The 57797-nt window shown below is 39.2% G+C and overlaps 7 protein-coding genes, 1 long non-coding RNA gene and 1 pseudogene across 10 annotated transcripts; 2 read left to right on the top strand and 7 right to left on the bottom strand.

The window, feature by feature from the left end:
* Positions 1 to 5404: 5404 nt before the first annotated feature.
* On the bottom strand, positions 5405 to 5938 carry LOC116001437 (pectinesterase inhibitor-like). The gene has a single exon (XM_031241315.1). It carries the CDS (start codon positions 5936 to 5938, stop codon positions 5405 to 5407), a length of 534 nt encoding a protein of 177 aa, XP_031097175.1.
* Positions 5939 to 6795: 857 nt separating this feature from the next.
* Positions 6796 to 9062, bottom strand: LOC116002053 (dihydrolipoyl dehydrogenase 1, mitochondrial-like). Its single transcript, XM_031242057.1, has 2 exons — positions 8486 to 9062; positions 6796 to 7513 (listed from the first exon to the last, which is right to left on the bottom strand). The coding sequence occupies exons 1-2, from the start codon at positions 9055 to 9057 to the stop codon at positions 6808 to 6810; spliced, it is 1278 nt and encodes a 425-aa protein (XP_031097917.1). The 5' UTR covers positions 9058 to 9062; the 3' UTR covers positions 6796 to 6807.
* A 1276-nt stretch (positions 9063 to 10338) lies between these two features.
* On the bottom strand, positions 10339 to 13500 carry LOC116002050 (leghemoglobin reductase). Its single transcript, XM_031242055.1, has 2 exons — positions 13152 to 13500; positions 10339 to 11811 (listed from the first exon to the last, which is right to left on the bottom strand). The coding sequence occupies exons 1-2, from the start codon at positions 13398 to 13400 to the stop codon at positions 10561 to 10563; spliced, it is 1500 nt and encodes a 499-aa protein (XP_031097915.1). The 5' UTR covers positions 13401 to 13500; the 3' UTR covers positions 10339 to 10560.
* Positions 13501 to 14533: 1033 nt separating this feature from the next.
* Positions 14534 to 16009, top strand: LOC116001436 (annotated as a pseudogene).
* A 643-nt stretch (positions 16010 to 16652) lies between these two features.
* Positions 16653 to 19015, bottom strand: LOC116002054 (probable protein phosphatase 2C 49). Its single transcript, XM_031242058.1, has 2 exons — positions 18653 to 19015; positions 16653 to 17961 (listed from the first exon to the last, which is right to left on the bottom strand). Exons 1-2 carry the CDS (start codon positions 18851 to 18853, stop codon positions 16972 to 16974), a joined length of 1191 nt encoding a protein of 396 aa, XP_031097918.1. The 5' UTR covers positions 18854 to 19015; the 3' UTR covers positions 16653 to 16971.
* A 5963-nt stretch (positions 19016 to 24978) lies between these two features.
* LOC116002049 (hydroxyproline O-galactosyltransferase GALT3) lies at positions 24979 to 29097 on the bottom strand. Its single transcript, XM_031242054.1, has 8 exons — positions 28874 to 29097; positions 27786 to 28609; positions 26943 to 27178; positions 26557 to 26835; positions 26329 to 26457; positions 25944 to 26120; positions 25748 to 25855; positions 24979 to 25532 (listed from the first exon to the last, which is right to left on the bottom strand). The coding sequence occupies exons 2-8, from the start codon at positions 28567 to 28569 to the stop codon at positions 25326 to 25328; spliced, it is 1920 nt and encodes a 639-aa protein (XP_031097914.1). The 5' UTR covers positions 28570 to 28609; positions 28874 to 29097; the 3' UTR covers positions 24979 to 25325.
* A 457-nt stretch (positions 29098 to 29554) lies between these two features.
* On the bottom strand, positions 29555 to 34429 carry LOC116002048 (YTH domain-containing protein ECT4-like). 3 transcript variants are annotated; one of them, XM_031242053.1, is made up of 8 exons: positions 34256 to 34423; positions 33659 to 33802; positions 33504 to 33574; positions 33154 to 33373; positions 32912 to 33042; positions 32135 to 32668; positions 31773 to 31985; positions 29555 to 31071 (listed from the first exon to the last, which is right to left on the bottom strand). In XM_031242053.1, exons 2-8 carry the CDS (start codon positions 33741 to 33743, stop codon positions 30094 to 30096), a joined length of 2232 nt encoding a protein of 743 aa, XP_031097913.1. In that variant the 5' UTR covers positions 33744 to 33802; positions 34256 to 34423; the 3' UTR covers positions 29555 to 30093. The 3 variants fall into 3 exon arrangements, with proteins under 3 accessions (XP_031097913.1, XP_031097912.1, XP_031097911.1); XM_031242052.1 differs by having other exon boundaries at positions 32912 to 33373; positions 34297 to 34429; XM_031242051.1 differs by having other exon boundaries at positions 32912 to 33373.
* Positions 34430 to 36054: 1625 nt separating this feature from the next.
* On the top strand, positions 36055 to 39763 carry LOC116002063. Its single transcript, XR_004094364.1, has 2 exons — positions 36055 to 36176; positions 37808 to 39763. It is a non-coding gene; the product is annotated as an uncharacterized LOC116002063 (long non-coding RNA).
* Positions 39764 to 45865: 6102 nt separating this feature from the next.
* On the bottom strand, positions 45866 to 47688 carry LOC116001435 (cysteine protease-like). Its single transcript, XM_031241313.1, has 4 exons — positions 47586 to 47688; positions 46430 to 46698; positions 46214 to 46330; positions 45866 to 46123 (listed from the first exon to the last, which is right to left on the bottom strand). Exons 1-4 carry the CDS (start codon positions 47686 to 47688, stop codon positions 45866 to 45868), a joined length of 747 nt encoding a protein of 248 aa, XP_031097173.1.
* Positions 47689 to 57797: the final 10109 nt, after the last annotated feature.

Below are 57797 nucleotides of genomic sequence, written 5' to 3'. Positions count from 1 at the left end.
AAAAAAAAAAAAAAAAAAAAAAAAAAAAAAAAAAAAAAAAAAAAAAAAAAACGTGTGACCTCGGCGCTGGCCGAGGTCACTGTGCGTGACCTCGCCCTAGCCGAGGTCGTGCATAGTGACCTCAGCTGCCGAGGTCACGCACATGGTGACCTAGGCCTGGCCGAGGTCACGTTCGTGACCTCGGCCGCCGAGGTCACACCTCGGCACGGGGGCCTTGCCTCGAGCCGAGGATGCAACGAAAAAAAAAACAAACAAAAACAATTTTTACGCTGGTCATTACTCCCAAACCACCTCAACCACTCTCGTTGGCTAGGGAGTGGGGAGATTGGTGACACAGTAATCAGGCTAGCAGCACCCGACCCGGAACCACTGGCAGGACCCAGAGGCAAGGCAACGGACGTTCAACCAACCGTTCAACACGTCACTCCTCAGCATCAATGCTCAACGGCTCCTCAGCATGACCAACGGTTCAACTCCTCAGCATTGATGCCCAACGTTCAGCTCCTCAGTATTGATGACCAACGTTCAGCTCCTCAGCATTGATGACCCATTATGAGCTAAAGGGAATAAAAGGACTCACAACGCAAAGTAGAAAAACGAGACTTCTTACTAGACAAAACACACACTCAACTCATCTTGTACACTGAGCACTGCACTCAATATTGTACTCAAATACTCAAACATTGTATCAACATTACATTCAAATAATATACCGGTAACACATTATTACCGTCAGTAATATATTTAGTTCTATTTTATTAATTACTTACCTAGCTTGTTTATTTCTATTCTATTGATTTAATTACTAGTCCCTTAACTTGTTCAATTATTATTTTGGGCCGCCATTCTTGGGCAAGTTTTTTGGGCTTTGTATATATTTTACTAGGCCTCACGCCTGGTCATATTATTATTTTTCTGATTTCCGTTCTGTGTAATATATCCGGTTTATGGTGAGCTCGGTCCCTATAAAACCATCATTGGCGCCTTCTGTGGGGACCATTACAAAAAGTGTGCATTCCTAGTCTTTATTCATTTAAGTCCAAGTACGCCGAAATGGCCAGATCTAATGCAAGTATTCGTCGAACCCACATGCGGCCAAAAAGGATGTGCATGATCCAAAAAGGCGGGCCATGCCTTCTCTCGACACCAAACATGCCCACTCTGTCCCGTCGAAGGTGGTGGTTGCCCTTACGCATAATGGGGTCACCAACATCATAGGCGGCCCCCAAGACAGAATCCCACAGCTTTGTTCCTTGGTAGCCCAAGCACAAGGCCTCAAGGCAACAATAACGCGGGGGCCAGAAGAGCTCCTCTAGCCCTTCAGGATCAAGGATTTGAGTGGGCTGCATGGAATAAATCCCTGAGAGGGCCCCTGACCTGCAGGTGAGTTCGAAGGTGAAAGTATATACCGCACCTCGATGGCGGGGGACCCATAGTAGGGGCGCGAACTGTATTGTTCTCAAACAAAAGTCATTTCTTCCGATGGATGGACAAAAGGAATAAACGTTAAAATCGCATAACTACTCCAATGGAAGGAGCGAGGTAATTACCTCCTGGAAATGCCTAAGATATCGGTAACCCCGCCCTTCACCGGAAGAATTATGAGAGAACCCCTTCCTTCCAATTTCAAACCTCCAAATATCAAGCAATTTGATATGTTAGAGGGTATACGCACAACTGAAAGGGATTGAAGGCTTTGTAGTCTTTACACATTGTTTTGGTGGTTACAACCGCTTTCCCGCTTCCCCTCTGTATATATTTACATTCCCGCTCATTCCTTGTAAGTTTGACAATACAGATGAATGAATGAACTCACTTACCCTTAATCTTTCTCAACCTTCACACCTTCTGACAGCTTAGGTGACCCTCAAAAACATATCATGACCTATCAGGCCACTATGATGCCAAATCCAACGCTGGTTCACAAGTGGAAACACCGTTGATTCTTTCCACGACCTGTAAAGTTCATCACTCATTTTATGATGGAAAAGAAAAGCCGAAAACACTTTATACATCTCACCATTGTGAAACAAAGCGTAGGAGAATCTTTGACAAACTTCTTAGTCAGCTGACGTGCAATCGGACGTAGAGGTCTAGAGGATATAGATGACATATCGGATCGGCCATCGTTATGTTTGACGACGAATTTTGCAATTACCACATAACTTAAAAGGACAAAAAGTGTAATTTTCCCTTTTTATTAATATTAATATACCTTTTATTTTATTTATCTAATTAAACATTTAAAATCACTGTCTAGTCAATTTATTTTGTTAATAGCTAACACAGCAAAATAAATTGTTCGCAGCTCAATTTCTTGTTAATAGCTAACACAGCAGAACAAATTGTTCGCAGCTTCAAACTAGCGTCTTTCAACTGCGGCGGCTCGGGAGAAGACCTCGAAAAGTTGTCGTCGCAGGTTGCCGGTCGGTCAAGAGCGGCGGAGGCATACGTTCCTAAACTTCCATAATCCTTGGACCTCAAAAACCCCGGTAACTGCCCGATACTATCCACGGAATTGCCGTAGTTCTCCAAACACGACGAATATATGTCTTTGAGTTTTGGGTCGGTGGCGCCGCTGTGAAGCGACGAAACGAGGCTTTGTCCCGATTTCGCTTGCCTCGACGCTACATCTATTGCGACGGTTTCTAGGGCTACGAGGTCTGAGGTTTTGGAACGAGGATCGGATCCCAAGAGTTGCTTACACGTGGCAGGCTGCGGTGTCTTCGCGCAGATATCGTCCACTAAATCCGCCGTCACGTTTGCGACGGAGATGGCTAGAACGACGGCGAACAGAAAACGGAGGTGGTGAGAAAAAGCCATTTGCGACGAATTGGATTTTCTGGAAAAGTTTTGTTTGTATGATTCTTCTATTCGCGGTGATTTCCATATTTTTTTTATAGGTGTTAGAATGGTAAGACTAGAAAATATATTTGGTATCTTAATTAAAATTTTAATTAATATTTATTTGACAAATTAAATAGCAACCGTAAAAAAAATGATTATTTGCGGTTTATGTAAATTAATTATTTTATGCCTAAACAAGGATAATAATGAGAATAAGTGTGTTGTCTATATGCATACACACCCTGTCCTAGAAATATTATTCTCTTGGGGGCGAAGTTTTCTCGTACACACCGACGTGTAGTGGCTGTGAGTTTATACTTTAGTTTTCTTGGCTAGACAGTTAGGCTATAAACAGGTTAATTGGTTTATATTATCTCTTTAGAGTCCTTTATCTTTTCTTTTTTTTTTAAACCAACAAAACACATATATTAATTCTCCACAATATCCAAACGAGCAATACAAGAAACGAAATGAGGGATATAGTCAAAATAATCCACACCACCTATACACGAATCATCCAAAGATTTCTTCGCTATAACATGTACAAGCTTAATTATTTGTTTCCCTCTTAACAAACTGAATAGAAACCAAATCTAACTGATTTAAATAAAACCTAACATCCTCAAGAACCGGTTGGACTTCATTAGGAGGGTCATCGAAATCCAGCCAGGGTTCCCCAATAGTTAATGCTGGTAAAAAAGGGTTTAATTGATCGAATATGAAATAAAGTTTCGAGATCAAGAATTTCACTTTTTTGCACTAAAAAAGTTGAATTATATTGGTGTGAACACACGATTGGTGGGGTTAGTGATATTATAGAAATCACACATCGATTGCAATCATGGGATTTCGCCATTTATTATTGTTATAGATATAGATAGATGGGAAGGGTGCAGTTATGAACGGTTTTGTGAATTTTAATTTACGCTTATTGACAAATTTTTTTTAAACTTTAATGCATTAAGTTAGTCAAACATCAATGCAATTTCAAGGGGAAACGGTCAAATAAGCATTTAAAATATTTAATTACCCCATCAAATTATTAAAACAATTATATAAACCCTTGAATTTTTTTAAAAGTTTAATAAACTCCAATTTACTTAGATTACTTATAAAACAACTAAATTTAAATACAAAACTAACACCACGTATATTTGTCAAATAAAATTAAATGTACAACATTTAAAATAAAATATATATCTTTATTAGCGCGCACACACGAAAAAATTAAAAATCATGACATAACTTGGATTTAGATACATTTATAATACATAACAAAAATATGCCAACAAATTAGGCACAATTTACTAAACAATAGAATTAGCTGCCATGAATGTTAGTAACAATGTCCCAAATTTGATTCCTTATATAAACTATCTATTGGCCTAGTTAGTTCGGCTCTTCACCTAGAAAGCACCTTCCCTTAAATCAAAGAATAAACCTATTATCGAAAACACTATTCTATTAACCTATTTCGTGAACCAAACATCGATTATATTGCTAATTACCAAAACAATACTATAAAACTCTTGCAACTAACTTAACGCCGGTATCCTTGAGCAGGGGTGGCTCAGCCGAAGGAGAAAAATGGTCGTCACAATTTACGGAATTATCCAGCGTTGTCCCTCTTTTTGGCTTGTTTCGTCGTAATACCTATTGCGACGATTCCCAGGCTTGTGAGAAAATGCCATTTTTGGTGTTGGGTTTGGTGTTTTTATCCGTTTATTTATTTATTTGTAGCTGCAAATATTTGAATTATGTGGTAATCCTCTTTGGCACCTTTCGATTTGTTTGTGCATTTTAATTACTGATAAATGATAACTTTTTTAAAATAGAACACTAAAAATGTATTCATTATCACAGATTTTCTAATAACACTTTTTCTTCTTTCAAACCAAATAAGGAAATTTGAATTAATTTTTACCTATGCATTATTGTATATATATGTTCGTTATAAGTAAAATCCTCAATCCCTAATAAATACTAAGTATTTGATGAAGATCGCTGTAATTACCAAATCAAAATTCAGATCAATTTAGTTGATTGTCTATCATAACCGTGGTTGTTAATTACAACGAACAATTATGGTCATATGTCCAAAGGGCCAAATGAGAATGAACTTTGTCTCGGTCTCCTCTCCCTTTCATCCAAAATATGTAATATTTTAAGAAAATACTTTCTTTCCGCTCTTGACATTGCATATAAATATTAGATGTCATGAATGGGCTGATCCCACCAATTTTTAATAAAATGTTAATGTATTCAATCAAATAGTGCAATGTCAAGAGGTAAAATTAACAAGGGGAATTTTTTTTTTAGGGATGAATAAGATTACTATCTTTTATCCCTTTAAAATTAAAATTTTGAAAAAAAAAAAAAAAAAACCCTTATATGAGTGGGGGAGTAAAAATTTTAAAAATACCAACATAGTGCATTATAAATCAAATTTGAACAAGTTGATATTTAACGACCAAAATTAGAAACATTATTATTGATATATAATGGATACTAAACAAAAATACCATGCATCTTTCTCCGACCACAATATGTAACGGCCTTATGCCCCTTTGGACAGATTGCTAACCACCAAAACAACACTACAAAACTCCTGCAACTTACTACTCGTATCTTTCAGTTGCGGCGGCTCAGCCGCGGAGCCTTCAGAGAACTCGTCGTCGCAATTCCCCGGACTATCCAGCGCCGCCGAAGCCTGACTGTTCAGCCCGCCGAAGTCCCGGGACCTCAACAAATCCGGGCATTTCCCGAGGCTATCCACGGAGTCGGAATAATGCTCCAAACACGACGACAATATCTCCTTGAGCTTCGGGTCGGTGGCGCCGGAGAGGAGGGACTGGACGAGTGCCTGTCCCGATTTCGCCTGATTCGTCGCAATATCTATTGCGACGAGTCCGAGGGATTTAAGGTCGTCTTTGGGACGAGGATCGGCTCTTAGGGTTTGGGCGCATAGCGCGGGCTGCGGGGTTTTGCCGCACACGGTGTCGACCAAACCGGCCGTCACGGTGGTCGTGACGGCGACGGCGGCAACCAAGACGGCGAAGAGGAATGATGAGAGTTTGTGGGGAAACGTCATTTTGTGTTGTTTTTTTGGGGCTGTTTTTGTTTCTTATTTATAGGTGTAAATATTTGGAGTATAAGGAAATTTTTTTGTTGGGCGTTGCATATTGTGATACTCTTCAATTTGTTTTGGTAATTTATTTATTATATCAGTATAAATGTCAGTAATGACTGGTATTATTTTTCTGATACGTTTCTTATTCTGGTTTTAATGCAAACAAGCAAATATCTAAATTAGAATTAATTTTTAGATTTTGGATAAACTTGGAATATTTGATTAGTATTCTACTTGGGATATAGACACTGTTGGTTAATTGAGCTTATTTGTGTATGTTATATGGTACGGTGGAGCTTATGTTGTTGGAAAATGAGTTGTTATTACATGGACTAGGGTACACCTTGCAAGGTGGACATTGGTCCTAAGTTGTGTATTTTTAGTATTGGAATTATGAATTTTTAGAATATAAATTGTATTTCTAAGTCAAAACACATAAATTGTGTATGTTAATATTGTGTGTTCCTAGTATACAAATTGTGAATTTTTAAATGATTAATTGTGAACATTCAAAATCCAAGTCGACATTCCAGATTCACATAATAATTTACATTGGAAGTAATAATGATCAGAATTATAAGTGATTTTGTTAGCTGAGATTTGGAAGTAATAATGGTCAAGAATGTAAAAGATTTCTTTTTCTAGCTAAGATTTGAAAGTAATAATGGTCAAGATTGTAAGAGATTTCTTTTTCTAGAAGCACAAGCTATAATGTCTGCTAGTGAGCAACCAGTTCTAAGTCGTAAAACTAGCAAAAACTGTGTTAAATGTCATTTCAAAACCATCAGGAGGAAATATCAACCAAGAGTAACACAGAATATATCAACTTTCTAAATGTGCATTGGCTTGTCATAAGTGGCAATGGCAGCTTCTTTAACAGCCTCGATCATTGTTGGATGGGCATGCCATTTACGAGCGAGGTCCTCGCTAGATCCTCCAAGCATGACCTCGTGGATGAGCTCTCCTGCGTTTGATGCCATTATGTGGGCGCCCAATATTTTGTCGGTTTCCTTCTCAACGAGGATCTTGACTAAACCCTCAGCATCACTAATTGCCTTGGCCCTGCCGTTTGCCATGAAAGGGAACTTCCCAACACGATAACTGACTCCAAGTGCCTTCACTTGTTCCTCGGTTTTTCCTACTGAGGCCACCTCAGGGTGTGTGTACACAACCGCTGGGCACATATCATAGTCCAAGTGGCCTTCCTTGCCTGCAATGCATTCCACACATGCGACACCATCTTTCATTGCCTTGTGGGCCAACATAGGCCCTGGAATAACATCACCAATGGCATAGACCCCAGGTACAGTAGTGGCAAAGCGTCCATTAACCAAGATTCTACCAATCTTGTCAGTTTCAACTCCTATTTTGTCCAATTGAAGCCCTGCAGTAAATGGAGTTCTACCAGCAGAAACAAGAACAACATCAGCTTCAAGAACAGTCTGATCACCACCAGCTGCCGGTTCAAGTGTCAACTTAACACCATCACCTGAACTGTCAACTGAGACCACCTTAGTTTTAAGCATAAATTTCATCCTGTCAACTGAGACCACCTTAGTTTTAAGCATAAATTTCATCTTCTGCTTCTCAAGGGTACGTTGAAATTGTCTGCGAACTTCACTCTGCTTCTCAAGGGTACGTTGAAATTGTCTGCGAACTTCACCATCCATGCTAGGAACAATATCAGGTGCAAATTCAACAACAGTGACCTCTGAGCCAAGTCGGCCCCAGACAGAGCCCATTTCGAGTCCAATATACCCAGCTCCAATAACCACTAGCTTCTTAGGAATTTCCTTTAATGCTAAAGCGCCAGTAGATGATACAATTCTTTCCTCATCAATGGTTATCCCAGGAAGACCTTTGACGTCAGAACCAGTGGCAATTATAATACTTTTCCCTTTGACAACAGTTTCACCTCCATCAATAGTGTCCACGGTAATTTCTGAAGGTGAGAAGAACTTACCATATCCCTTCACATAGTTCACTTTGTTCTTTTTGAATAGACCCTCAATACCTTTTGTTAAGTCAGACACAACTTCATCTTTTTGGGCCATCAAGGCAGGTAAATCAACCTCAACAGAAGGAAACTTAAACCAATTGGCAGATGAGTGTGTAGCTTCATGGTACAGGTGTGAGTGGTGCAGTAATGTCTGAGTACAACAGAAGAGTATTAGGCCAATACACATAAACATTGAAAAAAAAAAAAAGTTGGATTAATATGTAACAAGCAACCAGAATAATAACAATAATTCTAGCATTAACAGTTCCCAATTAGACAGGTAGAAAGGCATACTTGATACTGTTTACCCATAAATTTTACTTGAATATGCTATATGGAAAATTTGCCTGTCAGATAAATAAAATTTAATATTTTATAAATTTTAAACTTCCTTATTCGCCCAAGGCTGCGCATCACAACACGCCCGTTGAGCACATGCATGTCACTACACATCATTTTTTTTTTTGTTCTTCCAAAAAAAAAAAAAAAAAAAAAAAANAAATTTCATCTTCTGCTTCTCAAGGGTACGTTGAAATTGTCTGCGAACTTCACCATCCATGCTAGGAACAATATCAGGTGCAAATTCAACAACAGTGACCTCTGAGCCAAGTCGGCCCCAGACAGAGCCCATTTCGAGTCCAATATACCCAGCTCCAATAACCACTAGCTTCTTAGGAATTTCCTTTAATGCTAAAGCGCCAGTAGATGATACAATTCTTTCCTCATCAATGGTTATCCCAGGAAGACCTTTGACGTCAGAACCAGTGGCAATTATAATACTTTTCCCTTTGACAACAGTTTCACCTCCATCAATAGTGTCCACGGTAATTTCTGAAGGTGAGAAGAACTTACCATATCCCTTCACATAGTTCACTTTGTTCTTTTTGAATAGACCCTCAATACCTTTTGTTAAGTCAGACACAACTTCATCTTTTTGGGCCATCAAGGCAGGTAAATCAACCTCAACAGAAGGAAACTTAAACCAATTGGCAGATGAGTGTGTAGCTTCATGGTACAGGTGTGAGTGGTGCAGTAATGTCTGAGTACAACAGAAGAGTATTAGGCCAATACACATAAACATTGAAAAAAAAAAAAAGTTGGATTAATATGTAACAAGCAACCAGAATAATAACAATAATTCTAGCATTAACAGTTCCCAATTAGACAGGTAGAAAGGCATACTTGATACTGTTTACCCATAAATTTTACTTGAATATGCTATATGGAAAATTTGCCTGTCAGATAAATAAAATTTAATATTTTATAAATTTTAAACTTCCTTATTCGCCCAAGGCTGCGCATCACAACACGCCCGTTGAGCACATGCATGTCACTACACATCATTTTTTTTTTTGTTCTTCCAAAAAAAAAAAAAAAAAAAAAAAAACCTATCTTGTGGGGAGAAAAACATTGCAAAAAATTTTGTCTTCAATTAATTTTATGTTTTAAAAGACATTATTAATTATAAATACTATATTTGATATGATTTTTAAATATGCAAAAATGGAAAAAAAAAATAGTGAATACAAAAGATTAAATTATACGAGTAAATAGTCGCAGTAGCAAGCAGCCCTCAACGACCGACGACTTGCCGCTCGCCCCTCTCGGACTCTCACCGCTGTTCGCCTCTCACTCCCTCAGCACTTTAGGAGTCAGCATGCAGCAACAATAGGTAACAATTTGTTAATAAAAACTGCACTTCATTGTCCATTTGATGTCCCTTTTTCTAGTTTTCTGCATTTTGTTATATGAATACCTGAAAGGCCATAGCTTTCACCCTTTACTCTTCTTTTCCTTTACCTCAGTCATCCTTTTTAACCGTTACCCCTTTTTTTGTTACTGATGCATTTTGTGGGATTTGAATGTAGATACATGAAGAGGCCAAGAAGTTTTCTTATGAGACAGGTTTTCTATTTAATGGAGCACATAGCTTCTTGAGTTATTAGTACTTGGAGTTTCGGACCTTTTACTTTGTGTAACAAATTCTCTACTTTATAGTCTGGTTTTAGTTGTTGATGTTCAGTTTGAACAATTTATTTTCTAATCATGTTTTTTTTTCTAGAATAACTTTATAGTATTGGTGTGAACTTACAGTTTGATGCCAAATCATAATTGAGAATACACATCAAGAAGAAGAATTGGCTTATCTCAGCAAATGTGATCAGCAAGATCAAGAAAACTATGAAATGGAAGCCAAAGATGTAGTAGAACTGGTTGAGCCATAAGGATGTCAAGATGAAGAACAGCTGAATGAAAACAGCCCAAAAAAGAAGAATGTCTACCAAACCTTTATACTATACACAGATAGTAGCATATATAAATACTCACCTAATTTTATTTGGATGAAAAAGAAAAATCACCATAAAGTTTGTAAACCGGCTCATATTTTTATTTGTATGAATAGAGACAAAATGCAAACAAAGAAGCCTTCACATCAGTGTATTTTTAATCCCAAAGAAAGTGGAAATTTCTGTTCAACCACTTGATCTACTTGGGTGGTGAGGCATATTAGCAAAAACTGTGCTAAATGTCATTTCAAAACCCTCAAGAGAATATCAAACAAGAGAATATATCATCAACTTTTCTAAATGTGAATTGGCTTGTCATAAGTGGCCATGGCAGCTTCTTTAACGGCCTCGCTCATTGTTGGATGGGCATGACATGTGCGAGCGATGTCCTCGCTGGATGCTCCATACTGCAATGCCAGCACGGCCTCGTGGATGAGCTCTCCTGCGTTTGGTGCCATGATGTGGACGCCCAATATTTTGTCGGTTTCCTTCTCAGCGAGGATCTTGACTAACCCCTCAGCATCATCAATTGCCTTGGCCCTGCTGTTTGCCATGAAAGGGAACTTCCCAACACGATAACTGACTCCAAGTGCCTTCACTTGTTCCTCGGTTTTTCCAACTGAGGCCACCTCAGGGTGTGTGTACACAACCCCGGGAACCATATCATAGTCCACGTGGCCTTCCTTGCCTGCAATGAATTCCACACATGCAACACCATCTTCCTCTGCCTTGTGAGCCAACATAGGCCCTGGAATAACATCACCAATGGCATAGACCCCGGGTACGCTAGTGGCAAAGCGTTCATTAACCAAGATTCTACCAATCTTGTCAGTTTCAACTCCTATTTTGTCCAATTGAAGCCCTGCAGTAAATGGAGTTCTACCAGCAGAAACAAGGACAACATCAGCTTCAAGAATAGTCTGATCACCACCAGCTGCCGGTTCAAGTGTCAACTTAACACCATCACCTGAACTGTCAACTGAGACCACCTTAGTTTTAAGCATAAATTTCATCTTCTGCTTCTCAAGGGTACGTTGAAATTGTCTGCGAACTTCACTATCCATGCTAGGAACAATATCAGGTGCAAATTCAACAACAGTGACCTCTGAGCCAAGTCGGCCCCAGACAGAGCCCATTTCGAGTCCAATATACCCAGCTCCAATAACCACTAGCTTCTTAGGAATTTCCTTTAATGCTAAAGCACCAGTAGATGATACAATTCTTTCCTCATCAATGGTCATCCCAGGAAGACCTTTGACGTCAGAACCAGTTGCAATTATAATATTTTTCCCTTTGACAACAGTTTCACCTCCATCAATAGTGTCCACCGTAATTTCTGAAGGTGAGAGGAACTTACCATATCCCTTGACATAGTTCACTTTGTTCTTTTTGAATAGACCCTCAATACCTTTTGTTAAGTTAGACACAGCTTTATCTTTTTGGGCCATCATTGCAGGTAAATCAACCTCAACAGAAGAAAACTTCACACCATGGTTGGCAAATGAGTGTGTAGCTTCATGGTACATGTGTGAGGAGTGCAGTAATGCCTGAGTACAACAGAAACATTGAAAAAAATAAAAAGAAACAAAAAGTTGAATTAATATGTAACAAGCAACCAGAATAAAAACAATAATTCTAGCATTAATAGTTCCCAATTAGACAGGTAGAAAGGCATACTTGATACTGTTTACCCACAAATTTTACTTGAATATGCTATATGGCAAATTTGCCTGTCACATAAATAAAATTTGATGTGGTAGTTCCCTACCCTAAACCCAACACATCCACAGAATTAAGAGAATAAAAAGCAGAAAATAAATATTCTAATAAGACTAGATAAGAAATTAAGTAATGTGAACCCCAACTCTTTGCATGATCTTTACATACAAATGAACAGGTCAACTGAAAAAGTAGCACTAAAATTTAATACAAAGGCGAGTTGGGTTCTGGAGTTTCAAAAAGGACAAAGTATAGACTGCACCATGTTAGTACATGAAAAATAAGCAGCAGCAGCAACCTACATATTTCTACAGCGGGAATGATCACCATTCACCAGGAGAAAACTAGGAAAAAAGAAATTTACTTATGATCAATGAAAAATGACAGCCAAAACACCAAGTATTATGTCATGGAGCTTGTTAATGTCTTTCAGTATATAATTTTATAATATAATTCAACAAGAATGAGAGAATGGGATATCTAGATCATATTTGAGAATGAGAATGTTCAAATAGCAAATACAACTGCACAAAGGATAGTTCAATTCTATTGTACAAAAATGTTGCTAGTGCAATTCCAGAAGCAGTTGAATGGTTTTAGATTTTAGCACTACAACCATATAGTAGAGTTCTATCATTTCCCACTATGCATAGAATACACAAACATACAGTATATCAAAATTAAAAGGGCAGGTTTAATGAAATCTAGATTGTAAATTGTAATGTTTACAAATTTGTAGACCATCAAGTGCTTAAAAATTTTATGGGGAAATGAAGCCACTCAGACAGAAAAAATCAAGTTTCATGAAATCCAAATTTTAAATTGAAAAGCTTAAAATTCTTCTAGGCCATCAATTGCTCTCAGTGGAAGTAAAACCATAATAAACTCTATGAAATCAAAATCATAAACTGAATTAAGGATTTTCTCAACCATAAATGGATGTAAAATCACGGCAGATTATATTAAATCCAACCCATATATTGAAAAGCTTACAGACTTCTCAACCATCAAGTATAGAACCCAAAACCCAATATAATCAACAAAGTCAAAATCAGTAGATCTAAGAAACTTAATTAAAACTAAAAATGAACAAAGAAATGCTAATGAAAATTGAATATAAGCTCCGATCGGTATACGCAGAGATAGAAGAGTGAGAGTGTAGCAGTACCTTAGAAGGAATACAACCGACGTTAAGGCAGGTGCCGCCTAGGGTTCCGCGCTTCTCTATACAGGTGGTTTTGAGGCCGAGCTGAGCAGCCTTGATGGCGGCCACATAGCCGCCGGGCCCGCCGCCGATGACAACGACGTCGTTCTCCTCAGATCCCGACGCGAATCCTCTGCTCAAGGAGAAAGCGTAGTACTTGGAGCTGTTGTAGTAGAGATTCCTCGACCGTCTAGCAATACTCGCCATCGCCATTTTTCTCTTTCACAATTCACAAATCTCTGAAAGACTTTTCTCTACTCCTCCTAATATTAGGTTTTTCTGGTCTTCTCTCCCTTTCTCTCTAATATTTTAAAACGAATATTTGATTGAGGAGCATATATTATTTTACTTTTTTCCGCAGCCGTTGGTGGACTGATTGTAAATGAGAACCCATCCTGGCCGTCCATAACCGCTACTTTTTCTGATCTATTGTTAATCGTGAGCTGCCATACACCCTCTGATTGTTTTCTACAATTCTTTTTTCCTTTTTATTATATCCTTTTATTTAAAAATTTCCCTTTTAAATTTTTAAAATTCATACATAAACACATTATATACCTACTTTTATTTAATAATTTCCCTTCTAAATTTTTTAAATTCATATATACATACATTATATCCGAATATACCTAGTGTTCCTTCGAACTTCCAATCAAATTAGTTAAAATATTGGCTTAATGGTCACAATAATAGACTAATTTACTTAGTACACATTCTCATATAGTGATCGCAAAGTTCTCTCTTCATTTCAAAATATTACTATACATATATGAACTTATAATGTTGTTTACGAGATACAACCCTACTATATAGAGATTGCAAAAGACATTGGTGTTGATTAACATGTTAAAAATATCAATGTAGTTATGTACTACACAGATGTTATATTAGACATGAATTCAAATCTTGTTACTCTATTTTGGTGTGCTGAGAACCGAAAAAAAAAAAAAAAAACAGAATTTTTAAATTTATGGAGTAGAACATTAAAAAAAAAAAAAAAAGGGGGACAATATCTGGGAGGAGGGATATGTATTGGCGGGCTGCCAAACATCACATATTTGAGGAACGACTCGACGACAATGTTGGTAGGCTATCTAGATGAGGCAGAGGAGCAGCATCACTAGAGACCTATCCACAACGATACAATACAATACAAGTTTATATATGATAGATAGAATTTACTTGGAAGGAACAAGACAACATTTATTGCTATTATGATGGGTATTCATTCATAACAGTTCTTGATTAACGGTTAATTAACTACTGAAGCTGCCAAGCACCTTATGCTCAGATGACATATACTGACTCCTACTGAAACTGCCAACTGCCAAGAATCTTATGCTCAGATGACATTTAATGATTCTCCCAGGAGGTCATGAGGTCGAGCCCCAGTAACAGATACTACAATGTAATAGAGTCAATAGCATTCCAAAAAAAAAAACACTACTGAAGCTCAAATAGAACAAAGCTCATGCGATTAATGAGCTGAATTGTTTCAATGTAGATTCACTTAATTTCTGTTGTTTTCAGGCTGTGTAGTGCTCAACCAGTATACAAACGACCTTAATAGACTCATCAAGAAATACAAATTTTCTTCCAAGCATTCGTTCAGGTAGCTACACTGACATTGGAGCGCGACGATAGAATGAGGATGAGCATATTCGAATTGATGATCTATCTCCCCATTTGGGTCCTTTATATAGATGGCCTCTGCCATGTTCATTCTATGCCGTCTTTGATGGTCATGGAGGATCTGCAGCATCTGCGTATGTTAAAGACAATGCATTGAGGTTCTGTTTTTTGAAGATGCTGCTTTGCCGCAAGCATCTTGGAAGAGTTGGGGCTTTCTCATCATAGGGCATTTTTACTTGCTGATCAAGCCTTGGCTGATGACTTTAACATTGATGCTTCATGTGGAACAACGGCAATAACTGCTCTGATTCTGGGTAAGTATCTTGTCATTGCAAATGCTGGTGATTGCCGTGCTGTCCTTTGTAGGAAAGGAAATGCAGTCCAGATCTCTCATGATCACAGACCTTCATGTCAATTTGAAAGGAAAAGAGTTGAGGCCTTGGGTGGTCTTATAGAGTATGGATACCTAAATGGTGAAATTTCTGTCACTCGTGCCCTTGGTGACTGGTCTATGAAGCTTCCGTATGGATCAGCCTCCTCCCCTCTTTCTGCTGAGCCAGAAATTCACCAAGTTGCGTTGACAGAAGATGATGAGTTTTTGATAATTGGTTGTGATGGGGTTTGGGACGTGATGTCAAACCAGGATGCTGTTAGTATTGTCCTCCAAGAGCTTAGGATGCATAATGACCCTCAGGAATGTGCTAAGGAACTCGTAAATCAGGCTTTGTTGCGAGAAAAAAACGACAACCTCACTGCCATTGTTATCTGCTTCACTGCCCCTCCCGTTCCCTCACGCAGACCAAAATTAAGATGCCTCACATTGTCTGAAGAGGCCCGCAACAGGTTGCGGAGCTTTGTACAAGGCAACTGATTGTTACATAAGCAATTCCCATGCCTTGAAGCCCAGAGACATTGTATACAATAGAGAGATTATGTTCATTCTTAGGATTTTTTAGAATCTGTTTGAGGTTGCTTCAGATGATGAGAAAAAGCAACATGAAGTTTTGTAGGGTTAGAGTTATCTAGATAATATATAGACAATGATGAGGCTACTTGTGTTTACATTCATGTTTTTGGTAGAGTTTTCTGTCAGTAACTGATTTAATACATAACAAATTTGACTATTCTATAACATTTGCAGATTGTATTGGGATTGATTTTCCTCAATTTCAATCCATTCTATTTCATTATTATCTGTGTTTTCCCTTGCTAGCTTTGTTTGCCTTGCCTGATCATAATAGTAAACCCTGAATCCCCCACCCCAAACAATTATCAAAAACTCATCATCTTCTGCCCATGAAACTTTGTGAATTTCTGGCTCTGCAGAAACACTTGAGACAGAAATTTCACCATTTAGAGTTTCACTCTTTCATTCTTTTCCTTTCAAGTTTACAAGAATGTTTGTGATCATGTGAGGTCTGGACTGCATTTCCTTTCCCCAGCATTTGCAATGACAAGATACTTACCCAGAATCAGAGCAGTTATTGCCGTTGTTCCACATGAAGCATCAANTTGATGCTTCATGTGGAACAACGGCAATAACTGCTCTGATTCTGGGTAAGTATCTTGTCATTGCAAATGCTGGGGAAAGGAAATGCAGTCCAGACCTCACATGATCACAAACATTCTTGTAAACTTGAAAGGAAAAGAATGAAAGAGTGAAACTCTAAATGGTGAAATTTCTGTCTCAAGTGTTTCTGCAGAGCCAGAAATTCACAAAGTTTCATGGGCAGAAGATGATGAGTTTTTGATAATTGTTTGGGGTGGGGGATTCAGGGTTTACTATTATGATCAGGCAAGGCAAACAAAGCTAGCAAGGGAAAACACAGATAATAATGAAATAGAATGGATTGAAATTGAGGAAAATCAATCCCAATACAATCTGCAAATGTTATAGAATAGTCAAATTTGTTATGTATTAAATCAGTTACTGACAGAAAACTCTACCAAAAACATGAATGTAAACACAAGTAGCCTCATCATTGTCTATATATTATCTAGATAACTCTAACCCTACAAAACTTCATGTTGCTTTTTCTCATCATCTGAAGCAACCTCAAACAGATTCTAAAAAATCCTAAGAATGAACATAATCTCTCTATTGTATACAATGTCTCTGGGCTTCAAGGCATGGGAATTGCTTATGTAACAATCAGTTGCCTTGTACAAAGCTCCGCAACCTGTTGCGGGCCTCTTCAGACAATGTGAGGCATCTTAATTTTGGTCTGCGTGAGGGAACGGGAGGGGCAGTGAAGCAGATAACAATGGCAGTGAGGTTGTCGTTTTTTTCTCGCAACAAAGCCTGATTTACGAGTTCCTTAGCACATTCCTGAGGGTCATTATGCATCCTAAGCTCTTGGAGGACAATACTAACAGCATCCTGGTTTGACATCACGTCCCAAACCCCATCACAACCAATTATCAAAAACTCATCATCTTCTGTCAACGCAACTTGGTGAATTTCTGGCTCAGCAGAAAGAGGGGAGGAGGCTGATCCATACGGAAGCTTCATAGACCAGTCACCAAGGGCACGAGTGACAGAAATTTCACCATTTAGGTATCCATACTCTATAAGACCACCCAAGGCCTCAACTCTTTTCCTTTCAAATTGACATGAAGGTCTGTGATCATGAGAGATCTGGACTGCATTTCCTTTCCTACAAAGGACAGCACGGCAATCACCAGCATTTGCAATGACAAGATACTTACCCAGAATCAGAGCAGTTATTGCCGTTGTTCCACATGAAGCATCAACGCTACAGTCATCAGCTAAGGCTTGATCAGCAAGTAAAAATGCCCTATGATGAGAACGTCCCAACTCTTCCAAGAATGCTTTATCAACTACAGATGCTTGCGGCAAAGCAGCATCTTCAAAAAAGAACCTCAATGCATTGTCTTTAACATAAGCAGATGCTGCAGATCCTCCATGACCATCAAAGACCGCATAGAATGAACATGGCAGAGGCCATCTATATAAAGGACCCAAATGGGCAGATAGATCATCAATTCGAATATGCTCATCCTCATTCGATCGCCGTGCTCCAATGTCAGTGTAGCTACCCGAACGAATACTTGGAAGAAAATTTGTATTTCTTGATGAGTCTATTAAGGTCGTTTGTATACTGGTTGAGCACGACACAGCCTGAAAACAACAGAAATTAAGAAAATTCTACATTAAAACAATTCAGCCCATCATCATAGATCCAACAGTCACACAAAAGGCACAATCTAAAAGTTAAATTTTCATCTGTCATACATATTAGCAATAAGTTCTATTTAGATCCATAAATATATTAATTCTAATAGCACTAGTTTAAATAGTTAATCTTGAATTCACAAGAATACCAGAAATCACATCTAATAAGACATACCAAAGCTAGGAGAAACTATTGATTTGTGAAGTATTTATTATGGTGATCCAACCAAGATTTATCAGCAATCAAATTAATTTCCAAGCTATATCAATCATAACTAGAGCAACGACTTCTATTTTGACCCGTGAATACATTCTATCCAAAAAAGTACTAGTCGGAAAAAATCAATCAAGAACTTACAAGAACAATAGCAGAAAGCCAAGAACATAAGGCATACTAAAGCTATCAGAAAGTAGTGATTAATCAATTGGCTATTAAGATGATCCTACCAATTTTAACTGAAAACCCTAATTTTCTTGAGCAGAACATATCTACACAGACCCAATCTCAAGATTCAACGAAAACACAAACTACAAGATATGGGTATTTTTAAAAACATCGCAGACAAACCAAGAAATGAAAAGAAATCCCGCAATTCATAGAAAATTCGAACTAATCAAGAAGTAAAAAAAAACTCACCGACTCTGAGCGAGAAATTTCGATGGCCACGGACTCGACTTCGATCGGCGGCGTGGAAACGGCCTCAGGCTTAACTTCGAACAGCTCCAAGTCGTTCTCGACGGGCTTGGAAACGCAGAGGTACTGAACCGAAACGCTCTGCTGGCACAAAATCTCTGCTTCGGCAACCATATCCGCCGTGGAACCCCTCTTCACTATCATCTGTAAACGAAACGCGCAGCTCGGTTCTTGATTTGAATCGGGGAAGGTGAGGTGAAGCGATTTGTGGAGATGAATCTGTGTTTGAGAGAGATTAGGGTTTTGTTTTACCTCTTCGGTTTTGTATGTAAGAAGCGATTTTGAGAGGAGAAATTATAGCGCATGCGGTATATATAGAAATGAAATGAAATGAAAAATTATATTTATATATATTTACAGAGGCGGCTTTGGAAACAGGGAGAGTCCTGGTCTTACTCGTACTCGGATAAACGTCGTGTGGTACCAAAACGCGGCACATGAAAAAGCTGATTTTTGTGGGCTTAAATGTTTTAAATCTTACGGTGACATTAAGGTAAAACGAGTCCTTGTATTTAACGGGCTGATAATCACAATGTTTTAAATTAAACTTTCGTGAAAGTTATTTATTGAATTTTTTGATTTTAACATGTTATTTATAAATTACTTAAGTTTGTTTATCGTTTATTTCATCGTAGTATTTTGCTATGGTCAAAATGCAGACTTTACCAATAGTGCACATTTCAGTAGTGGTTGTGAAATTTTTTAAATTGAAATAAGTCCTTATTTTTAGCCTTAATTCAATTAGTTTCCTAATTTTTAAAAATTCTATTAAAAGTTAAAATATTGTAAATAAAAATAAATACGTGCCAACCGCGTGCGAGATGATTTTTAAGATGTAGTGATTATCACGTTTAATTTGAATTTTCGATTCATGTTTCTGATGTTGTCTGACCTTACGTTTCGTTCATTGTACGTTTAATCTGTTGTGCTCAGATTAAAACAAATATGTGTCAACCCCGTGCAAGATGATTTTTAAGATGCAGTGATTATCACGTTTAATTTGAATTTTCGATTCATGTTTCTGATATTGTCTGACCTTACGTTTCGTTCATTGTACGTTTAATCTATTATGCTCAGATTAAACGTGATAATCACTGAATCTCAGAAAACGTATGGTTAACATTCTAGTACCACGAGAAGGAGCGAGTTGATTAAAACAATTGTAGATGACAGATACCACAATTATAATTATGATTCGTGTTGTTTCTCGTGATCAAGCATTAGACGTGTCTACCACTATTCGTTATGACACCACATTATCTGTACAGCAACAAGTTAATGACATATTTAAATGCTATAAGATAGCAGATGAAAGTCAATATTATATTGACCGTGACTATCCTAAGGAAGGACATGCATGGCAAATAATCTCGAGCTATTGAAAGGCCATGCGATGTGAACACTAATCTCTAATATTGAACACCTAACATTTAGTTATGAAATATATTAGGTCATATAAGTTTTGTGACAAACTTTGAGTGTAAATAGTAAATAGCAATTTTAATAAAGCTATAGAGGAAACTTTCAAGGCTTCCATAAATGTCATTAAATACATGTTAACATGGTAAAACGTGTTGAATGGTAATTAACCAACAACAAAGGTTGATTTGAAATGTAATTTTTAAATTACATTTTTAGTTCTTTAGTCGTAATCATAGTATAGATTTAGTCCTCCAATTATTTATAATGTAGATTTAGTCCATCAATTCTTAGTAAAGTGGCAATTAATTCAATGAAGGATGGAATTCATTACTACACTAAATTTTGAGAAATTAACTCTACGCTATAATCACAATTAAGGAATTGAAAATGTAATTTTCGTTTATTTTATAATTGATATTATAAAACTTATCTAAAATTAATCAAATTTATAGTATTAGAAGTGTTGCAATTAATTCATAACTCCTACTTAGTTGGAAGAGCCTGCAAGAGAATAGGAAAATATCTCCTTTCCCAAACTTCATTTACTATTTTGGATAGATAACATGTTCCAACTCTATAAAGTATCAATAAATTTTGCTTGAAAAATGATATTTTTCCAACTTAATGTTTAATGTTCACCCTTGACATTGCATTATTATAAAACTTTAAGAAGGTTGAAAACAATTTATATTCATTGATCTCTTAAAAATTAACTAACCTCCCACCCACACCACCACTTGCCCTCGACGATTACCGAATTTAAAAAAAATTTAATAATTCAAAATAAAATTTAAAAAAGCAACAAAAAAAAATAAAATCGTCTCATCATCAACGGTGGAAACGAATGGGGCTTTTAAAAAAAATTAAATAATTATTTTATTGATTTTTTTTAAATTTGATAACCGCCACGTCAGTATGTTTTCAGGTAAACATGTCAATTTAGGTTGAATTGCATGAATTTGTGTTGTTCAGGGACCTAATTACATTTTCTTGGGTTTGATAACTCAAATACATTTGGTGTGCAATTGAATGATTTATTTGACCCTTATTCCAATTATGTTTTACAATTTTTTCATTGCGGGTCATTCTTCTTATTGAGTTGTTATAGTACGCAATATTCATTACTTCGGCCATTAACAAAATCTAAATCATTACCAATAAAATTATTATTCACATGTTACATAAATTACAAGATTTAATATATATCAAAATGACTCAAAGTTTTAGATCATTTCATGAAGTCGACAATATAATTTAATTTTTGAGTACCGACAATATAATTTAATTAATTAAAAAAACACATTAAATATATGCACTGATTGGATGGCGACATCTTTGATTTCAACGTGGCTTGGTGGGCAAGTTTTTAAGTCCCCACCCGATAGTGTGTGACCCTTATTGTTATCTACGGATGCAATAGGAATTATTAGGTCTATGTTCGTATAAATCGGTGTTTATCTTTCGTTATATTGAAAATAAATAAATAAAAGATGAGACAGTAAATAGATATAGATATAGATAATAAGTAAACAAGCAAAATATACGTATAGAACAAGTTTGAGATTATGTTTGGTTCCAAAAAAAACATTGAACATTGGCCTTATCCATAAGATTAGAGCTTACCTCATACTCCAGTATGTTCCTTTTCTTTATCACAAGTGGTCTTAGTCGTCCATCATATCCACCCATACACCATTCTTTATATTCACCACCCACACATATAATTCCAATTTTGAATTTATTCTTGGACTAGTAGCAATTGCTTGCGAGAAGAAGAAAATGAGATATTTTTCTAACTGAGATTACCACACAAAATCAATGGTCAAAGAGCGACCACATATTAGCCTTCTAGATTTGAGCTGATTAGCTATAAGCAATTTAAACTGGTTTATTTTTTTGTAGTCATTTGACATATAGGGAGGGACACAATGCAGATTTGAGCTGGTTAACTATAGACAATTTAGACTGATTTTTCTCCTTATAAACATTTGTCAGCTAGAGTTATAAGGCATGATTGACCTAGTGCACACTCTCAGATAATGACATTATAAATTCATTTCATTCCATCTAATGTTTTTTTTTTTTTTAATGATAGACACTACAATAGGAAGACAAATGTTGGAATATTCTTGGCGATTAAGGAACGGAAAGGGAGAAGTGCAGAAAGGAATAGTTGGGCAGTGATGGTGACAAGTCAATGCAAACAAACATGTCAACACCTGGCAACGTTTCATAAGAGTCAATTAACCAAATGAAAATGTTGTTGTTGTGAACACAAATTTTGAAGAATTTAACGTGCCCAACTGCCCAAGCCATTCCACTATAAGCCAACGCGTGTTCATCGCAAAAATCTTATACAAATCAATCTTTTCTTCGGTGTTCTACCAATAAATAACAAGTTTTATTTTCGGGTGACATATGTTACGAGGGATTTTTTTTTGTGTGGTCAATTTGGACTTATTAATCAACATACAAAGATTTAGATGAAAACTTGAGATAATAACTCAAGTTCTATCAACAATCTTATCGTGTGAGTTTATGTGTGTGTGTGTATATATAAACTTTGATTCTTATTGTAATAATAAGATTTCTTGCAGGAAGTGTAAATAAATGTCCGTTATTGATCTAATAGATTTAACAGTTGAAAAATAAAAAGAAAAATTGACATCGTTAATTTCATAAATATATAAACTTTGATCATTTGATTATGATTCTTTGATTTATGAAAAAAAATTTATCTTCGTTACCTACGGGGTGCATTCTAGGTAAAGTTTATCTCATAACATTAACTGACAAAAGACCACAAAAATTTTTGGAAGAACCCGGGTTCAATTCCCGCGCTCCCATAACAGACGGAGAAAGATCAGGTGGATTAAAAAAAATGTCATTTTGAATCGTGATCAAACAGTCTTCTACGACTAACTTGAGTGGATTGTCCTATTTGATCTGATTATATACATATAAGGTCATTTTATGTGTCAAAAAGAAGGGAATTTTATGATTTTTTTAAAGAAAGTGAGTGGACATTGGACAACAACTTGTTAAAAGAAAAAGGTGCCACGTTACCATGGAGGATATGCATGTGTATGCCAGATCAGGTAAAAAGTAGAGATCAATATTAATCAATTTTGCCCCCACCCCCACCTCCCAAAAAACAGAAGTAAAATAAAATAAAGAAATAAAACACATTTGGCAATTTGATCATCGCCTTTAAAATTAACACTTTTGATCATCAACTGTTTGGGCATAATTAACACTTTTGATCATCAACTGTTGGGCAAACTATGTTGTCCATATCCACATTGTAAGCTGAATCACTAATAGATACGAAATATTCATTTTTAGTATCAACTTACCATTTAATTAGAACACGATATAAAATAAATAATTTAGACAAATGAAAGGCGACGATATGAAATATGAACAAGTTGAAATATAATCCTTTCTTTTGTCATCCATCAGTCTTCCGAACAAGAGTAAACCCTGTCCAGCAGCTCAGTTGATTACAGAGGTGAAATTTGAAAAGAAACAATAACGAACCCTTAATAATCCTTTCTAATTGTCTCCATAAGGGCATTCTTGTCAGTGGTTAATGTTGAGGTTTATGTCAGAATTTATGCCACATATTAAGTGAGAGAAGGTGAAAGGTCCTTCTGCAAATTAGGGGAGCTTGGAACAGTAATATTGCAGAAGGTGGAAAGTCAAGCAGCTCTACTGTGTGCGTTAAGCGCACAGCAGGCGCCCAGCGGGCGCGTGCAGTGCACACGCCCGCTGGGCGCGCCAAGCGCGCCTGACAGCAACTTAATTAATTATTTTTTTTAAAATCATTTTTGTTTTATTTTTTTTCTTCCATCTCATCTTCTCTTTCCTAATCACACTTACAAAAACTCCTAAAATACCGTGAAATATCTCCACTACTAAGGATGCTCTAATGGGGTCAATAGGTCCACTCCACTAATCGAGGTTTCAAAAGGGGTGACTTTTGAAGTCAAATATTAATTCAAAAACAGGCCATTAGAGATGGAGGAAGCAGGAAGCTTTCATTCTTGTCATTCTCAAATCCAAACATGGTGCTACCTCAAAACCAAGTTTACAATACAACAGCTGTGCAGTGCAGTGGCAGAAAACCAGTGACCAAAGCTGTTTTAGTTACCACAGGCAAGAGATGGTTTTCACATGTTCACAGATAAAAACCAGCAGTTTAAGGATAAAATAATGTCTACTTCATAATCCTTGGAATATAATATGCAGATCATGGGTGATTTGTGAAGCACTTTTCAAGGTATTATTGGTTTGGGTGAGGAAAGTTTATTGAAGATTATTATTTTACTCGAGTTGATCCTTTGACCTTACAGTTGCATTAGTAGTCAGCCCGCTTTCCAACTGTTCAAAGTTATTGATTTTATTTAGATCATTGTTTTACTCGAGGAAAGATTCGGTCTAGAGCTCTTTAACATAGTGAACATATACAAGAGTTGATCTTCGACCTTACAGTTGCATTAGTTGTCAACCTGTTTACCAACTGTTCTAAGTTATTGATTTTATCTAGGGTCATTGTTTTACTCAAGGAAAGGTTCCGTCTAGAGCTCTTTAATATGGTGCATGTATACAAGAGTTGATCTTCTAACCTTACAGTTGCATTAGCAGTACGTCAACTCGCTTACCAAGTGTTCTAAGTTATTGGTTTTATCTACATCATTGTTTTACTCTGAGGAACGGTTCAATCTAGAGCTCTTTAACATGGTGCACCTATACAAGAGTTGATCCTCCAACATTACAATTGTATTAACAGTTAGCCTACGTATCAACTATTCTAAGTTATTGGTTTTATCTAGATCATTGTTTTACACGAGAAAAAGTTCGATCTAGAGCTCTTTAACATATACAACTAATACAAGAGTTGATCTTTCTGCCTTACAGTTGCATTAACAGTAATCCCGCTTACCAACGGTTCTAAGGTAGTGGTTTTATCTAGACCATTGTTACTTACATAGCACTAGGCACCAGAATTCTACAAAGAAGTCAGCAAAGTTAGCAAGACTAGATATGCATCTTAAGGCCAAAAAATTGCAATCAATGTAAAAAAAGAGAAAAATCAGTATACATCTTGACATGATTCATCAAAAGAATGTGGAAAGTGAAGCTGGGCTATGGCTTACATTGCTCGGTTATGTACGCAGTTGGCGATCTGTAATTACTCGCAGCAGTTTGGTTGGTGCTCTTTCTGCAGCTTCTCCCACAGGCAGAGAACCATCCTCGGGTTCTGGTAATGGGCGAGAATGTAGTCTGTGTCACACCCAGCGTTGTAGAATCGATCATCGTTAATGTATTGCACCTTGTGACCCTTCTGTTTGAACTCGTTGATCCATATGCCCACTGCAACGTCTTCTAGCTTAAAAAGCTACACAGCACAGACAAAAGAAAAATCAATCAGCTGAAATGAACTCGGGTTTAGACTCGAAGACGATGTGATAGAATGCTTCGTCTTTGGTATGGTTCCCCCAGAAAAGCGAACTTGAGTTGACAGATAAGAGTTTCAGCTCAGAAAACGTAAAAGATCACGAGAAGAAAAATGCAGAAAGAAAACTCGATCCACTAAAAGTAACAAAGTATTACCATGAGGTTCCTTTCTTGATGACTCTGAACAATGAACTTGGCTATATCTCGGGAAATTATATAACCTGGACCATGCGCCCAAGGTGGATAAGAGGCATGAGGCCATTCCTGCAAGAGTGATCAATCGTTCAATCGGGAAGAAAGAATAGGCTAATATTCAAGGAAGGAATTAAATCGAGATAGAAAATAGAATCACCTCGGTGCTGATGTACCATTTGTTTTCCTTATCCCTGTGGGGAGAAGATTCATATGATACTCGACCATACAAAAGACCGTCGGGGCCCTTTCCCTTGAGGCTTTTCAGAACTTCATCTATCCTTACAAAAGCATCATCATCGGTTTTCATGATATATTTAGCAGGAAGGATTTTCACCTGATTGAAATTTTACATTACAAATAGTAAGCACAAGAGTACACAAATGATCTCAATAATATACGACACACAGCTTATCATTGATTCATAATTCTAGAAGAGAGTTCTCTCTCAATCCAAGACTCAAATTAGTCCCCATATGCTTCAGCTTCTTTCTTTTTTCAAAGAGTAATTGAATGAATCTATCATAACATTTGGTTCTACATACCCCGAGAATGCATATTGCAACGGTTTTCAGATTGAGCAGGCTGTAGTAATCGACAAAAGGCATCAGTTGCACATCTCCATATGTTTGAGCTTCTCTCCAAAGTTCAAAATTGACCTGCCTGCTTTTGTGCTGCATGAAATTTTAAGCAAAAGAAAATCAAGTCCCGCCTTTTCTGAGATCACATCATTACATTAAGCAAATTCCTCCCGCTGCCAATGCCTCACTTACAAGACCAATGAAAAAGCGGACAGCCACTTGCCCTGACCGTACAGCTTCATACTGCATCCACGATCTCCTTAATGCCATACGTCTCTCAAAATTGTTTCCCGTCGAGAAAACTCCAATTAGCAGTGTTAGTCTTTTCTTGAGACTAATTGACGGAGCTTTGAGGTGCTCAATATCAGCCAAATCGGGATCTTGAGAAACCGGGAGTCCTTTTGCTAGGGTGGATATGATGCCCAAGCCACCCTCCACCCTGACTTCATTAACCAACCAAGGCTCGAGTTTCTGCACCATTGCAAGTAGTAGTCATACCAGGAACATAATCTAGAGTAAATCGCAACACATTACCCTGCTTTTTCAACTGCAAAGTCGCTAATAAAACCATACCTCACCTCTCTATAGGCAAAAGATGTCTCGTGTCTTCCATTTACAGTCATATGAAACCCTTCTACACCTGCCCATAATGTAGCAGTAAACGGGTAACCTTCGACAAATGGGAAATTGGCACTTGCATGTGCAGTCCCATTTGAAGCATTAGCCAATTTCACACTTTCCAGATGACTAGCATTTGAAGTATCTTCCCTATTGCATCTGATAATTTTCGTGTTACATCTCGCAAGTCCATCCACTGAAAACAAAAAGTAGGGAAAAGGGAAAAAAATTACGTCCCTATGAACGAGTATGGCAGGCATCAATCACTAACTCAAGCATTGAGGTCTTATTAACATCATACAAAAATAAAGAACAACACTTTTCAAGAAATTACTTGTTGGGCAGAGGCCGGTGAGGGGTCAAGTCCAGCACTAGGTGACTAGGGGATTGTTGGGCGGAGGCCTGAAGGGCCAAGTCCAACACTTTGCCTCTCGAAAATGTGGTGGTATAAAGAAATAAAGTTGCATCTTCACTACAAGCTAAGCACTTGATCTAATAGAGTCAGGTCACAAAATTGTGCAGTTAAGACTGGCAGGTGCTGGGGAATTGTTGTGCAGAGGCTGGTGAAGGGCCAAGTCTAACACCAAGTGACTAGGGGGATTGTTGGGTTTTTGGCGTAGTGGTGAGCGCTTGATCCTAACATAACTAGATTGGAATCAGCCAAGATTAATGAAATAACTTTCCAGTTAACGATATCAAATGAGATAACCAAGTCACTGTGGTCAAAGAATTGGGTATCAGTTTCGACATTAAACAAATGGTATCGAAATCCATTTAACTAACAAAGCATATGCAAATTTCACCTTTTAGCGTGTCAGAAGGGCCATGATCAGGGCACTTCTCCTCCTTTCCCCACCCAGATGCATTAGTCCATGTATTCTGAGTGATAATGGGATCCTTTGTCAAGTTCGCACCCGGCAAAACAACATTATAATGCAAAACTATAGGAGGATTTGGATCCCCGGGCAGCTGAGAACCAACAAGATTAATCTGGAAACTTTCTTTTTCTGAGTCAGGTATGCCAATCACAGTAATGGACGAGTCCTCAATTAGACCGCAAGGGATTTCAAGAATACTCCCATCCCTTGATAACGTTTCGTTAAACAGACTAACCGAGTAAGGGCAATCCTTATCTTCCTTCTCGTCCAACACATTTAACGCTTTATCTTTTCTAATTGTCGATAACAGCTCTTTCCAAGCTACAGCAGCCTCCTTGATTCCCTGAGCAGTCTCAGGCAATGCATCAGATCGAGATAACAATGCCCTCATCTGGCTCCACACACGCAAAGCCCCCGACTCTTCTTCGGAAACATTACTCAAGCTATACAAATCGCCCAACCCATCAAAATCAACAAACCGAGGCTTTTCCTTAAAACTAGAATAATCGATATCCTTTTTCGGAGGCGATTTCTCCTCATTCCCATCACCAATATCATTCAAATAATCCTCTACATTTACACTAGGTGGATGATTGTTGAAAAAATCAAAAGCTGATTGCTTTCGTAGTGGTTTTTCCATCAAACCATACCGAATCAACAAAATAACAGCAAGGCCTAGAATCAGCAGGCTTCCAGCCCATTTCTTCATTCCCTTTTCTACTCCAGCTGAAAGGCTCTGAGTTTAGCACCTAACATTGTTAACAATTGAACTTGCAATTAACTAAACAATTAAACCTCGCACTCAAACACTCAAATCTTCATCATATTTCAAAGCTACCTCAAACACACTTAAATAATTTCCAGTTCATAAGTAGATAAAACTCATATTCTCAAAAAAAAAAAAAAGTAGATAAAACTCTATAAAACTCAAAAAGTAATATGAAGCAATCTGTTGAATCTTGAAACCCAGAAAGCAACTTTAACAGATCTTTACATAGTAAAAATCACAGTACCTCGCGATCTGAAAGAAGCAGAAAAGGCAGGTTCTTGATTTAACTTTATCTCGAGTAAACTTAGCTTCTGGAGTTCAGCTGACTGTAGTAAGATTTTCAGCTTAAAGGGGGAAACTTTAGGGGAAAGAGATTACGACGTCGTGCTGTTGAACGTCTTTCTTCCTCATTGGATCTTTGTCGGAATCGGAGTACACTACGGGGTTCTTTCGCCGATACGCCGACAATGAACATCCTACGGCGCCGTTTTAGGACGAGTGTTTTGCCTATTTTATTTCCTCCTTTTGTTTCTCTTTTACTTTTTACCATTTTAGATTTACGTTACGATAAATTTTGGACATTTAGTAATACGATAAATTTTGGACATTTAGTAATATAATATATAAAATTTGTCACGAATCTTTTTATCTAGTGCCATAAATAATTCTCCCAAATGAGATGTTATAACGCATAAATAATTCTCCCAAATGAGATGTCATGGTTATAACAGATTCTTTGTAAATCAGTCTATTCCAGCTAAATTAAACTATGAAAGAGTCCTTTGTTGAATGTGATTAATCTCAACTAAAGAAAATCTATGATCAGAAAAGTTAGTTGAGCCCATACTTGAGTAAAGTTAATGACTGTAAAATTAGTATTAGTAGCTACTTTCATATTCCACAATCATAAACTTGGAAGGATAAATTCATCCAAACAGTACCATTATATTCTTGTCTTTCTTGGCCATGTTCAATGGCAAACAACAATCAAAGAGAAGGCTAAAAGCAGACCAGAAAGGGAATTTCAATTTTCATGATAAGTCAATAAGCTCAAATACATTGCCAATAAAAGAACCCAAGTATACTTTTTTTGTCAATCAGTTGTCCACCTAACAAAAGACCAACATCCATATGGAAGCCAAAACCTAGTCTAACTTTTCCTTTTTCCTCATTCATTTCATGTTTTCTGGTGTATATCTTTAAATGGTTGGAAAACCAAATGTGAAAGAAACTCATACTCCGTTTAAGCAATGGCAGCCAAAACAACCTAGATCCCACCACCAATTGCCCTTTCCAAAATAAAACTAAACAAAATATGTTTTGAAGATTTCAAGATCTACAACCAGGACCCCGATGATAAGTTTGGTTGCAGTATGAAATATCAAGCACTAACTCTCCGGGTCAAGCAGCAGTATCCCATCACATCCCGTTGCCAACATTCAAGTTAACAGATTGTAGCACGCATCAAACTTTCCGAGATGTACTTTTTCCAGAACTACTAGACTCATTACACCGGAGAGATCTGGGGTCGAGTTGAATAGATCCAACTGTTAGAAAACCGGAAGGCTCAGCATAGGCACTTACTTTGATGGGCATAGACCCTACTGTGACGACATCAACTGATTGGTTGCTTACTGTGGTAGAAACAGACTCCTTAGGCTCGGACTTGGGCTGCTTTGCATTGATAGTGAGAGAACCAATCTTCAATACACTATCAATACCTGTCCCTCTACCTGACACAATTTTTTCACCTTCATCTGCACTGGTTTTGTTGATTTTAGGTACTACGGAAACCTGCTCTGCAGGAACAGCAAACACATCACTAACTGGCTTTTTGGGATCACAATGGTTTGATATTTTCTCATCTGCCACACTTTTTTCACTTTCACTTGCAACAGTTTTATTGGTTTTAGAAACTACAGGGGCCTGCTCTGCAGCAACAGCCATCACACCACTCCCAGACTTCTTGGGGTCACCGTTCTTTGATATTTTATCATCTGCCACACATCTTTCACTTCCTCCTTCACTTGCAATGGTAACCTGCTTTGCAGAAACAGCCGCCACACTACTCCCAGACTTGCTGGTCATTTTCTCTTCTCCCACAGGTTTCTCACTCTCACTGGCAGCACTTTTGTTGATTGTAGAAACTATGGCCTCTTCAGTAACTGCTCCTAAACTACTCCCAGGCATTTTTGTATCAGCATGCTTGTATATTTTCTCAGCTCCACTAGAGGGCATGTCAAAAATAGAATTTAGCTTGCGGGGAGGATCTAATACAGGTACAAGGAATGGACTTTCATAGCTCCTGATTAGAATCTTGGCTCTATCTTCTTGCATTATCTTCTCTCTACTTTCATAGAACAAGAAGTCATCAAATAAGGATGTTCTAGATGCAAAATTTTTGAAAATTTTAAGCATCTCCATTCCTTTCTTGTAATGTATCTGCACATATACAATAAATAAAGTGAACTGAGGAACAATAGCTCAAACAGAAGCAAAAGTTTGTGCTACCTCTTGAAATATTAAAGACAAAGAAACTAGATGTAAAAGAGTTTCTCAATTAACTGCTAGTTATTCATATGCAGGTTCAAGGATCACCCTAACCAAGGAACAAATCAGTTGAAGGAGAAAGAACTTCCACAGAACAGAAAAAAACACAAACAAAAGGTCAATTTTTAATAATGATCACAATGCCAATTGCTGCATCAGAAGCTTCAGCTTCAACTATCCCTAGATATAACAAGGTGAGGAAGAACTTCCACATGACAAAATGGGTAATAAGCAATCCTAAAAACTAAGCAGTTATATAAGGATTATAAGCCAACCTATAGATATTAAAAATAAATTAATAAAAGCATTCCAGAAAGTCGAGCATCAGCAAGGTGATTTCAGAACCATTTTAAAAGTTCAAGATCAATAGATTGGAAGAATCCCTAACATAGGGCACATTTACAAACATTATCAACCTAATAACATCAAAAGTATGTTGGAAGTTTAAGCAATGGGCCAGAATAAGATGAAAAGGATTTATGCAGAAGAAATCAATAGAAAAGGGATAACTTGAATATCAATCTACCACATGTTTATTTTAAACAAAAAGATATATAAGAAATTTAAACATTGTTGTCTGCAATATACCATACCTCTTGCGTGTCTCTGCTATTAGTCACTGGCTTATTCTCATTGTTTTCCAATATGATGTGCCTAAAGTTAGAATTGGGCACATCCTTCACAATATGCCATTTCACAGGGAAACTACCACTCCATTTATCTTGCTGCCAGAAATCCATGTCTTTATGGAAATCTACATGGCCAAGCATCTCCGCAACACCACAGAACTGGCCACTTGCATTAACCTTAATTTCCAAAAGGCAAGCAAAATATTAGTAAAAATACCTAAAATGTGACATTGGTGACATGAGGGTATCACCCACTAACAAAGCAAAGTAAAAACTGTTGTAGGACAATGTGTTGCTAAACACCAAGTGCTAAAATATCAACTCACTGAAAAAAACAGGAAGATTGGACACCCTTTTGAGTTCCCAGCAGCCATCCTCTGAGCATCTTCATAAGCATTATTTAGCTTCTTGTTCCCATTGGGTGTAGACGACCAAACATTATACTTAATGCTCTTGTGCACATCATCTTCACTGTATGATTTAATAACAAAGAACTTGGCATTCACAAAGTCCGTCAGAAAACCATCCTTATTATACTGATCTCTACAAATAGTGATATTTCCATGTGAATCAACATCTCCAGCCCTTGTAGTGTAGGCCTTAACAACCAATGGATTTTTCAATTTGTTGATTCGGGGTACTAGATTCTGTCCAGTAGATGCATCAGGACTAACTTTTACATCACTGGGTACTCTTCCATGCAAAAACCTGGGCTGAAACTTATCTACGCTGGCTCCATCATGACCAATTGGTCGGAAGTTAGACAATCCATGATCAGATGGAAGTGAAACCCTTAACTGAGCATGATTAGATGGTGCTTTTCCATGCGAAACACTTCCTAGAGCTTGAGCAACTTTACCCTGTCAAAGACGATAGAAGTCAAAACCCAACAGTAATCTAACCTACTTGCAAAAAGAACCTCATATGAAATACAAAGGCTGACTGCAGAAGGAATGAAATTTGTCAACAATCAGGATGATCCAACAGAGAAATCAAATATTATTGATCAATCAATATTAACTTTATAAATGCGAAGGCCAACTGCAGAAGGAATGAAATTTGTCAACAATCAGGATGAATCCAACAGATAGAGACTGAATTACCTTTGAAGATGGATTAGAGAAAGAATCAGAAGGAACAACTCCATGCGGGGCAGGATGCTTACTTGACCCAGGAACAGATTTAATACCATCTGAACTCCTCATAAAAGTATTAGTTTGACTAGAAGAAGGCCCTAATGAAGTTGGGATGAACATTGGAGACAATGAAGAAAAGTTATGCTTAAGACCATGGCTTTCAGCTAAATTAGTAGTAGAAAAGGAACTATCAAGGAATGGGGTTTTACTGTTTGCCACAATATCGGATTCACTTTGCACTACCATTGGGAAATATGATTGTGTAGACTCGGGGTTTTCATAAGAGGGAATGGTGTAGTACTGCTGAGTCCCCATATATGAATTGTCAACTCCTACCACAGCACCAGGAGTATACGGGTTATATGGAGACTGTGCATACCCATAGCTAGGTGTATAATATACATAAGGAAAGCTTTCACTTTGTGCACCCTGAAAAAACGAAAACGCATATTTACAACAACAACAAAAAAAAAAAAAAAGATGCAAAATCCATATTAATGAAAATAACTACAGTACTTATAGTCTTCAAGAATGTATAAACAATTAAATATGTCCTTACCGCATAAATTTCTTGACCATCCAGACCAAAAACTCTTTGGTGGTCATCCCAATTGCCGGGCGAATCAAATCCTGTACAAAAACAGAACAAGCAGTTACACACATGAGGACCTACATGTTATGTTATGATCACAGCTAAAATAAATATGTACTAACCTGTACAAAAATACCCATAATTGGTGGCAGTAGGATAATACAAACCCTGATCAATAACAAACTCAGGAACACCTTCACTATACATAGCTCCAAACCTTTCAAGACTCAGACTGGTAAAGCGGAGGTTTGTCTCAGTACTTCAATCTGGGAACCAAGAAACCAGAGAGTTGTTGTCAAATTACCATTACATCCAATTCTCAAAAAGAAATGAAAATATGAGATAGCAGAAATCTCACGCATTCAGCCAATTTCATTATGATAAAAATAGAAATCATGAGTGCCCTTACAATTAAAGCATAAGAACAAACGAGACTAAAATAAACCAAGAAAATTTTCAAGGTAATGAAAATATAGACCTTCAAATCCTTATTAACAGAAAGATACCTCCCATGAACCCCCAAAAAAAAATCTTTTGAATTTGAAATGGCTGAAAGTCCGAAGCAGTATTGTTTCAAAACAATTACAATAACGACAGAAAATCACTGTAAAAAAACCCCCCAAATCTACAAACTCAAAAGCTCACTTACTTTTTCCATTAATAAACAAACAGAACAGACTGAAATAGCAGGAACTGTACAAGAAAGAAGTAGAAATTACCGATAGAGAGAAAAAAGTTGAAAATTCATGCCATGGCTGACCTCAAGCTATTAAACGGGAGATTTCCTCGTCTTTTCTTTTGATCTCTCAGAATTTTTTCACAGATGAAGCTCTTGAGGAGGAAATGAAAACCCTAACCCTAGAGAGAGAAACGCGGAGAGAGAGTTTTATAAGGTTTTAACTTTGAAGTGACCATAAAGAAACATGAAGCTTCCGCAAGTCGGTTATAACTCCGGGTCCGGGTCCGGATCACCCAACCCGACTCTCACTTGACTTGATAGTAACGCGGGCTTTTAACGGCGAATCATAGACGTTCCTTCATACTTAATGGGGATGCTAATTAATTTCTTCCCCAATCCCCCCTTTTTAATGAAGGGATTTGTATTCATTTCTCAATGGGCTTGTTTGGTTATCAGCGGTTAGCGGTAGCGGATGGTGTTAGCGATTATCAAATAACGAATTGTATTAGCGGGTTTGACCAGTCGATTGTATTAGCGGTTTGTAAAAAGATATTTGGTAAAATTAGCGGTTAACATGTAAAATGACCAAAAGGGTATACATATTTTTCATAATAATAATAATTATAATGATTTTTTTAGGATAAATAATAATAATAATTTAATAAAGAAATAAAAAACTAAAAAAAAAAAAAATAGAACATAAGGGGAGCCAGTGCTCCCCTTTAGTTTGCCACTTTTCCCAAATTAAACATAACATTATTATGGCTTGGTTAACTGGCGCACGGTTAATTTTTTTATTATTTTTTTTTATATATACACAAGGGCATTTTGGGGAAAGAGAAACCTTCCCCCAAAAGGCCAAGTGAAAACGCTGCACATTGCAGCGTTTTCATTTTCAGCGATTTGGAGCAAACCGCTCCTCCAAACCGCTGTTAACCAAACACCTTCTTTAGCGGTTTGACCATGGTCAAACCGCTAAAGTTGGTCAAAACCGCCAAAATTTGGCGAAACGCTATTAACCAAACAAACCCATTATATCCCTCCACATTCTCCGTACATTAATTTTAAAATTTTAATAATTTAATTGATGAAAAAATATCAAACGCTCTCTAAACATATTATTAAATATTAAATTTTAAATTTTAAAAAAAATAATAAAATATTACAAATTTAAAATTATTTAATTTTATCTATAAATAATAAACATCACTATTAGGTAATTAAATTAGGCAAAATTAAGTAATTAACCTTTTTTTTTTTATCTTTTTAAAATTTTAAGACAATTATATTTATTTTAAAGAGTAATCTCTTATACATATTGATAGGGAATATACTTTAAACTATGGACCTTTCATTCTCATGCACCTAGTCTAATATGGACCGTTTCGACGCCTAGCGGCCTAGGGTAAGTCTCGACCCGAATAGACAAGAAGGTCGCACATGACCATCCCGACTTAGAGGTTTACCTCGCGCGATGGACTAATGTGCATATATATTGGCTCTTCAGTGATTGGTCCTGAGCACATGTACTTAGCATCTCAACTGATCCCAATAAGTAGTGGTCAGTCAGATATATTCTTACACGTGCACGACTCTCCTTAGTTAGTCAGATTATCGAGTGCATGAAAGACACGTAGCTCACATGTCGATAGATCGACATGTGTTCTCTCATAATTCCTCATAATTCCTATTTGAGGGATTTTTTTGAAAGACGTCTCATGCTACCGGCTCGGGAACCATTGACCCCCATGATTTAATCCCGAGCCCACTACACCACTGAAATACTATTGATTGTACCCCAATATGTTACTCACCATATATGAAGAAAAATACTTGACAAAATTTACCACATCATTTTGGCGTGGTCCATGAGGCTCGTCGCACCCAGCTCAAACACTTTCCCTGCTAGCGGTGATGGTTTTGGAGATCTATTCGCATCTTCTCCCATTCGCCGATTCATCGTAAGCCATCTTCCTACTTTTCTCATTGTCTGCGCCTCTCAAATCGTTGGATTTGCTTTGCTTTTTACAAAACGCAGGGAGATCTCTCTTTATATGGGTTTAGTTTTTGAGAGTATGACGATAGAAATTTTGTTTGATTGATTCATCATTTCTCCGTGTTTACTTTTCATGCAATTAAGGAGCAGAGTTGATTTTTCCACCACTATGTACTTTCGGTTTTTGTACTTCCTGATCTGTGACAAAATCGTTGAATATGTAGAATGCCCTTTTCAGATTTGAGCAACGATAACCCAATCTATGTCTCTTTCTCTGTATACAAACAGAGGTCAGAGCAATTTATGTGGTGTGAGCGGTGTTTTGAGGTTGATCTGTTACCTTATGCTTTGACGTAATTAAGATTTAAGATTGCATCAGCATATGTGCTTTGATGGTCCAGTTTGTGAAGCTGTTTTTCTTTTATCACTTTATGGTTGGTCTTGATGCTGCTAGTGGAAGTGTAAAACAACACTTTTGTCCAAGCTCAAGTTGGGTGAAATTGTCACCACTATGGCACTATACCCACCATTGGTATGCTTTTGACACTTTATTCTCATAGAGTCATAGTCCTCATCTCTCATACATTCAAAAAAAATTTACCAGCCCCCCGAAAGGGGTAATAAAGTACCCAGGTCACGAGTTCGATTATTGTCATTGGTATATTTTTGACACTTTATTCTCATAGTCCTCTTATCTCATACATTCAAAAACTCTTTACCAACCCTTGAAAGGGGCATGCAAGTGGGTATACACGATTCTTGTACTTAAAGGTCACGAGTTCATTATTGCCATTGGTATGCTTTTGACATTGTATTCTCATAGTCCTCATCTCTCATACATTCAAAAACTTGTTACCAAGTACCGAAAGGAGTGGTCAAGTGGGTGGACATGATTCTTGTACTTGAAGGTCACACGTTTGGTTCTTTCTAATGGTATGATTTTGACACGCATTCTCATAGTCTTCATCTCTCATACATTAAAAAATTCTTTACCAACCCCCGTAGGGTGGGCAAGTGGGTGGCACACGATTCATGTACCTGAAGCCTTAAGGTCACGAGTTTGATTCTTGCTATTGGTATGCTTTTGACACTTTATTCTCATAGTCCTCATCCCTCATACATTCAAAAACTCTTTACCAACCTTTGAAAGGGGTGGCCAAGTAGGCGTAACATGATTCTTGTATCTAAAGGTCACGAGTTCTATTATTGTCAACATGCTTTTTGTCAAGCTTGTCGCACATGACTTTCCTAGTACAGTTTTTCTCTCTTAGGTGGTTTGCGAGCTACGGAGTATTACACAGGAACGAGGTTTACCAATGCACACCATTGGGTAGTGATTGTGTGTTTCCCTTGTCACCCAATAAAACTATTTACCAAGGAGCCTAATGTGAAATATGCCATTTAAATATTAGTTTGTAATTTTCAGTTTGTTACTGTATAAAGTTGTGCAAAGTGCATGGATGATAGGACTAAAAGATCACAGTTGATTGAAAAACTAACATTTCTTTGGTAAGATAAGGAACAATCAATTGCTTCTGTTAGGCGCTACTTGTCTCTTTGAGCATTTGCGTTAATATTTGTATGCTCAAAATGTAGCAATGTGGAAGACACCATGTGCTGCATCACTGCCAATTTGACCACTCTTTATAATTTTGCCTGGTTCCAATGTGGAAACTGTTGTACAAGAATATCAGCTTTACTGTATGGGATATTGGGATGTTGATGATCAGGACAAGGAATGAGTTCATCTCCCCACCCCGCCATGCCCTTTTATCATTCTTATGGAACGTCATATAATAGTGTGATTCTAGATATTTCATGTTTGTGGTGTGGGATTATGTCTTAGCCTTGCCCAAGAAGACTGTTCTTTCTAAAATCAGATAGATCAACTGTTCTTAAACAATTTGTTATGAGATTATGGAATGTAGTTATCCTTTTCAGATGCTTTGCATCCCCATTATGCTTGTGGCTGATGATTTGAGATATATATAATGTGTGACTTGTTGCCTGCATTCCTGCAGACCTTTTATTTTCTGAAAATGCTCCATCCATAACATACGAGTATAATTGTTTTTTGATATATTTTTTTGTGTGAGTATATTGCCTTAGCCTTTGCTGGGTAGAGTCTTAGTGACCTTGGATGTGTAGGGATAATGCATAGGCGAAAACTATATGTGCTTATGGGACAGTTCGGTGCTGACTGCTGAGTTTACTTTTTCTATGAGCACCTAACATAATCACAAAGCTACATGTGTCCCTGCACCTTGGTTTTAGCTCTATTCTTAAGTCTATAGGGAAGCTAATCTATGTGCTTACGAGACGGTCAGGTGCTGATTATACATTGTATCTGCACCTAACATAATCATAAGCTATATTTATTTCTGCCAACTTGGTTTTCAATCTCTTCTCAGTAATATAGTGAAGAGAATCCATGTTGTGGCTGACATGTTTTGGTATTTTGATTAATTCAGAAAATACATCTTTGCAATTAAAAACTACTTCCAATGAAAAAGGAACTGTTAAGAGTCCTACATTGAAAATATAAGAGATAACAAATGGGTTTATAAGGTCATGTCTTTGTCTAGCTAATTGATTGGATTTCATATTTTAGTGTGGTTTGGCTCATGTGTATTATAGCCCAGTTGATTGACTTTGGCCAAATGTTATATTCTTAAGGAACAAGGGCAGAACAACATGTTTAGTTGGTTCTGATGATGAAGGGGTTGGAGACTGATTACCTTCCCATTGTAAATATGTTACGGAGTACTTGGTTTAGGCTTCTCTAAGTTTTGTAGAAAATAGATGAAATGAACTACCAACTTACCCTCCAAAGAATTTAAAAGAAAAAAAGAAGCTGAGGTCTGCCCGGGGGATTGAACCATTTATTAAACATTGCATTGGGTTCAAAATGTGGTTTATTAGTTGTGCTTAGCAATACTATTGAATGAATACCTTCTACATCTTGAAAATTGAAATTGCTGAAAATAAAATGTGTATTTCCATCTATCATGTTTTGGGTGGTTTTGGATTCGACCTTTATGGAGAGACACTATTTCCAAAACACACGGGGTCTTTTCTTTGTGGTTGACAGCAATGACCGAGACCATATTTTGTAGCAACGAGGAAGGTATGAGCTTTGCAGGATATGTTTAACAAGGTTGGTTTAACATTCTGGATTTCGTATTGAGGAATATCAAGATAAATGTCTGAGGATAGCTGCACATATTAAAAGCAGTTCTAACTGTTTTCCCAGAAATATTATTTTTACAGGATTGAATTAAGAGATGCTGTACTTGTTTTTGCAAACAAACAAGGTGTCAAAAGAGTTATACTACATGAACTTCCTATTTCTTCACTGTCACTTTTACTTTCTTGCGTTTACAGTGTTGTGTAGAATACTACAAAGCATTACAGACCAATGATTTGTTATTCTGAGTCATGTTTAGTGTTTGTTCATATTTTGGACCTAGTTTCTTTGTGATTTATGCCAATTCATCAGATGGATTAGTGCTTTATTCTGGAAAAAATAAATAAATATAAAATTACACCAAACATGATCACGCTATTCCAATTTTGGTTACTGTCCAAATGAATTGGGAATAGAATATAATTTTTTTTTTTTGGTTAGACCATGAGGTGTCCTGAGTAGACCCTAACTCATTGGAGGGGCCTTTAAGCCCGTACCATACTCAGTCTAATTCCAAGTCAGATTGGTTTTTCCATACAAGAGGGGGTTTGAACTTCCGATCTCTCTTAAGGGACAAGAGTGCTCGGCCACTCACGCCAACCAAACTGGTTGGGAATATAATATAATTGAATACATACAACGTTATCAATTAATTTACGTGTAACACAAAAAGTTAATTCCAATTTTAATTATTAGCTTTCCAAAAAAAAAAAGGTCAAACATTCCTATAAGTATTACGGAGTAATATTTAAGAAAATAATTTTAAATATTAAATTCTCAATTTAAAGTAAAAGTTTAAATATTAATCTAGTATTTCTTTAAATTAATGTATTAGGGGGTGTAGATGACTATTCCCATCCCTGTTCCTATTCCTCAAATTTGGTCCGTGTTTCTGTTGGAACAGGGACGGGAGATCCCCACAAAATTGGAAAGAAATTACTCTTCCTAACTAGGGATGTCAAATAGGCCAATACATTCTATTTCAGACGAAGTTTGATAAACAACTGCACTTACACTAATAAACATAAATTTATTCATCATGAAAATTACAGTAATAAAGATTAGCTTACATTGTTTCAAGAAGCAAAAAAGAACTTACATAAAAATTCTTTCCATTCAGATTATTAAACTTATCAGTTTCAAGCTCGCATGGACAGCTCCGTCGGTAACGGGATGAAATTTGAAAATAATAATTTGTAATTCGGGATCGAATTTTACTGGTCTAGTCTCTTGAATTGCCATGATTTGCGTAATCTTAAATGTCTGTTGTATCGTGATATGAGAAGTCATTAGGATTGAGAATTCAACATTTTGGGAACAATGGCCCTATTTGGTTATTGGAGGATCCGCCAATTTTTGACAGATCCGCCATTTTTAACGTTTTGACCAAGGGTCAAAATGCTAAAAAGGTGTTTGGTTAATGGCGGTTTGGAGCAGCGGATTTGCTCCAAACCGCCGTTTTGCAATAACATTTTGGGGAAAGAAAATCTATCCCCCAAAATGCCCTTATAATAAATAATAATAATAATAATAATAATAAAATTAACTTTTAGTTTGCCCAGCAGCCCAAAGGCCGCTGGGCAAACTACTGGAATTAGCGAAGCCTTGAGGCTAGGCTCCCTTCCTCACTTATCCCACCGATGTGGGATAAGTGAGGGAAACAAAATTACAATGGGGAGCCGCAGCGGCTCCACACCTTCTTCTTCTTCTTCTTCTTTTTTTTTTTAAACATTATTGCTATTATTATTTTTATGATACTTATTATTGTTATTATATATATATATTATATACCCTTTTGGTCATTTTACATGTTAACTGCTAATCTAAACAGCTAATTTTACCAAACATTTTTTTTCAAACCGCTAATACAATTCGTTGGTCAAACCCGCTAATACAATCCGCTATTTAGTAACCGCTACTGCTAAATGCTAACCGCTAATAACCAAACAAGCCCAATAACTTTATCAGTTGCAGACTTTAAGGCCTATCTAGTGAATCCATTAATTTCGGATAGAGTTAATTCCACTTTTGGTCCTAGACTTATTGGGCGTTTGACACTTTTAGTCCTCCATAATAAAAATGGTCAGATTCTAGCCACGCTTTTTGGTCGTTGGACACTTTTAGTCCTCCGTGACTTTTGCCGTCTGCTGACCGTGAATTAGAAGGGCTTTTATGTCTTTTTATGTTGTCTTCGACCGATATATCGCCGGAGAAGCTTCGCCGCTGCCATCACCCCCAAAGCTGCCACCATCGGACAGAGGAGGCAGTTGCCGGAGACTGGGGAGAAACCTCGTCGCCCATTCCAGCTGTTGGTCTCCGTTTGAGAAGTCTCTCTCCCACGACAGTAGACGTGACGGTGACGCGGTGAGGTGCGAAGCAGGCCCAACAGCTCCCCAGCGTTCTAATCGATCGCCAACAGCTCCCAAAGTTCAAATCAATGAGGACGAGGATGTCGCGAGTTTTAGGAGGGCTTGTTTCGACAGTGGATGGAACAAAAGGTTAGCAACAAAGTAAAGGGGAACAAACCTCCGTCGTCGCCGTTGCTGTCGGATTTCGACGGTGACCCTTTGTACTTTAGCTCGAGTTTCTTGGATTCCAGTTCCGGCGCACTCTCCTCGCCGTCTTCCTTATCCGAGACAGAGTTCCCGAAGTCTACTCGGAAGTCATCGACGTCACTAAGAACCTCTTGTTTAAGTTCTTCCCGACCGAAATCGGTGAGCAATGTTTACCCGCCGCCTCTTTACAGAACACCAAGATTCCCAAAATTATATTTCCAATCAAATGAGTTTACAATAGCTAATTCGGAGTATAATTTACATCAATACAATGCAATCAATAGTAAGACCACAACTGATTGTGATGTGCTTGCAAGAAAAACATCCAAGAATGACATCACCTGTATTGGGTTTCTGGTGCCTGGAAAAAACACTTAAATAGCCATTGGAATGGCCTAAGCAACAGAGCTCTCTTTTTTCTCCAGAACCAGATTGCAGAGCTGTAATGTTCATTGCAAATACTTATTGTCGCTGCCCTCCAGACATACTTCTCCATCTCCTCGCGTGCAGCTTTTTCCCATTGTTTCTTCCAATTCAGGGCTCCACATATGAGGCTCCAGTTTATTCAAACAGTCATCAATATCCCCGGAACACGAGAATTTGATGAAGTCGAAATCCGCCGCCGTGAAGATATACGCGAATATGAAGAAGATGAAACAACCAATCTCGCCTCACCAACTTCCTCAACTCTCTGTTCGCCAACGAGAAGCACAAACCCACCGTTAAACCATCACCTGAAGACCCCAAGCCGCGGTCGCAGCCGTCCACGTTGGCGGCGTCACGCTCGTGTCTAAACAAAATTCCCAGGATCAACAATGGAGTGAAGAAGACCGTCTGATTCGACCCCTTCGGTAATAACCTTCAACGCCTCTAATTCACGGTCAAGACAACATAAAAAGACTGAAAAACCCTTCTAATTCACGGTCAGCAGACGACAAAAGTCACGGAGGACTAAAAGTGTCCAACGACCAAAAAGCGTGGCTAGAATCTGACCATTTTTATTATGGAGGACTAAAAGTGTCAAACGCCCAATAAGTTTAGGACCAAAAGTGGAATTAACTCTTTCGGATAAAATTGATATACTTACCTACAATCAACCATTTAGGGGCCGTTTGGTTCACGGAATCTTAGATTACCTTAGGTAATAGGATTACCTCCGGGGAGGTAATGTGAGATTAAGGGAATGTAAGATTACCTGATGTGTTTGGTTAAAGTTGTAGGAATGGAATATTAACTTGTTTGGTTGGAGGTTATATTTTAGGTGATACTATCTCAATTACATAAATGCCCTTGTAGAAAATGAAAGGTGTAAAAATACTTTACTTTTAAAAATGTTTTGGTTAATTTGTAAGTTTTTTTTTTCAATGGCTCATAATTTAACAAAATAATAATAATAATAATAATAATAATAATAATAATAATTATTATTATTATTATTATTATTATTATTATTATTATTATTATTACTACCTGTTCAATTCCACTTTTCGGTGGATTGGTGTTGTTAATAATAATAATAATAATAATAATAATAATATTATTATTATTATTATTATTATTATTATAATATATATATAATGGTTAGTTAACATGGGTAAAGTTGGAATATTTCAAGGTAATATTAGATTACCTAAGAAAATGGAGGTAATCACATTACCCTGAAATATTACCGCCACATCAGCTTTGAGATAATATAACATTACCAGGTAATCTCATAGCTTGAACCAAACAAGGTAATATAACATTACCAGACTCACATTACCTAGGTAATCTGAGATTACCTGAACCAAACGCCCCCTAAGGTTATATGGATCAATTTACTATAATGTCATCAATAATATATATATAAAATTTATTTATTTATATTTATGAATGTATATCAATACTTAAATATTAAAAAATTAAATATATAAATATACACACATGTATATTTGATTATATAATGGAAACAACCGGCCAATTAACAAAGTTTTGTTTGCTATTGGTACCTGGTGGTTATGGAAATGGAGAAACGAGAGAATCTTCAAGGGCACCCACTTAAGGGTGGGCCACAATGCCTTTTGGATTCAGTCGCAAATGGCTGAATTTACTGCACATTTTGAAAAACTGAAAACGCTAGGATTGCAAGCGAAGTGCTGGGACTGGAAGCTGCTCAGATGGCACACACCTCCAACTGGGTGGACAAAGATCAATGTGGATGGTAGCTTTGACCCCTCCACAAAGAAGGCCAGGTGCGGAGGGCTAGCCAGAAATGAACGGGGCAAATGGCTCACAGGCTTCACATACGAAATTGGCTCATGCTTAGAAGATATGGTTGAGGCATGGGCGCTTCTCAAAGGAATCCAATTGGCCAAGGTATTGGGAGCCAAGCATGTGTGTTTTGAAAGTGATTCGAAGGTCATTACAAATGCAATCACCAAAGGATCATCATGTGGAAACCTCACAGACAACATCCTAGCAACATGCAGGAAGAACTTGCAAGCATAGGAATATGACACCTTGCCTTTGTTCCTAGAGAGGTCAATGGTGCAGCGGATTTCTTGGCTAAGCTAGCAGTTAATCGGAAAGGCATTACACTCCTAAATCAGCCTCCAGATGGAATCACATAGATCCTCGAGGATGACTGTTATGGCCTCCCAATATGGAGGCAACTGCAAACTGATTTGATGTAAATGGGTGTTCCCCTTCCATGTAATACAAAAAAAATATTTGATTATATAAACATATATTATTATTATTATTATTATTATTATTATTATTATTATTATTATTATATAAAGACTAGTTAACAAGGGTAAAGTTGGAATAACTCAAGGTAATCTAAGATTACCTAAGAAAATGTGGGTAATCACATCACCTTGAAATATTACCGCTACATCAACTTTGAGGTAATATAACATTACCAGGTAATCTTATAACTTAAACCAAACAGGGTAATATAACATTACCAAACTCATATTACCTGGGTAATCAAAGATTCTGTGAACCAAACGTCCATTTAAAGTAATCTATGATATACTAACCATTAATCATCACATTACCAGGTAATGCACATGCTTTGCGGTAAAAAAAAAACACTTGTAATGTGAATTGAACAACAAATGATCAGCCTTTTGGACCACTATAGGCCCTGGTCCATGGTATAACGATTGATCACTTATATGGTACAAGGTAAGCATTATTATGTAATGTATGATAAATAAAATGGCAATATATACGGTCGTTATACTATGGACCATGGTAAAAAAATGGCACTGTTTCTTTAAGTAAAGAAACGACTGTCGTTAAGTTATAACAATTCCTGTATTTTTTGCATGTTCATAGCAAAATGAAACTACAGTGTATCTAAAATGAAACTCTCACTTATTGTGTTTATATTGTCCAATGAAACTGTAATTATATCGAAATGATATTGTAGTTGTGTTGCAATAAAACTATTTGAGTGTATATTGTCCAATGAAACTGTAGTTATATCGAAATGATACTATAGTTGTGTTGTAATGAATTTACAGTGTATAAGAAATGAAGCTGAATAGCAGTTTCACATATTTGAGTGTATATTATCCAATGTAACTGTAGTTATATCGAAACGATAGTGTGGTTGTGTTGTAATGAAACTACATTATAAATAAAATGAAATTGAAAAATTAAACAGTTTCACATATTTGGGTGTATATTGTCCAATGAAATCATAGTTGAATTAGAATTATAATTTAGTGGTGTTGTAATCAGACTACATCGTGTATAAAATGAAATTCAATAACATGTCTTACTATAACATGACTATTGTATGTATAATGTCAAATGAAACTATAGTTAGAACAAAATTAAACTGTACTTGTGCTGAAATGAAACTACAATGTATATCAAATGAAACTGAATATGTTATACAAGTAAACTGTAGTTTGCTCTTCACCATCTTATCATTTTTCTCCTAGCTAAACCATTATTAGTAGTTCTCGCGGCGGGTTCAATATATGCAGATTTGAAAGCTACCACCTTGGGCATGACACGCCTGGCTATCATGCCGTAGCCTTGAGCTCCCCAACCGATACCCCAACTATTTTTTACTTCATAACACGGGATACCACCTATAGTGGCATATCCCGTAATCAGTACAGCATGTCCTCTCACTTTAGTTGCTTGGGTAGGATCAGGATCATAAATTTCCTAAACATATTAAAACAAATAGTTATAAATAAATAGTTATAGATAAGTAAATAAATAAAATAATAAATAAATAAACAAAAATAAATTTACATCTGCACCAAGCTCCGTGAGATTATCATCTCCCCATACCAATCCTGCAATTGGGCATCTCCTTATTTCCGCAAGTATTTCATTTTCATCGGTAGCGGTCTTTAATTGCCAAAATTTCTGGCATTTATATTTTGAAAACTGCAAAATATTTAAATTATACCGTTAATTAAAAGTAATTAATTAAGTAATTAATTAATTACATTTTTACGTGCTTACCCTATCGGTGCACCGAGGCTTTTTCGCCTTGCGACCACGGTAGGGATAATCCAATGCTTCACAGATGCCAAAATCTTGAATGTACTTTCCTGCTCCTCTATTTGAATTACGATAGGGTAGATCCTCAAAAATCTGGTGTGAATTCTCAGGAAGCTTCTGTGAATTATCAAAAATTTCTTGTACTGATAACTCGATGTGGAAGGGTTGTAATCCCTCCACAACGCAGAGTGCTCCCAAAGCCTCTGCGGTAGCCACAGCAAAACAACACTCTGAAATAATTTTTTTTAAAAAATTAATAAGTTATTAATAAAAATAAAATTAAGATAATAAATTATTAATAAAACTATTTTTACTTACCAAATTGATATTGGTTCCTTATAAATGGGAGCAATACATTCTTATTTTTTTTGGTGTGCGAAAACTCATCCTGTATATTGTTGAAATTAAATTTTACCTGAAAAAAATATTTTTTAAAAAACAAATCATCAATATTCTATGACAAATGAGTTCCTTAGTTATAAAAAAAATTAATTAAAAAAAAAAGAGCTCAAATAATCTAAAGATATTTTTCAAATATTGCAATGTTTCAAGGTGAACTAAGGCCCACTACTGGAGGGCTAAATGCCACTAGGCGATGGGTAAGGTTCCTATGGGATAACCATAGGTGAAGAAGGTCGGTCCGACCATTATGGGTATGGTCGGGTAAGGTTGGACCCGCTAGGCCTTTCCATGCGCAATAGCTCAGCAAAATTAACCGGATAGATCGGGTCGAAATGGGACGATCCGAGAGGGTCTCGGCCAAGCTCTATGCTTTACGGCCCTGACATCGTTTACCTAGGACAGTTGTGTCCCGGGTGATAATCTTTATCAAGTAGTCCCCTAGCCTGGGCCCTCACGATGGCTAGGGAGGAAGGGTCTAGGCTAAAAGTAGCCCCGATAGCCGGGTCCGGCTGAGACCCTGTGCGAGGGTTTTGCGTCAAGATGACGCAATCTCGGCCCGTTGCTCGAGGACACGTGACGTTCATAGTGGGCGCCTTGGGATTAGTGATAGGGTTTGGAATTTGAATCGCCTTCCCTACTTCGGATTCCTTATAAATAGCATGCTCCCACAATGGCTTCTCCTTTACACTTTAAGTTACTTAAGACCGGAGCCTACCAATCAACTCCCTAGGAAATACGAACCGCAGAGATCTTTGCTCTCTTAGCCGGTTAACCGAAGAAAAACCTCTAACAGTATGCTTCCTTTCTGCTCTTGTCATTTTGCTTTACTTTCGATTTTGACAATAATTAGCCCGAGTTTAGGCGCAATCTTATAATTTTTTCCCGAGCCACCTTAATCTAAGGCGTATCTCCTTACATTTAAGGTGAAGACATGTCTGGCTCTGACAACCAAAATATCTCAGCCCGAGATTATGACGACTCGGTCGAGATAGGCTCCTTCTCGATCTCCTATTACGACTCAGTTATACATGTAGTCGAGACATACTCGGATGAATTGGTCTAGCTATCTCGATCAACCGGATTTAATCCTGATGATCGTCCAACCTCGTTTACGGGCGAAGCCGAGACCCGACCTATCGTCGCCCCTTTAGTGACTGAAGATGTCGGGACCTGATTCATCATAGGCCGTACGCTAGGCTATGTTCTGGCTGGCTAATCTGCAGCCTAATTCATCACCTCCTACATCAGCTTGAGAAAAGTTTTTGAATAGTGACAACCTAAGTTAACACAACGGTCTCCTCACTCGGGTCGAGATTGACGAGATCTCCGCTCTCTTGACCAGCCGGGTTAGATTCAACGTTCGCCGGTCGCTGTGCAATATAATAGATAAGATGCAAGGAAACTAGCTCGGGATTCACCTAGATTTCCTAAGGGCCCCACTCACCTTTCCCTTTCAGCCCTTCTCCTAGGCTTCATTAAATATTATAGGGTTTTGACCGGGCAGATCAACCCTAATAGCCAAAGGATTCTAGCCTGTTTTCCCCAAATGTGCACTTGACACGACCTTCCATGCACCCTTGAGCTATTCCAATTCATTTTCTCAATCCGACCTTTGTCTCCCAAGCACTACGGTGGTGTCTTGTGCATTCAGTCACGGGGGAACCTGTGTAGCATCACGGTTCTCCCAAATAATAATAAAGGATGGAAGGACCGGATCTTGTCGGTCAGGTATCCCTGGTCGTTACCCATCCATCGCACTTAGGCAACTCACCATACGGACCACACCCGCCCCATCAAGACGCGGGCTCTCTCTAATGTGGCCATGCGAATATCATCCGAGTTCTATGACTACTGTGGACCTTTCGCACCTCCCATGAGTGTGCTCGGGCTGAGCTTGAGCCCCCGCGCTATGATCTAGATGAGAAGTACATCCCCAAGAAAGTGGTCATGACAGTGGCGGATCCGACTCCAGCAACTAGGCCGAACATGTCAGGTCTGTCTTCGATTGACAACCAATCAGGCCCGACACTTGCAAGTCAAATTAATCGACTAAATTTGCAAGATCTAATATTTCGTTTGTTTGGTTTTTGCAGATATGAGAGGCTTCCCAGTTCCAGCCGCTCCTCCCGCCCCAGTGACCAAGACCAGCCTGGGCACTAAGAAGGACGATACTTCTAAGTTGGGAGCCTCTTTGACCGAGTCAACAGTTCTGGCCAGCTTGCTGCTGACTGCTACTCACCAAGTCAGCTCTGGGTTGGATGTGATGGTCACCCGCTCTGTGGACAAGAGATGGAAGGAAAAAGTCTCCAAGGTGGAGGTCGTGGAGGTCGAGGAGATTGCTCCCCTCAAGCGACACTGTCGGTCCAGTCCAACTTCGACGACCCCGATCATCAACATTCTTTTGAAGTACAGGGACGACCACCAGGTCGCTTTACTTAGAAAAATCTACTCCGCCGCGGCACCCCTTGAACTGACGAAGGAGTGGTCGACAAATCAGGTCGGCGAGCGTCTAGCTCGGGACATGATGCAGGTAAATTCCCTACATTGTTCAATACAGTTTTCAAGTTCCCCAATTATTAACCCATGCTATCCGTGACAGATGGCCTATTCGATTGTCGACCTCTTCGTCCAGGCCAGAGAATCAGAGGATGTACACCAGAAAGAGGTCGTGTCGCTCAAAAAGGCTTTAAATCGAAGGGATGCAAAGCTGAAAAACATGGAGCTGCATACGAAGGCAGTCGACCAGGCCGTGAAGGCAACCAACCTTCGGGCTGATAGTGCTAAGCTTCAGTCGATATTGGTAGAGGATTACCGTACCTCGCTGGCCTTCTTCTTTTACACCATTGCAGATCCTACCCTCTTGGCTGATCATCTTTGCAAAGAGCTTGGGCCAGCCGAGGCTTTCCTCTGTGCTTTCTCTAAGATACAGGTCGGCAAGGATTGGATGTATACTTATGGGACCTTGGTGCTCACGAGTCGGCGTCATGCAAAGGGAAGTGCGGGCAGCGTTAGAGGTAGCAATGGATGAAGACGACCTTCCCAAGGTGTTGGCCGTCCTTTCGGACGAAGTTCCCGATCTTGGGCCAGCCCCCTTCTCCGAGGGTGCTACCGACCCTATTGTGCCGGGTAAAATTGTTGATCCTAGACAATACTAGCCTCTAGGCTTTTTGTGCATTTTTTCATTTTCGTTTTTGTTTTCGCTTCTTTTCTTTTCATCACCGCATGACCGAAGATTTAAGGTCCAAGGACCAACTGAACCGAGCACCTTGCTCCCAGGATGTGCACCTTGCTCCCATCACCCCATGACCAGGGATTTAAGGCCCGATGACCAACTGAATTGAGCACCTTGCTCCCATCACCCCATGATCAGGGATTTAAGGTCCGATGACCAACTGAACCGGACACCTTGCTCCCAAGATGGGCACCTTGCTCCCATCATCCTATGACCGAGGATTTAAGGTCTGAGGACCAACTGAACTGGGCACCTTGCTCCCAAGATCATTTGCCTACTGGCTGACCTAACCAAACTTATTCTTCTTTCTATCAGTACACTTTTCTGAAGTACACTTCATTGATACCACTACAATGTTCAAGGGGTTACAATAAGGGTTGGGATTGCCCTACACATGTTTGAGCATGCGACTCGTTCTTCTTCACAAAATGGCATAATCAACATAGATGGGATTGAACTAATGGTAGAAGTGCACCAAGTGCTGAGAGTTCTAGATCATATCAACTGGCTTTCCTGTGGTGGTCTCATATTTATAAGTTTTGGGCCTAACTACAGTCGATATGACGTAGGGGCCTTCCCAGCTTTGAGCCAGTTTTCCCCCGTCGAGTGGGTGATTGGTCTTTCTTTCCCAAATGACATAGTCCCCAACCTGTAAATACCGTGGTTGGACTCGGGCATTAAGGTAAACCTTGACTTTCTTCTGATACCGAGCTCAGAGCTTCACTTTTCGCACTCTAGTCTCGTCTTTCGGTATCACCCGGTTCTCGATGTAACCACGCAGGTTAGTGATCTAGTCTTCCTCTTCTAACCCCACTAGTTCGACCGGCAGGGCATCAATGTTGGCTATCCGGGCTATCTTTGAAATATATTCTAGGCCTCGTCTGCTAACCTAGAAAACATATCGGCGTCCGCGTTCTCCGTACGGGGCACATGTTCGATTGTGCATGCTCGAAAATCGCCCATTATAGCCAATGCTTGATTATTGTATTGGGTCAATCAATCACCTTTCACTTCGAAGGTGCCTAGGACCTGCCCAACAACTAGAGCGGAATTTGTTCGGATTTTAACACTACGAGCTCCAAGGTCTTTCGCATGGCGCAATCCAGCGATATACGCTTCATATTCTGCCTCATTGTTGGTCGGACTGAACCGGAATACCAAGGCATAGTAGACCTTGAACCCTTTCGGGCAAGTGATGACCATGCCTCCGCCTGCTCCATTCTTACTACTCGACCCATCTGTGGCCACCTCCCACCATAGCTCTGCAAGGTCGGGAATGACAGCTAGATCGGTTTCCTAGGCCGAGTATTCCACAACAAAGTTAGCTAAAGCCTGACCCTTTATCGGGGGTATACTCAATGGTGAATTGTGTGAGCATCATATCACACTTGATCAATTGTCCTGAAGATGTGAACGTCCTGAGAATGGTACCGATCGATTGGGTAGTGACCACCCGGATAATTCTCCCTCGGCAGTAGGGGGTAAGCTTCTTTGCTGTGATGTACAACACAAAGACAACCTTCTCAAGGCGGGGATATTGGAATTCGAGTCCTTGTAAAGCATGGCGGATATAGTACACCAGCCTTTGTATTCACAACAGGTCAGTATGGCATAAGACTACGCGTAGCACCCTATCTGATGTAGATAAGTAAACTTGCAACTCTTCACATGGTTATAGTCGGGATAACACGATCAGCGACACAAGATAATCTTTCAAGCTATCAAAAGCGGCTTGGAATTCGACACTCCAAGCAAAAGCGGTGGTCTTCCTCAAAACTTAGAAGAACGGGTGGGCCCGCTCTACTAGTTTGGACAAGAATCTGTTCAGTACTGCAGTCATCTGGTTAATTGTTGCACCTCATGGAAGTTGGTAGGTGGTTGCGTGTCCACAATGGCCTTGACCTTAACCGGGTTAGGCACAATCCGTCTTTTAGTCATCATGAATCCTAAGAATTTTCCCGTTTGAACGACAAGCATACACTTGGCTGGATTAAACCGCATCTGATACCTGCGCATGATGTCGAAGCACGCCTTAAGGTCATGCTAATGGGTACCCTGCTTGGTGTTTTTCACTAGCATGTCGTCTATGTAAGCTTCCATTGTCCGGCCTAGCAACCCTTCAAAAAGCATGTTCAGTTATTTGGTAAGTCGCACCCGCGTTGCGAAGGCTGAATGACATGGCCGATAGCAAAACAACCCGTCCAGAGTTACGAAGGCAGTCTTGCTTTCATCCTCTCTGGCTATCATAATCTGATGATAGCCCTTAAAGGCGTCCATAAAGCTCATTAGTGCAGCCCCAACCGTCTCATCCACCATCTGATGGATACTCGGTAACGGGTAGGGTTCCAACAGGCAAACCTTATGAATGTCGGTGTAATCTATGCACATTCGCCAGGACAGCGGCTTAGGGACAAACACCACATTGGCTACCTAGTCAGGGTACGCTATTTCTCGGACATGGCTAGTCGCAGTGAGGGTTCTCACTTCTCTCCGCATGAACTCTTGGCGATCTAAGGAAAAATGGCGTTGCTTCTGCTTTATAGCCTTGGCTGCTGGGTTAACACTCAATCGATGGCATATCACCGATCTATCAATGCCTGGCATGTCTTCCGATCCCCAAGTAAAGATATCCGAGTATTCTCGCAGCACCGACAATACTGAGTGTTTTAGTTCAGGGGTCAATGTCGCCCTAATTTTAACCTTTCAATCAGGTCGGGCTTCATCTAGAACTACCTCCTCGATTTCATTAGAAGGCTCGGGTTGCTCTTTCTTGTCTTCGTCCTTTTTCCAAGTTATAGTGTTGACTCGAGAGACTCCGATTTCCTGCCTCTAAATGGCTTAAACATAGCATCGACAATCGAACCAAGGGTCACCTCTAAGCACTCCCATTCCCCTAGGGGTCTGGAATTTCATGCAGAGTTGGGGCATTGAAATAATTGCTCTGGTCTGGGCATTCCCGTTCTTCCAAGTATAACATTGTGGACGCAAGCTAAGCTGACCACAACAAACTCCATAGATGGGACCCCACCTCGACAGGTAATTGGACAAGGCCGTCCGGGTGAATCATGTCTTTGGTAAACCTAGAGAAGGGGGTTCTGACTAGAGTTAATTGGAGTCTACCATACTCTCTGGACATCTACTCCCAAGATGTCGATTTTGACCACCAAAGCCTCAACATTATGATCGGGGTCTGACGGCAGGTCTTGGTTAGTGAAAGTGATGGGTTCCACCCTGGCTCTCTTCTATAGCCGAGCGAAGTTGATCAACCCCACATACAAGTCTCTAGACCAATTACGCTGCTCCTCCGAACTATCACCTCCATCTGGCCCTCCAAAGATGACGTGTATCGCTTGTTTGCTGCTGGTTAGAGGGGGTTCTCGGCCGTGCTCGGGCTCTCTGTCCTTCTTTTCCTTATCCGATCTCTTGAAGAACTTCTTCCAAGTTCTCTAGCCTTTTTTCTTCTTCTCAGCGAATTGAGCTAATTTGCCCGATCTCAGCAGATCCTCGATAAAGCCTTTCAAAACGTGACACTCATTAGTTTTGTGGACCTGATTTCGATGGTAAGCGCAATACTTGATTTTGTCTAGTCTGTCTTGCGAAGGTGCAAACAACTGGATAATGTTGCACGATTAGGCGTACTCCAAGACCTTGACTACCTGCCGGGTGAGTCGGGTATAAACTGGATTACCTTCCCGATCCTTTTTCTGACGATCAGGTTACCTCTAGCCCGGCTTTTGGTCCGGCCTACTCGACCCGATTTCTTGCTGCCGCTTGGAGGAATTGGCTTATATTGCGTTGGCATGGTCAATCACCCGCCGCACCGCTTCCTCATAAAGAGCCCCAGCTCGGAGCGAAGCGTGCAAAATGTTGACCGTTGTGCCATCGTCTAGGGGTTCAATTCCCCCATGGCAATCTTCCATCGTTCTATAAACACTAATAATGGCTCACTTTCCCTTTGCTTGGCCTTCTCGAGGTACGTAAAGTGTTTTTTCACCGCCTTAGATATCGCGAACCTACGAATGAACTTGCACGCGAGGTTGGTAAAGCTAGAGATGGGCCCAGGCACCAGTGTTTTAAACTAATCGGCGGCTCTCCCGATCAAGGTACAGTAGAATGCTCTGCACATCACGGTATCTAACACTCTCATCATCAACATGTTCTCATAATACGAATTGATATGTTATTCAGGGTCTATTTGTCCACTACAGCCCTTATTCTTGGAAACACGCAGATCTATGGGATAGTGTTGTTCCATGATCTTAGGAGCAAACGAGGTGCGAAGAAGGGGCGTATCTAGTTCAGCAGGTCAGGAGTCTCCCTGTTCCTTCTTCCACCAATTGAATTCCTCGCGGACTTGATCTAATATTCCTCAAGGAAGGTTGGACTGGTGATCCGTTTTGTGTTCCCTTCACCTCCTCGAATGTGACGAGCTAACTTCGCTAGAATCCCCTTGTTAACTAGCGGCCGACAGATCGATGGACATGCGTCCACCCTCCAAGGGCCCGGGCCTTCGATAGATCGGCGGGGTAATCCGATCGAACGTGCTAGTCCTGGGTTGGTCATCCCGGGCAACCTAGCGGGTCTTCCTGTCGTACCAAGTCTAGATAGCGTGGGGTGATGGCTTTGGTCTGGGCCTGTTGGTTAACCGAATATGCCCTTCTCTTCGACTGGGCCCGTCGAAGCACAGGCGCAGCTGTAGCAGCTACCTCATTGGTCGTAGCTTTTGGTTGGACTCGTACGTGCACTTGCGAAGGGTAGACGGGCGACATTAGCTGACACGGGTAGGCTCGAGCGTAGAATTTGGGAGAGTTCGGTCACTATGGAGAAGCAAGGTCCGTCGGGTACATTGGGTATTGATATTGCATCGGTATACCAACCGAAAGAAAAGCGGGACCTTGCTGAATGACATTGACCGGCTCAGGTGGGGGAAGACCGACCATGCTGTCAGGCTCCATGCACGAACTCAAACGGGTTCGGGGGTTGAGATTGTTTTCCTGTCCCCACGGACCGCGCCAAAATGATAGGGTAAATACTCGGCAATGTAATGAATACGGTCTAATATACTCTTATTAAATATGAATCGGGTACAAAAATCTTTATAACATAAGCGTAACCCGGTCAACGTGACAGTGGGTTAGAGACTCCGGAGCTACTTAGCTATTTGGGAGAGAAAACAACCAAAAGGTCTCCCTCTAAGCATTAAATTCAATATAGATAGGGTGTCAGGGGATAGGTGCATGTCATACGACATGGTGGCCGCGTGGCAGGCATGCACAGGGCTGAACGGAGACCCGCTACTCGATGGCCAAAGTCCACTAGGCGATGGGTAAGGTTCCTATGGGATAACTATAGGTGAAGAATGTCGGTCCGACCATTCCAAGTATGGTCGTGCAAGGTGGGTCCTGCTAGGCCTTTTCCATATGCAATAGCTCGGCAAAATTGACCGGATAGGCCGAGTTGGAATGGGACAATCCAAGAGGGTCTCGACCAAGTTCTATGCTTTACAACCCAGTCATTGTTTACCTAGGACAGTCGTGTCCGGGTAATAATCTTTATCAACTATGATCCACAGTATAACAATCGCAACTGAATCATGTTGAACGACTAGGCGTACTCCAAGACCTCGACTACAGGCAGGGTGAGTGGGGTATAAACTGGATTACCATTCCGATCTTTTTGCCGACGATCGGGTTTCCTCTAGCTTGGCCTTTGATCCTGCCTACTCGACCCGATCTCTTGTCGTCGCTTGGCGGAATTGGCTTCTGTTGCGTTGGCATGGTCGATCACCCGCCGCACCGCTTCCTCATAAGTCAATGTTGGTCGCAAGATAAAATCTTGATAAAGAGTCCCAGTTCGGAGCGAAGCGTGCAAAGTGTTGACAGTCATGCCATCATCTAGGAGTTCAATTTCTCTATGGCAATCTTCCATTGTTTTATAAAAACTGACAACGGCTCACCTTCCCTTTGTTTGGCCTTCTCAAGGTACGTAAAGTGGGTTTTCACCACCTTGGACATTGCGAACCTACGAATGAACTTGCACGCGGGGTCGATAAAGCTAGAGATGGAACCAGGTTCCAGTGTCTTAAACCAATCGGTGGCTCTCCCAGTCAGGGTAGAGTAGAATGCTCTACACATCCCGGCATCTGACACTCTCATCATCAGCATGTTCCCATAACGCAAATTGATATGCTCTTCGGGGTCCGTTTAGCCACTGTAGCCCTTGTTCCCCGAAACACGCAGATCTATGGGGTAGTGTTGTTCCATGATCTTAGGAGTGAACGGGGTGCAAAGTAGGGGCGTATCTAGTTCATCAAGTCAGGAGTCTCCCTGCTCCCTCTTCCACCGATTGAATTCCTCGCGGACTTGATCTAAGATTCCTCGAGGAAGGTCAAATTGGTAATTCGTGCTGCGTTTCCTTCACCTCCGCAAATGTGACGAGCTAACTTCGCTAGAATCCCCTTCGTAACTGGCGTCCAGCAGATCGACGGACATGCGTCCACCCTTCCAAGGGCTCGAGGCCTTCGACGAATCAGCTCGGTAATCCGATCGAACGCGTTGGTCCTGGGTTGGTCATTCCGGGCAACCTAGCGGGGTCTTTCTATCGTACCAAATATGGATAGCGCGGGGTGATGACTGTGGTCAGGGGCCTGCTGGTTAATCGAATGTGCCCTTCTCTCTGACTAGGCCCGTCGAAGCTCGGGCGCAACTGCTACAACTACCTCAACGATTTTAGCTTCCGGTTGGACCAGTACGTGCAATTGCGGAGGGTAGACCGGTGACATTGGTTGAAACAGGTAGGCTCGGGCATAGAATTTGGGGGAGTTCGGCCAACATGAAAAATCAGGGTCCGCCGGGTACAATGGGTATTGATATTGCATCGGTCCCGCGACCGCAGAAAAAACGCGACCTTATTGAATGACATTGACCGGCTCAGGCGGGGGAAGCCCGGCCATGTTGTGAGGTTCCATGCGCGAACTCAAACGGGTTCGGTGGTCGAGATTGTCTTCCATGTAGGGATATATCTTAAGCAGGGAGCGGTAGAGATATTGCACTTTGCTTACTATGTATTGGTCCCCATGGACCGTGCCAAAATGATAGGGTAAATAGTCGACAACGTAATGAATACGGTCAAATATACTCTTATTAAATACGGATCGGGTACAGAAGTCTTTATACCCTAAGCGTAATCCGGTCAACGTGACAGTGGGTCAGAGGTTCTCGAGCTACTTAGCTATTTGGGAGAGAAAACAATCAAAAGGTCTCCCTCTAAGCATTAAATGCGGTATATATAGGGTGTCATGAGACAAGTGCCGGTCATACGGCATTGTGGCCGCGTGGCAATCATGCACAGGGCTGAACAGAGGCCCGCTACTCGAGGGCCAAATGCCACTAGGTGATGAGTAAGGTTCCTATGGGATAACCAAGTGAATAAGGTCGGTCGGACCATTCCGAGTATGGTTGGGCAAGGTGGGTCCCGCTAGGCCTTTCCATGTGCAATAGCTCGGCAAAATTGATCGGATAGATCGGGTCGAAATGGGACGATTCGAGAGGGTCTTGGCCAAGCTTTATGCTTTACGGCCCTGTCATTGTTTACCTAGGACAACCGTGTCCCGGGTAATAATCCTTATCAACTATGATGCACAGTATAACAATCGCAAAAAAAAAAAAAAAAAAAAAAAAAATTTTTGTAGGATTA

This window comes from Ipomoea triloba, chromosome 13 (assembly GCF_003576645.1).
Source record: "Ipomoea triloba cultivar NCNSP0323 chromosome 13, ASM357664v1".
NCBI lineage: Eukaryota > Viridiplantae > Streptophyta > Magnoliopsida > Solanales > Convolvulaceae > Ipomoea > Ipomoea triloba.
This window is presented reverse-complemented; position numbering and strand designations above follow the sequence as displayed.

What these genes read in the sequence shown, in the direction of transcription:
- LOC116001435 (XM_031241313.1), bottom strand. Translation starts at nt 47,688, where the DNA reads ATGACAAGAGCAGAAAGGAAGCATACTGTTAGAGGTTTTTCTTCGGTT. An exon ending in ATTTCCTAGGGAGTTGATTG is followed by an intron (nt 46,699 to 47,585) that starts GTAGGCTCCGGT and finishes AAATTATTTCAG; the next exon opens with AGTGTTGTTTTGCTGTGGCT. An exon ending in AGCCTCGGTGCACCGATAGG is followed by an intron (nt 46,331 to 46,429) that starts GTAAGCACGTAA and finishes TATAAATGCCAG; the next exon opens with AAATTTTGGCAATTAAAGAC.
- LOC116002053 (XM_031242057.1), bottom strand. Translation starts at nt 9,057, where the DNA reads ATGTTTATGTGTATTGGCCTAATACTCTTCTGTTGTACTCAGACATTA.
- LOC116002049 (XM_031242054.1), bottom strand. Translation starts at nt 28,569, where the DNA reads ATGAAGAAATGGGCTGGAAGCCTGCTGATTCTAGGCCTTGCTGTTATT. An exon ending in CATCTTTTGCCTATAGAGAG is followed by an intron (nt 26,836 to 26,942) that starts GTGAGGTATGGT and finishes GCAATGGTGCAG; the next exon opens with AAACTCGAGCCTTGGTTGGT. An exon ending in TTGCAATATGCATTCTCGGG is followed by an intron (nt 26,121 to 26,328) that starts GTATGTAGAACC and finishes AATTTCAATCAG; the next exon opens with GTGAAAATCCTTCCTGCTAA.
- LOC116002050 (XM_031242055.1), bottom strand. Translation starts at nt 13,400, where the DNA reads ATGGCGATGGCGAGTATTGCTAGACGGTCGAGGAATCTCTACTACAAC. An exon ending in TCGGTTGTATTCCTTCTAAG is followed by an intron (nt 11,812 to 13,151) that starts GTACTGCTACAC and finishes TGTTGTACTCAG; the next exon opens with GCATTACTGCACTCCTCACA.
- LOC116001437 (XM_031241315.1), bottom strand. Translation starts at nt 5,938, where the DNA reads ATGACGTTTCCCCACAAACTCTCATCATTCCTCTTCGCCGTCTTGGTT.
- LOC116002048 (XM_031242052.1), bottom strand. Translation starts at nt 33,743, where the DNA reads ATGTATAGTGAAGGTGTTCCTGAGTTTGTTATTGATCAGGGTTTGTAT. An exon ending in TTATGGGTATTTTTGTACAG is followed by an intron (nt 33,575 to 33,658) that starts GTTAGTACATAT and finishes GTTTTTGTACAG; the next exon opens with GATTTGATTCGCCCGGCAAT. An exon ending in ATAGCAGAGACACGCAAGAG is followed by an intron (nt 31,072 to 31,772) that starts GTATGGTATATT and finishes GTATATGTGCAG; the next exon opens with ATACATTACAAGAAAGGAAT.
- LOC116002054 (XM_031242058.1), bottom strand. Translation starts at nt 18,853, where the DNA reads ATGATAGTGAAGAGGGGTTCCACGGCGGATATGGTTGCCGAAGCAGAG. An exon ending in AAATTTCTCGCTCAGAGTCG is followed by an intron (nt 17,962 to 18,652) that starts GTGAGTTTTTTT and finishes TGTTGTTTTCAG; the next exon opens with GCTGTGTCGTGCTCAACCAG.